This window comes from Furipterus horrens, unplaced genomic scaffold (genome assembly GCF_987537825.1).
Source record: "Furipterus horrens unplaced genomic scaffold, mFurHor1.1.pri manual_scaffold_12, whole genome shotgun sequence".
NCBI lineage: Eukaryota > Metazoa > Chordata > Mammalia > Chiroptera > Furipteridae > Furipterus > Furipterus horrens.
The window spans coordinates 73376378-73448466 of NW_028327182.1; the positions used below are offsets into that span (position 1 = coordinate 73376378).

The 72089-nt window shown below is 39.8% G+C and overlaps 1 long non-coding RNA gene across 1 annotated transcript; it reads left to right on the forward strand.

Annotated features, from left to right (window-relative positions):
• The first annotated feature begins 5071 nt into the window (after positions 1 to 5071).
• Positions 5072 to 55995, forward strand: LOC149996381 (uncharacterized). The gene is made up of 3 exons (XR_016507496.1): positions 5072 to 5170; positions 25217 to 25311; positions 55926 to 55995. It is a non-coding gene; the product is annotated as an uncharacterized LOC149996381 (long non-coding RNA).
• The last annotated feature ends 16094 nt before the right edge of the window (positions 55996 to 72089 follow it).

Consider the following 72089-nt stretch of genomic DNA (forward strand, 5'->3'; position numbering starts at 1 on the left):
TGCTCTGTTATACTTTCACTGCTCCAGGGTTTCCATTTTCTAGCTCTACACTCCGGGAAGTGCTACCATCCACACCCACTGGCTCAAGGAACCTTGTCAGGTCCAGTACACATCCGTGCTTGTCAGCATTACTGTGGCTTTGCCATCTTTTTCAGACCTCTGTCTGCTCACCCAGACACCCCTCCAAACCTCCTCTTCTTATGGCTCCTGCTTCTCCCACACTGGGTGAACTCACTTCCTACTCCACAGAAAGGATGAAGTTCAAGCTAGAGGCCAACTTTCTACTCCACCTTTTTAACATATCTACATCTACAGACCCTCCCAGCTCCTTCCAGAGATGTTGTGCTCCTTCTGAGTGTGGGTGGCAGCATTTTAGTCTAAGAAGAGAAAAGAATTGTCAGAGAAGGGAGGATGCTCTGTGGGGTCAGAGGGTTAGTCAGAGGCAGGAATCTGGTTAGAAGTCCCCTGATGCCCAAGTGAGGTCTCTCTCCCCAGGCCATGCTGCCATCTGAATGCCCCCTAGGAGGCAGTCCTAGTCCCAGAGGCCCACAGAGGACAGACACATTGCTTATCCTGGCATAAAATTACCTGTTCACATTGTGAATATATATTGGTAGTATCCCGTCAAGTTTCTTTTACTAGAACTATTTTGTTTTCTTCCTTTTCTTTTAAAAGCATTTTTTTATTTTAAATTTATTTTTTAGATGAAAGGTAAAGCATAGGGAATGTAGTTGACAATATGTATGGTACTAGATAGGCTCTTGAATTATTGGAGGGAACACTTAGTAACCTATACAAATGTCTATCCACTGTGCTGTACATTTGAAACTAATACATAATAGTGTTAAATGCAAACTGTAATCAAAACAGAAAATTGATCTTTAAATTTATTTTTATACTATAGTTGACATACAATGTTACACTAGTTTCAGTTGAACAGCATAGTGATTATTTATATACCTTACAAAGTGATCACCACAGTAAGTCCAGCACCCACCTGACACCATGCGTGGTTACTGACTATGTTCCCTATGCTGTGCCCTACATCCTCGTGACTTATTTTATAGCTGGCAGTCTGTGGTTGTTTACTCCCTTCTCCACTGCACTGTGTCTTCAAGATAAACCACTCTAGTCCTAAAACTACCCAGGGATTAATATAATGCTTTCTGTCCTAACAATCAAAGCTAAACTAATTTATTCAGCTGCTGTTCAGAGGAGCTCCATCTTTTCCCCAGCATGTTTTCTGGGTCCCCACTGTGCTGAGGATGCTTGATCAGGTGACAATAGAGGAGGACCGACACCTGCAGAGCCCGTGAAGGTGGGCGCTGGAGCTGAACCTTCATTTCTGCAGGGAGCAAACTCTGCTCTCCTCGTCATACCCCCTCCCACGTCATCATCACAGGAACAAACACATCCAGGGTGCTGGCTCCACTTAAGCATCTTGGACTTAGAGACAACATACAAGTAACATAGTCATTGAAAAGCCCTTTGCTAGAGGTGGGCCGCTTGGCTTCGATTCAACACATGGCTTTCTCCACTGTTCATCTCTCTTGGTATTTAGGGTAGAGCTGTTCTTGACCTCTTTCTTTTTCTAGGTACTCTGGGTAGAATTAGTTTTTGTTTATTTGTTTTTAAATACATCTTTAAAATCTCTATGACTATTCTTGAAGTTTTCAGAACTCATAGCTACTTTGATCACTTTTTCCAGGCACCGTTTCAATCCAGATACTTTAAAGGAATGGGGCCTAACACTTCAGAGCTGGCACACACATGTCCTGAATAAGAGTTCCTGTTCTCTGAGTTTAAAGCAATCTGATTTGGAAGGAGTAAGAGGTCGCTTGTGTTTAAAAATAGCCCACTAACTATGGGAGGCTTTTTCTAATTACTGTGGAAAGATACTTCCGGGCTTTATTAGCACCCACACCATAAGCTATAAATATTTTACAGCTTGTGGGCATAAATCTATTTTGTGGTAATCTGGGACATTCATTCTAAAACTATTTGATCAAGTCAAATATTGTGGATTCTTAATGAACAATATAATTATTATATGTAACTTAGTGAAACAATAAGAGCTATAGAGTTCATTTACCTTTTCAAAGAATATATACGAGTATATATCGCTGAATCATTTTATCATCCCAAAAGCTTTGCCTCCAGTTTTCTTCCTAATTAAATCCACCCCTCATGCTGTTGCTAGGATCTTTGCCCACAACACACCCATGAGGCTGAGACAGGTACAGGAATTTATGGCATTTGTAAAAATCATTAGAATGCTGGGGTAAGAGCTGAACCTAGGCAAGAAGGGAGGCACTTAGGAGGATATTGATGGATAGTGAGAAAGTGGGAGGACCAATGAAGTAGAAGCCATGAGGAGACTGAAGGACCTTTCTAGAAGAAATACTTGAACAATTGAACCAGAAGGATATGGGTAGTCTGGGAGCTTGATGTTGGCATTTAAGATTTTAGAGGTGGCACAACGGTCCAGGGTGCAACTACTGGGGTGGATGACTGAAGTAGAAAGGGGGGGAAATCATTTGAGAGAAGGAGGTAAAGAAACTAAGTTGCCAGAGAATTAAAATGGTCTTTCCTGGAAATGTAGAAGTTACAAAGAGCGACAGGATCTGGAGCACAGAGGAGGACTGGGGGGAGTGACTAGGAGATGGCAGAAACGGGGGAGGAGGTGTGTCCACGTCCCGGGGATGTCAGAGGGCAAGGGGGAACAATGGCCTGAAAGCGGCAGAGGGAAGCAAGTAGGACTCCCACCTTACCCCTGGGCCCCTGGTTCCACAGAGCATAGAAGAGAAACAGCCTTTGATGGCCATGGGAGAAGGGCCTTCAGAGAACCTCCACACTGCAGAGGAGAGGCTGTGACACGGAAGAGCTTCAGGAGGTAATAGCGGGGGGCTGCGTGAGAGCTGCACACTAGGGGAAGCATGGCTGAGAGCTCAGGTGGTGAGGGGTGCTGGGGCTGTGGGGCCCCTGGAGGGAACTCGGAATGAACGGAACGTTTTAAAACAATTTTTCCCCTCTCAGCAGAAACCATTTTAATCTGTGGACTCTTGAGGAAGGGTGCTATATCTTCAAGGGAGGCCCCTGTCCCCACACTTCCTTCCCAGGAAGAGAAACAACTTTCATGTTACCCAGGGTTGGGGATGGAGTTATTTGGACCACTGAGCCCCCCGCCTAGGAAAAGCAGAGAATGAGCCTTTGGTGAAGGGGGGCAGAGAAGGGTGTGGTGGAAGTTGGAGAGGGAGCCTGGGGAGAAAAGGACAAGGCGGGGTCCCAGCCCAGCTCAGATCCCTGTGTCCACCCTGGGGACCGTGGGACCCTTCTGTAAGAGAGTGCTGGTTGTCAGGACCGGGGCAGGGACTGTACAGAACCAGAGCCTGGACTGTGGCCTGGCTCAAGTCCCCTGCTGAGGGAGAGCATCAGCCCATCTGTACCACAGCCCTCACCTGTTTACTGCCTAGGTAGCTGTGGTTGCTGGCACAGTCCCTAGTAAGGGACCTTGCACATGCGTGGTAGGTGCTCAGTATATGTTACTGGGTCCATAAAACACCCTGTGAGGTAGGTGGAATAGGTATCATCTTCCGTTCTTTACTCTGGGCGATTCTGGGGCATAACAAGGTGAGGATGATACCCGTCGTCGGCAGCCGTCCGTCTCGAGAGACGATGGTGTAGCTTCTTAAGAGTCTATCTGCACCACCGAGAATGGCTGTGCAGTCCGACTCGGGAGTGACACGGTATCTGTCTCCTCCCGTGTTGAATCGACATCTTGTGATGACGCTGGAGTGTCCTCTCCAGTGAAGCTGAAGCTACAGAGCCTGGGCAGGGTGATATGGAGGGTCTGCTGTTGCCCATGCAGCAGACCCCCCCTCTCTTCGCAGCTGAAGGATCCAAGGGAAAGACGGAGTCAATACAGCTTGGCTTCAGGTGCGCCGCAGGAGTTGCCGGTGTTGACTACAACGTCAAACCGCCTTAGGGACTCCGGCTCCGGATTTTCTGTCGGGGTTTACTCCCTTAGCCTTTCCCCTGAAGAGGTATGCCGCAAGGCAGCGGAGGTTTTTTGGAGTCAGAGTTTTCCTTCTCTGATATGCCCTGACTGGAAGATCGAACCAGCGACACTTAGCTCGCAGGCCGACGCTCAATCCACTGAGCCAAACCAGCCAGGGGGGATGATACCCATACGCTTACTTAAATAGTAAGTGACAGAGAAGGAGGACGAATCCAGGCTTCTGGTGGATGGGCATTATTGCCATTTGTTTTAGCTCCGTTATACAACCCCCCTGAATAAACAGAATGGGGTATGTCAGAAGAGAGAGGCAGAATTTTATGGTCCTGTATTAGAATTATCCTTTTTGTAAAGAGCCAATTTTCTGTAAATCTTACCCCTTTTGTTTGTATAAACAAAAGGTCACCTTCAAGATAATTTCCTGATAAAAACACTATAATAACAGCAGTATAAAAACCAGAGTGGACAGCACTTGGGAGACGATGTACAAAATTAAAGTAGTTGTAGAGTTAGGTTGGGATTATAAGTAATATACCCTGGCTTTCTTCAATCTTTAATTTATTATTTTTATGTTATATTTTCAACAGATATGCTTAAGAAAATCTCAACCTTACAACAAGGCAACAACTAATGGCATTTATTGAATTGCTGTTAAAAAGAATTGGAGATGAAAAAATATTTTCTTGTCTCTGCCCCTAGAAGATGGGTAGAATGTTCTTTAGGTCACAGCAGCAAAAGGCCACCTGGGGATTAGCTGGGGACTCTATGGGTTGAATGCCACAGTTGTAGGTGCCTTTTGTGACTTTGTTCATGGAAATGCAATTGAGGAGGAAGCAGAAGAAAGTAAGGAGCTGGGATGGGGAAGACGGGAGCGGGGGTAAGCTGCATATGATATTAGCTTCACATCATTATCTTCAAACACTACACATTGCCATGGCTCCCTGCCCAACTCCTGTCAGCTGTCACCCTGCCGTCTCCAGCTGACAGTTCCTGAGTGAATTCTGATTAAGGGCGATGATATCTTAGGACATTCAGATCCATTCGTGGAGGGACTCAAATTAGTCTCACTGCCATTGGCTGCAAGGCCTGGGGGCCCAGGGCATCCTCAAGCCCCCCAAACCAGTTCCTTCCCCTGAGTCCTACATGGAAGAGAAGGTTAGTAAAAGTTATGCCTGACCAGTTCATTTCTGCTCTTAGAAGGTAGAAGAGTAGTCACTTTTAGGGTGTGTGGGTAGTGCCTGGAAGGGAGCAAGAAGGAATTTCTAGATGCCAGTCAGGTTCTCTTTCTAAATCTGGGTGTCACCTGGGTGTGTGCAGTTGATGAAAATCCACTGAGCTTTGTAAACTATGCACTCTTCTGCATGTGTATTATAACTCAATAAAAGGTCAAAAGAAACAAGAAGATAAGGAAGGCAAGGAGATAAAAAGAAGGGAGAGAAGAAAGAAGCATGAAAGCAGACTATAAAGCCAGATCAAGGAGCTTGAGCCTGGTTCAGTAGGCAATTGTGTGCCTCTCTAGGTAGTTCAGACATGGTGACATGGCAAGAGCATTATTACAGGAAGTGTAGTTTGACTGTGAAGAGCAGTTTAAAAGGGATGAGGCTTAGGCAAGAACAGCAGGAAGAGTCATAGTAACCTCAGATTGGGTGGTGATGACTTAGATTCGATGAGTATCAACAGTGGTGATGTTTAAGAGGGCAGGGGGCCCATTTTCAAGGTGAGCTATTATATAAAAACCAATATGCTGCACATGCTGTAGGTGGCTTTACAATATTGCAAAATATTAAAACTTGCTTTGTTTAAATAGTAATCATAATTCTTGCAGGGCCCTAGACAGCTAGCTCACTTAGATGTGCTCAGTTCCATGAGCTAGCTCCTGAGCTCTGGGCCTGGCTAGCCTCTACTTCCAGATACATGCCATTTGTCATGGGGTACTGACAGAGGACCTTCAAGGGACTCTAACACAGACCAGCCACATGACAAACAGCATGGACTTTGCTTTTTTGTTTTGTTTGGATTTGTTTTCAAATACATGATGATAGATGAAACCACTAATTTTTTAGGAACTCTTCAAAAGATTAATTTAATAGTTGAATATCTGAGATTGAAAAGAATATTGCCTTCCAAAGTACAATAGATAATGAAGATTTTAAAGATTGGTTTGAACAAATCAAAGCTTGACTTTCAGAAAAACAATATGAAGAACATGTTAGCACAGGGTCCTTAGTAAAATTTAGATTTATGCAAATCTTCAATTTTCCATAATCCAAAATTAACAAACTCAGAATGACACAAATTTGTTGAAATGTAATGCAAACTAAACATTTTAGTGCATCTTTCTAGAATTTAACAGAATGTTGACATCTAATTTCACATTATGCATCTCTTTTGATTTCTGCATGATGAACTAACAGGCAGAAATAGATGAATCACTGACACATGGGCTTTTTCCAACTCCCAGAAGAAAAACAAAGGTTCTCAGTCAGAGATGAGGAAGGAGTTCATTTGGTTTATTAGTTTGCATAAATCCATAATCATGTACACAACTAATTTGTATGTACTGCACAAACTGAATTATTGTTATTTAGCTTTGCTGTGATACTTGTCATTGAAACATAATCTAATTTTATTAAGTTCCTCAAAGCCTTGGAGAGTCTTAGTTATAAGCTGGTTCTCTGCTCATTAGCACTGACATCTATGGTTTGTTTATGTGGATTATTTTTTGGCCTCCTGTCCTCAAGTTAACACCCCTTTGTTTCATAATCCATACTGTCATTGTGCCCTCTTGACCCAGAAGAGAGGCCGATGAAAGAATGTATTGATGCCGACTTTACAGCTTCTATGAGGAGGCAAGAAGCCTGAATGCCTAGTCACTTGGCTCTGATTTCTTTGGAAACAAAGAAGAAAAGGGAAGAAGTGAACAAGTATTTAAGGCCTTCATGGACTCATCCTTAAGCACTGTAGTATGCTGTGTGATTAAGCAGTACATAGCACATAGAATTCAAATGGTGACATCTACCAGCAAAGAATGACATGCAATTCTTAGCATGAATCCAGAGTATTTCATTAATTTTCTGAGAGTACTAGAAATTATTTTGCTAGTTGATAGACTTCATTTTTGTTTCTAATACATAGTAGAATAAATGTGAAAGTCAAAGTGATTTTTACCCCCAGAAAAATCACAAATTACTTAGAGTTTGAGTGCCAGCCTGGCTTTCTAAATGTTTACATTCACTGCACTGTCTAAACATGGTCACCAACAGTCCTATGTGGCTATTGAGTACTTGAAATGTTGCTAGTGTAGATTGAGATGTTTTTTAAATATAAAATACACACAAGATTTTGAAGACTTGGTGTGAAAAAAGAATGTAAAATAGTTCATGTTTAATTTTTATATTGATTACATATTAGAAATTAATGTATTGAATATATTGGCTTAAATGAAATATATTCTTAAAATTAATTTCACTTGTTTCTTTTCACTTTTTTTACATACTGGGAAATTTTACATGACAAGAGTGGTTCACCTTATGTTTCTGTTGGACAACACTGGTCTGCACAGACACAGTGAATGATTTAGGGGTTGCCAGATTATGTTTCAGACACACTGTGATAATGTGCATGCTGTCTCTTTATAATGTGGGCCAGTCATTGGCAAGCCTACATGAAATTACAGTAATTAAATTTACCTACTCTAAGCTTGCTAAAACAGAAAAAGGTTATGTAATATATTTTTAGTATACATAACTACAAAAGAAAAAGAATGCCATGAGTTATGAGAAGGGAGTAAAGTGTGAAGATGTTGTATTCTTACTAAAATTATAAACTAGGCAACATTCTACTCTATTGAGAGAGTTTGATTGTTTTCCAACTTCCTAGTAAGAAGTTTTTATTCATTTTCATCAAAGATTTCAAGGACCACTGAAATATAATTAGATCTGATTTACCTTAAGTAAGAAGTTAAAAAAAAAATCCTACATTGTTTCTTTAACAGCACTTGTAATTATCTGGCTTTGGTGAAAGCATTTATGGTTTCTTTCTTGGAAATGTTTCCTTAGTGACTATTCATACACCATTCCAGATGGATGCTTCAGATTTGTTACTGCTTACTGCCCTTTGGACTGAAATTTCATTTTGTATGATGATAGAACATGAGAAAACTAATCAAAAGAATGTATACTTTTCTTGTCTTAAAAAAACCTTTCCATCTCTCTCCCTGGGAATTAAATATGTAACTCTATATATAGCTTACAATATGCAGTGATTAAAGTCCAATATCTGTCAAATTACTATTTGTCTACTGTTGTTTTCGGAGAAATTCAGAACCCTAGTATAGTCAGCCTACAACACACAGGACATAATGTACCTTTCAGCCTTGTGCACTAGACAGAATTTCTCCATGCCAAGATATTTAGAACCTCCTCATTCCTCCTGTCTGGATGGGGTCATTTTAGTCATGAATTTAAAATCTAAAAAATTACCTCTTTATATATTGTTTATTTATTAACATAGATTTATAATTATTTTTATGCTTTTGTCTTTTAAATTTTGTAGAATATAAAACATGAAACTATCACAAGAAGGAGGAGGAGGAGGAGGAGGAACGGGAATGGGGGGGGGGGGGAGAAGGAGGAGAAGAAAAGGACATCCAGACAAAGCTACCTACTGATCAGAGCCCCTCTGCAGCCTCAGGTCCCCTAAGAAAATCAACACCTGAACACTGTTTCACTGATAGCGGTTGTATCCCATTACCTGGCATGTTGAGAATCACCCTTGTAGACCTCTTCTGAAAGCTCCTCTACCTTAGGACAGCCTTGTCTCATTATCCCCTTGACACTACCTCCTGCAGGCAGAGTCTTAACCCGTTTCTCCGTCTCTCTTCTGGTTCTCACTCCAGCTGTAAATCAGGCAGTCATTCCAAGAAAAGGGTCGTGAGGCCTTTGCCTCTCAAGACTTACACCATCCAACACCATCAGATGTGTTTCTGGGTACGAGCTTTTAACTGGCACATATTTTTTAAAATTTGTTTGGTTTTTGCCATTAAACTCAATTCTCATACTTTCGCGTTCTCCTTTTGGGAATGAATTTAAATGAGTGTGGTTTGATCAGGTCACCTCTCCTAAACTTCACAGATAAGCAGAGAAAAGGCACTCCCTGCATAGATTATTTTCCCATGACGGACGAGACCCGTGTGCTTTTATGGTTATGGTGGTGTTTTAGTTTTTGTTTGTTTCCTTCCAATAATTTTATCTTTGCTTGCGTTTTATAAGAACATGAAAGTTCTGCGCTCATTCAGGTTAAGGGCCCACATGTAAGCAGCCCTTAACCTAGTTATGCTTTCTTGTGAGTTTCCTGCGCCCCCGCAGCGTGGTGCTCACTCAGCGTGAACACTCGGCACCTGCGAACTTCACGCACCACTGCAGCTGCCCTGGGAGGGCAGTGCCCTGAGAACTCAGCCAGCCCCTGCTTATTTGGGAGGCTCTCTCGGTCTGGCAACAAGAGGTCTCCACGCATTCCTCTTCCATGGATCTCGACAGCACAGCATCCTTTATCCATGTGTTTGTTTTCTGGATCACAAAGTTGTCTCTGATGCTCCAAATAATAATTTCTGGAGGACAGAAATTTTGTTTTCTGTTTTTTGCAATGTTTATTTGGGATGCGATTCATATAACATAAAACTCGCCATTTTAAATGGATGTTTTAGTACACCCAGTGGTTTTCAGTATATTCACAATGTGATGCAACTGTCACCACTCTATAATCCTGAAACATTTCATCACTTCCGAAAGAACCTCCGTACCTGTTAGCAGTCACTCACCATTCCTTCCTCTCTCCCCATCTCCTAGCAACCACTAATTACTTTCCCTCTGTATGAATTTGTCTATTCTGGGCCTTTCATATAAATAGTCATACACTATGTGACCTACTCTTGGCTGGTTTGGCTCAGTGGATTGAGCGTCGGCCTGCGAGCTAAGTGTCGCTGGTTCGATCTTCCAGTCAGGGCACATCAGAGAAGGAAAACTCTGACTCCAAAAAACCTCCGCTGCCTTGCGGCATACCTCATCAGGGGAAGGCTAAGGGAGTAAACCCCGACAGAAAATCCGGAGCCGGAGTCCCTAAGGCGGTTTGACGTTGTAGTCAACACCGGCAACTCCTGCGGCGCACCTGAAGCCAAGCTGTATTGACCCCGTCTTTCCCTTGGACCATTCAGCTGCGAAGAGAGGGGGTGTCTGCTGCATGGGCAACAGCAGACCCTCCATATCACCCTGCCCAGGCTCTGTAGCTTCAGCTTCACTGGAGAGGACACACCAGCGTCATCGCAAGATGTCGATCCAACACGGGAGGAGACAGATACCATGTCACTCCCGAGTCGGACTGCACAGCCATTCTCGGCGGTGCAGACAGACTCTTAAGAAGCTACACCATCGTCTCTCGAGACGGACGGCTGCCGACGACGATTTATCAGTTGATGGACATTTGGATTGTTTCCACTTTGGGCTATTCTGAAATATTGTGCTATAAACATTTGCACACAAGGTGTTGTGTCAACATGGTTTTAGTTCTCTTAGATATAACCCTAGAAGTGAAATTGCTGAGTCATATGCTAACTGTATGTTTAACTTTTTGAACAGATGCAAAATTGTTTCTATAGCTCCATCATTTTATAGTACCAGCAGAAATGTATAAGGGTTCCAATTTCACCACAACCTCATCAACACTTGCCATTACCTCTCTTTTAAATTATAGCCATCCTAGTGGGTGTGAAGTGGTATCTCACTGTGATTTTGATTTGCATTTCTCTAGTGACTAATTATGTTGAGTACCTTTTAATGTGCTGTTACGCATTTTTTTTGTTGTTGTTGTTTGTGGAAAAACATCTATTTAAATCCTTTGTCCATTTTAAAAATTGGATTATTTATATTTTTATTATTGAGTTGATGAGTTTTTTAAATCAGATATATGATTTGCAAATATTTTCTCCTGCTCAATTCTTGATTGTATCTTTTGATCCACAAAAGGTTTTAATTTTGACGAGGTTCAATTTATATATATATTTGGTTTCTTATGCTTGGAGAACCCTTTTTAAAAATTAAATCTCTGTGGAACCTGACTCTATAAAATGGACAAAAAGCAAAGGGGGTCTGGTGAAGCAAACATGGGAATCCCGTATCTCTGATGACAACAGGAAGCATCAGGATTCTACAGCATCTGATAAGGTTATGAAAACCTTTCAGGCTAATTCTAAATATCAGATTTCACTCATAATCCTTCCTGGTGCCCTACATAAAACATGATTTACTCTACTGTAAATCATTGGGAAAGAAAATAAGTCAGTGAATGTCAAAGTGTTCTATGGACTTAAACGGGCAGAAAAAAATGGAAATCAAATATCACAGACTATTAATAAAAAAGAATATTAAAGACTGTCTAGTCTAGTGCCATATTATGTAGATGTAGTCATGAAGAGTAATTTTAAAAGTGCTATCTCTTAAAGATCACTAGGAATCCTGAAGACTCAGGGATTCTGTGAGATTAAAACTATTTCACAATACTTTTAAGACATTATTTGCCTTTTTTACCCACATTCTCTCACCAGCATAAAATAGAATTTTCCATGATATTATTATTCTAATGGCTAATGTGTGCTTGTGTATTCTCATGCTTTATAATTTTCTCAGATTTAATTTATAATATATATCTAATATACATATATCCATCTATCTATCTGTCTATATATCTACCTGTCCATCTATCTATCTGTCTATGTATCTACCTATCTTCCTACCTACCGCCTATCTCTCACATAAACTCCAGAATTATAACTGATTCAAGAACATTTGGTGAGTAAGATATTTACATGGTCTCAAAGAATCACTTTACAAATTATTAATTATAAATGAAATATGTACCTTTCAATGGAAACTTCTGATGATCACCTTAATCTCCTTATCAAAACTAGTATCACTAATAATGTAGGATCCTGACATTATGTGCCTCCTGATGCAATGCTATAAGCACACATTACCTACATAGTATAATTAAAAACATTTATCCTGAATCTAACCATGAAGACATAATCAGAAGAAATCCATTCTATGGAGCATTTTGAAAACAAACAAACAAACTGACCAGAACTTTTCAAGAAAGTTAATACCATGAAAAACAAAACAAATAAAAACTGAACCAAGTTGATATACCAAATATGAACTTTGATTGAATTATGATTTTTTAAAAGGACAGATATAAAAGATGTTTTTGAGACATCAGAAAAATTTGAACGTGAGTCAAATATTAGGTAGATTAATGTTAATTTTGTTAGCCATTTTAATGGTATTGAGGTTGGGTAGAAGAATGACCTTATGCTGAGAACCTGGGGAATAAATGTTAGAATGTCTGCAACTAACAAATCATTTGGTTAAAAAGAAAAAGTCAATTAAAAATATATAGGGAGAGAAATAAAGTATGCAGCAAAATATTAACCCCTGGTGAATTTAGGTAAAGATTATATGGATGTTCTCATTTAGGAAAAAAAAAAAAAACCTTTAAAAATATTTAGGGAGAGAAAGTGTGGAAACATATAACCCCCAATGAATCTAGGTGAAGATCATGTAATGTTTATTATTCTTTTAACTTTTCTGTAGGCTTAAAAATTTTTAAATAAAGAATTCAGAGATAAGTTCATCACCCCGTAACTGAGAGATCAGAGAGTAAAATAGGTGCAAACCACTCTGACTTACTACTTCTGTGCACAGTGGCCTGGCGGTTCCTTTGTAAAACCAATAGGCCAGTTTAAGAGATAAGTTAAGAGTGGTTGTTGACACCGGCACTCACTGGCCCCCTCAACAGAGACAAAAGCAGATCTCTCTGAGGGCACAGAAAGACTTATAACTGTTTACACTAAGACAGTTAAAGAGCAATAAGATGAATGGCAACTAGGTGAAGTTTTTTTCATTTGAAATATCTTAAATACACAGGAAAGTAAAGAACATAATTTAACCAACACCTGTTAGTCATTACCCAGCTTTAACAAAGCTTAATATTTGGTCAGATTCACTATAGCTTTTTTTTAATATACATTTATCATAATATGCATAATATTCCACAATTTGCTTTTCTTGCTTAAGATAATTTTGGGGATGTAGTCATGTTAATATCTATAGCTCCCCTTTTAAAATAGTCACTATCATATAATATTTTATCATGTGAATATAACCCAATTTATCTATGCATTGCCTTATTGATGAACATTTAGGCTATTCGTCAGCCTATTTTTTTTTTTAATTATTGCAAACAGTGTTGCAATAAATATCTTGGTCCATGTTTTCTTGTGCTTATGTGTAAAAGTTTCTCTATAAATGAAAACTAAAGCTGTGTTACATTTAGCATAAGACAGGTTCCTTTTTTTTGTGCGATCTTGTCTGTGGTGCACTGGGCCAGCTTACATTGAGTATGAGAACCAATTGCTAATATTTCAGAAATTTACAAGCCACTTGCTTAACATAACTATTATTAAAAATCAAATTACATAAACTTATAATTAAATAAGTTATATTAAAAGTAAAGAGAAAATTCAAAATTTTTTACCTTCTAATTATTTTACAACAGTTTACCATCATCTATGTTTTGGGGTTACTCATATCCATTATCTTTAAATGGTGAAAGTCCTACATGAAGAATGGTGTGCTGTTTCACACATGACTTCACGACTCTGTTCACCAATATCCAGTTGGTCGAACTAAATCAGCCAAGAAAATGGGCAAACACTAATAATCAGTGCTTGATTTATTGTTTTGTCGATTGCCTAGCTTTAAGAAAATAAATGGTGAAAACGTTAATAATGTAGATTAAACTTAAATGTGCTTTGTGTCTGTAGTTGTTATACTATGAATAGCACAAAATACTGAGAAAGTACTCCTCCAGTTTGCGAAAACTACTATTTAATGCAGCAAAGAATTAGCTCACATGAATAGCAAGTAAGTGCAGTTGTTACATCTGTTTTATCATCTCACTTTGCCTTACTCATTAGCATAAATTAAATATCAACTAACATTTCTGTCAGAACTACACTCATTTATCAGTTGTAACTCTGGGTTGGGTACGGCTTCAAGGATTTAGCAAAAATCAGCTTTCTGCTGATTTTTGGTTATATGGAATTGATAATAAAGGGTATTGCACATTTGATTATTTCTAAATTTTGTGCTATATATCCTTTATGTCAACAAAATTTAAAATAATATATTTCCACATACACACCTACAAATCATTTTTTTCAGAGCATGCTGCTAAACATTTACTGGCACACTACTGCTTGTGACAGTATTATCACACATAACATTTTCCAATTAAAAAGTTTGGTGGACGTAGGGATAGTAAATGCTATATCTTTGTAGTTTTAATCTACATTTCTATGAATACTGTATTTATTTTTTTTGGCTTTTGCAATGAACTACCACAAACTGTGTGGCTTGAAACAATAGAAATTCATTGCTTCTGTTCTGGAGGTTAGAAGTTCAAGATCAAAGTTCAGCAGGACTGTGCTTCCTTTGAGACTCCAGGTAGAATCATTCTCTACTTCTTCCTAGCTTCTGGAGGTGGCTGTTGATTCTTGGCATTGCTTAGCTTGCAGCTGCACCTCTCCATCTTTGCCTCTGTCACCACATGGTGTTCTCTCCGCATGTCTTTACACCGACTTCTTTTGAGGATACTAATCATATTGGATTAAGGGCCTATCCCACTCCAGTATGACTTCATCTTAATTAATTGTATCTGCAACGACCCTACTCCAATAAGGTCATATACTGGGGGCTAGGACTTTAACACATCTTTTTCAGGGGACAAAATTCAACTCGTAACAATACTAACAAAGAATGGATTTTTGTAAGATCATAAGAAAATCTGTTTATCTTTGATTTTAATTAGAAAAAAACATAGTGAACATTACCTACACTCCCTTTCCATTCTATTCCTCCTGTCTTTCCCAGTACAATATGATTTTTAGAGTATTGAGGTGATTACTGCATAAGAATTCTTTGGATACATAATTCTATCTGAAGGCAAAAGTGCTTCCAGTAAGGATACTAGAATAGAGATTGTGTGCAGTCTTCGTGACCAGAGAGATTTGAATTTAAGTTTCAGATTTTATTAATTTTGTGACTTTGGGAATATTACTTCAACTTCTTAAAACTTCAGTTTTCTCATTTGTAAAATGGGGATACTAATAATCTATTTAATAATGTTGTGAAGATTTTATGAGATAATAGACTATACCTGACATGTAGGAAGGGCTCATTAAAGGAGCCATATCATTGCTATTGGTTTTGTTGTTGCTTTTTTTTTTTTTTTTTTTTGTTACTTGATAAGTCCCAGATGAATAGTCATCATTGTTTTAAATATTTGTTTTTCATATGTTGGAGTGTGTCTGCCGCAGGTCATTACCCTGGAAGCCAGCACTTAAGATTCACAGGCAGGACATTTCCTGGGATTACCCTCTGAATTACCACCACAGGGAAACAAGAGCAGCAGGACCAGACCAAGGGGGGGACCATGCAGTCACAGCTGTGGCTTCGCAGATCCTGTGGGGCTCTCTGGAGCTAGTTCGTCCATATTGGAGCAAGGGAGCTAGACCTATACATTCCCACATCCACCAGTCATTGAATATGGACTTCCCCTCGACAAGGGATGTGAACTTGGACAAAGTGGTTCCCTTCAGTGTCTGGCAATCCAGGAGAGGGACTGAGGTGAGAGCTGCCAGCTTGCCAGCACTTCCAGCAACTGAAGGAATGAGTTTTTCATTCCAAAAGGGAGGGGTGGGCAGGGTGGGCAGTGTGGTACAGTATTCCCTCACTTGTCGCAGGTATTACATTCCAGACCCTCCCACGAAATAGGAACCTTAAATTTATTCTACACTCTTAAGCCTACATGACTTTAACAAAATATGTATACAGTACCACAAAATCCTGTGATATAGTGAAAAATTTGCAATAAATAATTAAATTAATATTTTTAAAAATCGCGCGATACAGTGAGGCTGTGATAAACCACGATATAGAGAGGGACGACCGTAATCTGAGTAGTGCACCACAGCGCCTCTGCCAGTATCCAACAGATTTGGGGTTTTATGCCTGTCCCCCAAAGAGCCGCCTTCTTCAATAATTTTCACAATCAATCTATTAATCTTTCGTCATAAACCCAATTAGTGAATTCTCAGTTCCTTGTTCCACACGTGTTTACCTTAGGTAAATAAGCTTTTGTGGAAGCCTGACCTCGTCAGAGAAGCAGCAAGGCTTATCTCGCTAGTCAGTGATGTGCCAAAGCCTCACCGATTTTCACTCAGAGTAGACAGCACGGCCCAAAACTTCTCCTCTGCCTGAAGGCTGCAATAGTGGATGTGCTGTGTTCTGCCTGGATATACGAAGCAAGAACAATCGCATGAACTCAGCAATTCCACTCCCCTCCTCTCCGTAAGTCCACTGATCCTTGACCCATGACTTCATCTGGAAAGTTTCAGCTCCCAAGTTTGCCATGATCACTTTAGTTTATACCCTGCATACTAAAAAAAAAAAAAAAAAAAAAAAAAAAATTAAAAAGAATAAAAGACTTGAGAGGAAACCACCCTTGTCCCGATTCAGCATCTGACACCCTGGCAATCGAACTGCTAGCACCACGGGTCAGTTCACCACCTGCCATCCATCTGGTCATTTTTCTTTCTTGACTGATGACACATGGCAGTCTCCTTTCTTAGCATGACCCTCTTCTTTCTTGATCTCCGGCCAGCTCTTGTCTGGTGATTCCAAAGACCTCCAGCTTTAGCTTGGAACTCTTGGTTTCCAGTGTCCGTCTTGTTTTGATTATTGTTACCCTAGCGTTTTTAGTTGCTGCCTTATTCTTTTGGATCATAGTTATTTAGGTCCTTTCTGACCTGTAGCAACCATTGGAGAAGCCACTGATTGTCCTGTCCCAATAGCTACTCATGTTTAGAGCAGTGCCTCTGTTTGGTCAGAGATAGCACAGTTCTCCTAATAGAGTAAGAGCCTCTCAGATTAGAGCACAGAAGGCAGGATGAAGTGGTGGAAAGAGTGCTGGACCAGGAGTCAGAGGCCTAGGGACTGGTCATTAAACCCTGGATTGTCACAGCTGGGAGGGACTTAGAGATAATATAGTTAAAACCCATTATTTCATTTAAAAGGGGGACTAATGCCCAGAGAAATGTGTCTTGCTTATATCACAGAGCTATGTAGTGGCCAAGTTTGTATGAAAATCTGATCCTTGATACTAGTTTCTTGGTCTCTATTCATAAACAGTATGACCTTGAGCAAAGAGATCTTTTTATGTCTCTGAGCCACAATTTCCTCATCTCGCATAAGTTGTTATGAGAATCAGACAGCATCACATATGTAGAAAGGATTTATAAAGACTTATTTTATGAAGGTATAATAAGTATAACTCTAAGGTCTTACATGCTATCTAAATGCAGTATAATACAAAGTCTCTCAGTAGCATTCTTGACAGGTTATAGGTGTTTAGATATAGATCTTATTTTTCTTGTGCTTATTTTTTGAGGTATAGTATCTACATGTTAAAAGAAGAGACAAATACCTGTCACCCTGCTAAAGTCAGACTTAAGTTATATAAGATTTTGATGAATAGTAAACTTTGCTGCAATTTTCCTGATTACTCTATTTTTTCCTCTTAATCTATAAGGTGATTTCAGTGCAAGTACATATACACAATTTTTTTATATATTTACTTTGGTATCAAATAATTTGTGTAATTTGAAGGAAAAGGAAAGTAACCAGAATATAAGAGTTTGTCTCAATCTTCTGCTTTAAAAACAAAAATATAGAATAGAGGGAAGGGCATAAGGTTTGGATTAAGAGGCTTAGACTTGTGAAGGCTTGGATTTATGTGATTTGGGTAGGCCTCGCATGCTCTCTCAGGTCCCTACCGTATCAGAAAAGGGAAATGATAACATTCCTATCGCACTGGGTTGTGATGAAGTCAAGAGAGAGAGAATGTACCTGAAAGAGTTTTGTAGACTCTGGAGCAGAGTTCAAACTTCTACTTGAGTTAGCAGACAGGTTTAGTTTTTGCGTGTGCTATTGGCCCACACACTGCTTTAACATTTTTTTTACTTGTTTGTTAACCTTTTTCAAAAGGAGATTTTATATGAAAACCTGGATTTCTGTCTCCTCTTGTCTGTCCTGGATTGACATTCCCAGGAACACAACTATCAGGGCAATCTACCTGCCATGGAGACCAGGTGACAGCTGAGATTGATCACTGGGCCTGCCTCTTGTTTTTATTACACTGGAATTTTTCTTGTAACAGAGTGAAGAGGAAAGTGAAGCATTTCTTAGATTCATGTCTTTATCAAAAGTTAAATAATGAAAGCTAGATTGAGAGGATAATACGTGGCTCAGAAAAAACAACAGAAAGTATGTTTCTTTGCAGAAACTAAGAATACACTCACATATTTAATATGCAAATAAAGTGTATTTGTGTTCAAAGCATGTCCTAACATGCCTTTATTTAAAAAAAAAACACCCAGCCTAAATATTTCTGACGCCTATTCTAACATGTTATACAATGTTAGCAAGTATTTTGTCAGCATCCACTTACCTGTTATTTACTTCTCTTTTATTTAGCAGAATATAAATTGCTTTTATGGTCACTAAATTACCCTGTGACCTTGAAGCACTCTGTTGTAAAATTTTGCAGTATTATCTAATACATTTCAAATGTCCACAAGCTCAGTATTATTTTAAATATTCCCATATTTCCAGCCTTAGTTTCAAATTCATAGTAGAGAATATGGATTTAAAGAACAGAAAGACAGACCGTAGTTTAGTAGATTCACCATCTGCTGCAGGAAATCACTGTACAAGATGTAAAAATGGACTTGTAGCATGAGATTATTTGTGAAGTCCAGAAACCAGTCAGTATGCATCCCCTCCTGGAAGATACCACTATGGGATTTTATAAACTTCCTTGTGGGTCATACATTCTAACTTTATTTAATGGTATTTAAACACATGTCCAAACCCCCAGACTAGAACTTCAGAGTTACTTTTGAGTGATTCAAATGGTATAACCACCTCTCTTGTTCTTGTGGTCTTCTATTACCTGATGAGGTTCAGAGTTCTTAATCTTACCATGGCACCTTCAAGAGCTGGGCTTTTGTGTATCCCATTAATCTCAACTTTGATCATTTTATACCCTGTTCACACTCCACTAATTCATTCATGAAGTTCACAAATATTTATTGAATGTCTATAATATTCTGAGTTATTCTGGGTTCTAAGGATATAGCAGGAACAAAACAGACAAAAATCTCTACCCTGTGGAGCTTGTATTTTGGTAATGGGTTGTAGGTGGAAGATAATAACCTAAATATGTAAAATATAGAATGTGTTTTATAGTCATATGTGGCATGAAAAAAATTCAAAAGAAGAGGATAGGGTAAGAGGGGAGATTGCAATTTTATGCGGAGGATAAGGAAAACTTGCTGAGAAGGGTCATTGAGTAAAACCTGCAAAGGAAGAGCAAGTGGGTCTACAGGAGGCTGGAGGAAGAACTCGGATCTTTTAGGTGAAGAGTGGGCCAGAAGCGGGAGCAGAGGGAAGGCAGGCAGGATGAGGGGAGGGGAAGCGGCAGGTCATTGAGGGCCTCGGTTGGCCACAGTGAGAACTTTAGCTTTCACACGGAGTGAAATGGGGTCATTGGGGGTTTTGAGCTGGAGAATTACATGATCTATCTTACCATATGAAGAGCTCACTCTGTCTGCTATACTGAAAATAGGTTGAAGTGGGGTAACCTGCGAGAGATGATGGTGGCATGGACCAGGGTGGAAGCAACAGAGCTGGGGAGATATGATCAGGTTCTGGGTCCTTTCAGTGAAGCCAAAACGATTTGCTGACATTATGGATCTGGGTTATAGAAACGATTTAATAGTGAATCCTTGGCATTTGGCTTGAGCACCTGAAGGACGGGGTTGCCATGGACTAAGAAGAGGAAGACCATGAAGGAGCTGATGAAGGCTGTGTGTGTGGGAATAAGAAGCTCGATTTGGGCTGCCTTTAGTTTGAGACGCTTACTAGAGAGCCAAGTAGACATAGTAAATAGGCAGAGGCAGCCTGAGATAATTATCCTCCATACCCAGGAATAGCAGCATTCTTGTGTTTCCTTCAATACCTCATTCTTTCAGGTTTAGATGCTGTTTAAACTTGCTTAAATGTGCTTTGTTCTCAGCCTATATTTTACCACTTACTGCACTGCATTGTAATTACTATTTTAACTTACCTGTTCCTTTCACTATACTGTCCTGCTATTCACCCTCAGCATAATGTCTGATACAAAATAAATAACTTTTAAAAGTTCATTGAATAATTGAAACTTAGGAGGGACATGATCTCCTACATTCAGTTGTTAGATTTCTTGATAGATGTTACTACTTTTTCTTCCCAAACAAAAAGAACGGTTTGGCACATATTGTTTTAATCAATGCGAATTAAATTCTATTTTTGTTGATGTGCCCTTCTTCATATTCCCTTGGACATACAGTTTATCAAGCATGAGTAATATCTGGCATACAGAGTCTCTAATAGCTTCCTTTTATTATTAGATCAATGATTGTCTGAATTATTGAGAAAGGAAATATCTAGAAAGACAATGCCCAATTCCTTGAAAATGGTTACTAAAGAGAAGACGTGGCATTATAAAACCATTAACAATGAAATTGCTTTGGGGGCACTTGAATCCTTCTTTATGGTAACTTGGAATCATCTATAAAGCATATTTTCAGCCAGTAACTTAGTAATGATAGTTTGGCTTCTGAATATTAGATGCATTTAGTGTGTCTTTATCTAAATGTTTAGCCCTGACTGGTGTTGCTCAGTTGGTTGGGTCTCATCCAGTGAGAGGCAGAGGATCGCCAGTTTGACTCCCAGATGAGGCACATGCCTGGGTTCTGTCCCCAGTGGGGACGTGTGCAGGGAGGCAGCCAATGATCTTTCTCTCACACATCAATGTTTCTCTCCTTCTCTGCCTCCCTCCCTTGCCCTCTCTCAAAAAATAAATCAATAAAAATCTTTAAAAAATAAACAAAAGTTTGGCATATTTTGAAAGACACATTAAAAAAAAATTCATTTTAACAAATTTCCCCTCATACCTCCCTGCCTTTCCCAGCCCTCTCCAAAGCCTAACCCAGTTCGTAGCTATTTCCCCATTTTTTCATAGCCTGTCTAAGCCTTAATATATATTTATGCTTACATCTATTCTTTTTATGTAAATAAAACCCTACTGTGTAGTTTTTTTTCTATCATATAGCTTTCTTTCACTTAACATATCTTAATCATTTTTTTAAAATAATAGGATGTAATAATAGCATGTTTATCAATACTATCAATGTATTTTTTTCTTGTCAACAGCTCTGTAACATCCCACTGTATAGATGGGCCATAATCTAATTAAAAATATCTTACTGTTGGGCATTGAGTGTTAGATATTTATTATTACAGCAAAAAAATGCTACACCGAACAACTTTGTGTATGTACACACATATATGCCTATATACATAGATACAGATACATAAGCATTACGTACCTGTAATATATATGTGGGTATATGTATATATAAGTATACTTGTGTATATGTACACAAAGTTTTTCACATATATATTTAATAAAAACTATCTGTGGGATACTTTTTAAAAGAATATTTGCTGTTATAATTTTTGACATATAATTGACAACTCTGAGAAATCCAACAAGATAGATACCCTGTTGTCCATGAACACATGCTGCACAAGATTTAATCAGGACTGGGATTTCTATTATGGAAGCTTTATGAACCAAGCCATCTACACTCATTTTTGAGATTGCTGGCTGGCTAAAAAGCAAGTAGCAGATGTTGACCTTGCAAAGATTAACTTAACAGAGTTGAAATGGATTCATATTCAGTCACTGTTTTCATAGCCGTTCTGGCCAGCAGAGGTGATGTCATGGTGCTTCACTTCACAGGCTGGTGCTCCAGCATGACTCACACCTAGGCCCTGAAAGATTCCATTGTCGTCTTGTTCCTGGGTGGAGCAGGGATTTGACTAACTCACTGACTCAGTCCCCAGCAACCCTCCAACATGCCAATGGAACTTCCAAGTGGGGACATTAACTCCATTACAACCTCCTCTCCAGCAAATAGGTATAGGTATGAGGAGCCTCAAACTAAGATGGTTTTTGCTGTGCAGAGTACAGCTTATTCTTTTTTAAGAAGATTTTATTCATTTATTTTCAGTGAGAGGACCAGGGAGGGAGAAAAAAAGGGAGAGAAACTTCAATGTGTGAAAGAAATATGGATTAGTTACCTCTCACATGCTCTCAAATGGGGACCAAGAATCAAACCACCGACCTTTCGGTCTGCAGGACAGTACCCAACCCTATGACTTACACCATTCAGGGCAGAATGCAGCTTATTCTTGAGGTTTGCCATCATCTCGTCCTGCCTCCCCTACCCACTTCCACCACCAGCTCCCTAATGGCACTTTAAATGCAAAAGAGTCACTTAAGATTAATTCGATAGGCATGGCACGAATAATATTCTGACTAAATATTTCAGTTAAATCTATGTGCTCAATTATAGCTATATAACTTATCTGTAAATAAATTCATTCCAGGGAAAGTGCAGTTTGAACCCAAACCTCTCCTTACTAGGGAGATGATAGTTCCACAGCTTGGGTGAGCAGGCTTCATGTTTTGGTTGGGTTCCTGATTTTTTGCTAAAGCTCCATGTTTTCCTTATTGCTTGCAGAGTCAGTTTTTGCATGCTCTGGTTGGCATGGTTATGACTGTTACAAGATAATTTCCTTGATGCCAATTCATGATCTTTTAATTTTTTCCTTTACTTTCTCCTTCCTTTCAAGAGATGCTGCTGCTTCTCTCTAAATATTCTTTTTTTCTCCTCATTTTTCTTGGAGGGTCAGCACCTGCATTAAATCAATGTCTTGTCTATGTTTGTTTAGATCCTTCTGTCTCACCAGGGGTGTTTTTTTGTTTTTGTTTTTGTACCAGATCTTTTCCTAGTGGGAGAGGTTATCTCTCTGACATTTAGGACACCTCATTAGTGGGTTAGAGAAGATTGGCTTTCAGGGAGCATCATTAGGAAGACTGCTCCCTCCCCAACACACACATACCCCACACACCTGCATCAGGGAGCATCATCAGGAAGACTGCTCCCTCCCCAACACACACACACACACACACACACACACGCCCCACACACCTGCATCATAAAAACCACTTCAAAGTGCCAGAAAAGTCCCCTCAGCATCTTCCCTCTTTAATCCTGCACTATAGCCTCAAGCTGTCCTGAGGTCTGGAATATTAGCAGATGGGAGGGACGGGCAGACATGCTTGAGCAGAAGAGGTGAAGCAGGAAGGAGGTATGTCCGTTTCATTACCTGATAGAATGCTATTACAGGTGGGACTGAATAAGAAGGCTATGATTCAGCTCCTCGGTGAGGTACTTATTCTTAGCCACAATTTTCAGTTTCTGCTTCTTTTCCTAAAGTCTTCCAAACTGGTGAGTTGGAAGCACAATATGCCACCTGCAGGAACCATTTTTTTTATTCCGCCCTCTCCTCTTCATTCTATGCTTTGAAAGTGCAACTTGTCAGGGAGGAACAATGGTATAGATATGCTATATCTCAATACTCATTGACATTTAATCTCACACTGACGCTCAGTGTAGGGGAAGGAGATCTTAATAGGAGACCTGGACTGTGGCATCGATTCTACCATTTTCTGGCTAGGTGGCCTTGAGGAGGTGGTCTAACCTCTCCTGCTCTCCTGTGCGTGACTGTCTGAAGGCAGAAGGCTAGCTCGGGCCTCTCAAGCTCCCTTCTATCTCTAATGTGTATGAACCAAGCACTTAGTTTAATTGGTTACTGCCCTCATCCTCTCAAGACAAAAAAAGGGAAGTACAAATAAGTGATTACCCAAGTCCCATGAGGTAAAAAAGATGACGTTAATGGAAAAGCTGCTGCAAGTCAGACTAGATGACCCTCCAGACCCCCTGATTTAAGTATATTACTTTTACTTAGAAACGATGACATAATAGAAGGGACATGAGATCATGCAGCATGTGTTTAGCATGTGCCTGGACATAGGTATCAGGAAACAAGTGCATCTCATGAAAACAATAATGGTTTTGTTGTTAACTTTTTATATAAATTTCCTCAGGTGATGTATATAGTCAGGTATATGATATATTTATATAGTTTCCACCTAGCAGACAGACACATTTTAACTTAATATTATATGGTATCTCTCTATGAAATGTGCCTCATTTCAATTCCTCATAATTATGGACTAACTTTATTACAACAAATAAAAAGTTTAGGGACACGTTTACTCAGGAGACAAGAAGATCTAGTAAGAACAGTATGTATGGGCTTTTGGGCTGTCTGGAGATTTTGCTGGCCACAAAAATTAAAGACCTTGTAGTTAGACACAGTGCCACCTTTGAAGCAGGGACACTTTCTGCTCTCTTGAGATGTTACTTGGCATTTAAAGCCTCAGCTTGTGCCTGGCCTACTCCAGGGCATATCTGCCTGCAGATGCATAATTAAGTCTTATTCACAATGAACTTCCACCTCTGTTTCTTTACCAGGTAGTTAACTTACAATGTCAAAAAACGTGAAAGGTTTGGCTTGAGTGGTGCCCAGACTCAAAGCAGCAGAATGCTGAATTTGATCGTAACCTTCAAATGCAAGATTCTGTCCATCTTGGCTGTCACTCTCAGTCTGCTCTAGCACTGCTTATATACTGCCCCCTCCCACTGAAGTGATCTGTCCACTTCAGGCTCAGCCCACGTGAGGAGATGGAAGTCAGGCCTGGCAGCACATTTAGAGCTTCTGCACACCAGCACGTGGGTGCTGGAGCTTGCTTCATGCCCCAGGTCTGTGGTATGGGATGTGAGGGCCTGAACAAATGCTTACATGATGCTCACATGAGTTGAGGGCCTCAGTATGTACCCACTCAATCTGTACCTAGAGAATCTGTCTGTTGGTCCTACCTCATTCTAGGGTTTACTTCTATCAGTTTAGATCATCAATAGCTCACATAATACCTGCTAGTCTATTCCTCCAGGTGGGATACCATTTCTGTAATGGCTCCTATCTCACCAATATCTGCCCTTTACCCCCAAAGACTGGTCCTGGAGTCAACCCAGAGAAACTTCCTGGATCTGGAATTTACCTGTTCTGAGAACCATGGCTTCCTCATTGCCCCAGAAGCTCCCCAAGGTGAGTTCTTTTGTGGACTAAACCCTGGACTTGTGAATCAGCCCTGCATGACAGAGCCTTGGTGACCTGGCCCCAGCCTACCTCTGCACATGCACCTCCCTGCCATCTGCGCTCACCATCCACTGGTTCTTCTTCCTTGCCCCTTGGGTCTGTTAAACTTGGTCCTACTTTTGGTCCTTTGCACTAGCTGAGCCCTCTGCCCTATATGTTTTCCCCACCTAATTTTATATGATTTGCTCTTTCATACCACTTGTTTCTCAAATTCTATGTCACTTCTTCAGAAAGGCCTTCCCTGATGTCCCAATCTCTTTCACATCACTCTTTTTGAAATATTTCCAGATCATTTACCACTAACTGGCATGTTTGTATTTATTTTAATTATCATGGGTCGCTTTGTCAATCTCTGGCCCCTTAACCTCCTCTGTATCCTACCAATTTAAGCTCCATGACAGCAGGACCTCTCTGGTTTCAGCCTCTGCTTTATCCCAGTACCTAGGATATCTTGTGGTATATAGGAGTTGCTCAATAAAACTTATTAAGTGAAGAAATGTCAGTTCCATCCCGAGTAAAAGAGAGGACAAAGACCCTCACTCTGCTAGTTCTCCCATCGTGGCCACTACATATCACCTCAGCTCACACCATCTTTCCCATTGGGCATACCTAGGACCTGCAGGTTTAGTCTACACAGCATAGAATAATAGTCCTGCATATTGTCACAAGAACACTGCTGTTTTCATTTTTTAAATACAATTCAGGTATAGTAATAAACTAATGAGACTTTTACTATATACTCACTTCTTCAGCACATTGTTAAAATTTTCCTTTCTAACTTTCTAAAGTTTGTTGATCACTACCAAAGCACAAATCACATTCCGGGGCATTCTTGTTTCTCTCTGTCTCTGCCCCCAGCAGCCCTCCTTTTCCTTGGCCAAGCCTGGGGACTGCCATGCCGGGTGGTGCTGGATGGAGCAGAGACACTGGGGAGAGGAGCTGATGGGCTGAGGCAGGAAAACGCCATTCCCACGTTGCCCCCACCGCCAAACTCTAATGGGCTTTCACTCTTGGGACCAGCCAGATACAAACTTCCAGGACACTGAGAATTGCCCGTAGTGAAGGCAGGGTGAATGATGAGTTGGGCTGACTCAGTGAAAGAAAGAAACTCCAAAGCACAACTTGAGGTGATGAAGTGCAGCTGAAAACTGCTTGAAGAAAGGCTGGAAAGCCACCAATCTCTTAGGTTGCCATAAGGAAAGGAGCATCTCTGAATAAAAGCAACTCACAGGACAGTCTGATCTCACACAGATATGGTTGAACACAGGGCTTTTATTCTAACCACATCTACACACACATCCATAGATGGAAGTTATTGTCAAAAGTCAGGCACCGATATGGAGCACAGAATATCTGTGTAGGTAGTATACAGAGTATGCCATCGGAACTGATAACAAGATTTAGGAGATTTCGAATGAAATCTAATGCATGCTACTAAAATCCTACTTGTGATTCTGATTCCTAACAATTACATGAACTTTGAATTCTATAGAGCATTTTCTCTACATTATCTTGCTTGATCTTTAACAATTTCATATAGTAGGCAGAGCAAATAATATCATCCTTAGAGTTGAGAAAATGGAAACTCAAAATGGTTAAGAAAACTACCACAATGTCCTACATGTCTTCAGATTCTCTTATAGGTCCAGTAGTTTCAGCTGAATCTAAGAAACCACAATTTTTCTAAGTTTTAACTTAGAATAACTTATGTTGGCCTAAAGGACTTTCCATAAAACTATAATTTTTTTTTTCAGATTTAATGTGTTTTATTGATTAAAATATTACATTTGTGCCAATTTCCCTTCCCTCTGCTCCCCTCCACCCGGTGGCCCCCCTCCCTCCAGTTGTCCCCCCCTTTTAGATTATGTCCATTAGTTGTGCATACAGTTCCTCCCAACCTCTCTCCGTCTATTCCATTCCCTCCTACCATGATCCCCAATTCCTATATCATCTCCCTCCCTCTCCCCACTCCCCCTCCCTGTTGACCTCCCCCCACTATGCTTCCCTTACCCACAGTTCCTTTTCCACTCTCGTTGCCTGTTTCGTTTGCCTTTGTTTCATCTCCCTAGCTTCTGTTTTTTAAACCAGTCCCTTTAACATCTCATATAACAGTGGTTTGGATCTAATGAACTCTTTCAGTTTTATTTTGTCCTGGAAACACTTTCTCTGTCCTTCTATGCTGAATGACAATTTCGCTGGATAGAGTATTCGTGGTTGTAGGTTTTGGATTTTCATTACTTTGAATATTTCTTGCCAGTCCCTTCTTGCCTGTAGGGTTTCCCTTGAGAAGTCAGCTGATAGTCTAATTGGGACCCCTTTGTACATAATTCTTTTCTTCTCTCTTGCTGCTTTTAAGATTCTCTCTTTATCTTTAATTTTTGACATTTTGATTATAATGTGTCTTGGAGTGGTTCTCCCTGGGTCCAGTCTCTTGGGAACTCTCCTTGCTTCCTGGACCTGCAGGTCTATTCCCTTCCCCAAGTCTGGGAAGTTCTCCTTTATTATATTTTCACTCAATTTTTCAAGTTCTAGTTCATCTTCCTCATTCTCTGGCAAACCAATGATTCTTATGTTGGGCCTTTTATAGCTGTCCCAGAGGTTTCTGATCCTCTCATTGTTGCTTCCTATTTCCTCTCGCTGCATTGGTTGACTGCTTGTTCCTTCTCCATATTCCAGTTTGTTGAAATGAACTCTGGATTCCTCACCTTCTGTCTCGTATGTGGTTTTGTTCCTTTCGTTATGAAAGTTTTTCGCTTCTTTCATATCTTTTTCCTGCTCTTTTGTGAATTCTGTAAGCCACCTGATAACAATGGCCCAGAACTGAGCCTCTGACAGGTTTCTTATCTGTTCATCTGTCAGGTTCTCTATCTGCTGTCTGGTGAGTTGTGCCACCGGGATCTCTATATTTGTCTGCCACATTTTGACAGATGCGTTTTGTTTTCCTGGGCCGGCTGTCCGGGGCGGTGCCTGTGTACGCGTCACAAATTAGCGACCGGTGTCTGTCTGCGACCTATTTCGCAGCCCTGTGGTGCTTTCTGTGGGGGCGGGGGTCCAAGATGGATTCACACAGTTATTCAGCTAGGAGACCGGGATCCGTCCTCCCGCCCCCCTGGGCCTCACTGTTCAAGGCGATGCTGCGGCTGCTTTCCCCAGCGCCGGAGTCGCGCACGACAGGGGCTTGATTGGAGTCCCGCACGCCAGGGGCTTGATTGCCTCCGGGATTTTTCGCCGCCCCGCACGCCAGGGGCTTGATTGCCTCCGGGATTTTTCGCCGCCCCGCCCGCAGCTCCGCAAACAGCTTTGCCTTCTGTAACTCTTACCTGCCCAAATGGCACCGCTGGTTTATAACTTCATGTGTTGGGCTTCCGTGTAGCTTTATTTTCTGGAATTTCTAGTTATCCTTTGTTTTGAAGTAGTTGTATTCCTCTATAGTTGTAGAGGGAGACCTAGTGTGTCCGTCTAAGCCTCCATCTTGGCCGGAAGTCCAAAACTATAATTTTTTAAAGTTAATAAAGTATATAGATCTATTTTATTTTAAATAAATTGAGTAAGTAAGATTCTACATTCCCAGTAAAAAGAGAAAATTGGGTTTGGTGTTAATTACTCACTTTATGAAAGGAATCTTAATTTATCAAAAGAATATAGATGTTTAAAAAACAAACTCCTTTAAATGAGAACTAAAACATTTTAAAATAGTTTCACTGATGCATGTACAGTGGTACATTTTAAATGGTCAAATTTATTGAGTAAATTAGATAGGCAGACTAGAACGTATAAAGAATTCCTATAACTTGATAAGAAAAAACAAACAAACAAAAAGGGAAAAAATGTATTACCAGCTGAGTTGGAGGAAAGGAAGCCCAGAAGGCCAACAAACACTTGCATAAGAAGAAATGTTAGTCTCCCACCCTCCTTCCCTTCCTCTTGGACACATGGTTGTCCAGCCAGAGACTGTATTTCCCGATTCCTCCTAAGGATGTGCTTATGTGTCCATAAGATCAAATTTTGCCAGTGGAATGTGAATGGAAGAGATGTGTGCATCTTATGCCATATTGCCTAGAAGAAGATTGCTAGAAGTTCTTCAATCTTTTTTCAAAAGTTGGTATGTGGCAAAAATCCAAGACTGCCACCATGATGACATGGACAATGACCTAAGAGATGGTAGTTAACAAATGGAAGGATCCCGAAAAACTGTGTGGAGCAGAGAGACCTTACCAGTCTAGACTATCCAATGTAGGATTGTTACGCAAGAAAGAAATGTCTTCCTTATTTAAAGTACTGTATTTGGGGGTCTATTTGTTGTAGCAGCTTAACTTTTATCCTAACACAACCTAATTAGGAAGACTGAGAAATGCAAGTTAAAACTAGATACCATTTAATACTCTAAGGTTGGAGACATTTTAAAAACCTGATGATACCAAAAATTTGGGAAATGAACTCTCATATACTTCTGTCAGAAGCGTAAATTGGTACAAACCACTAGAGAAAAAATTGTCAAAATTACTAAAATAGAAAAGAAGCATTCTCTACAGCCCATTCATTTCACTTCTAGTATAGTAACTTCACATACTGAGATACACCTACAGGATGGTTATAACATCACTGGTATTAGCAAAAATTGGAAACAACATGAAAGACTTAATCAAGAAGAGGGTGGATAAATAAATTGTGATATTTTCATGTAATTGAGCTCAAAATGGGTGAACTGGATCTATATGTATCAATATGAATAAATTTCTAAAACATAGCTTTGAAGAGAACAGGAAGTTGACGAATATGTATGATGTGATAGCATAAGGTAAAATTTAAAATATGCAAAGCATAACTATGTATTGTTTTTATTACATATATGTGTGGGAAAAACATAAAAACATGGTCTGGAAAAATACATACCAGATTCTTGTTAGTAGTTGTCTCTGGAGAAGGAAGATAAGGAGAAAGATCTGTGGAGAGAAACAAGGAGGACTTCAATATTTTTCATAATCTTTTATTTCTTTTGTGAAAAATGTCATTAAATATTGTTAATATTTGTTCGTTGTGGCTACTGGGTGCAATCAGTGGTGTGCTGGAGTAGGAGCACCTCAAGGAGAGTGGATTGTGCACATCTCTTCCCAACAACCCATTCGATGATGTCACCATGATAACTTGAAATCAATGGTGAAAGTATTTATACCACAGGGAGTGGCAAATGCTACTAATCAGAGCCTATTTTTCCTCTGGAGAGTCTGTTGTTTATGCTGACTAGCACACTGATGGGTACAATGTAGCTATTAAATTAATCTTCATGCTCTTTAATGATTTTTACTTTTCAAAAAATATTTATCTTTATTTAATTTCTCAGGAATAGGTTTTTTGCACAAAGGATCTGGCATGTGTGTGTTGGTGGTGATAAAGAAAAGTAAAGCATCTCTCTGAAAGATATAAGCAAAAGTCAGGTTCTATTTGGCTTTTGAGAAAACTTGGTTAATCTGGGTTGGGTAAAAATTTTGGACCTCCTACTTAATACACAACTTCAACATCAAGTGTCTTCAAATTATATATGATACCCCTGTGCAATCAGGGGCTTCCTGCATCTTCTCAAAGAAGATAACATCTTTCATAATTGCCAGAATGCTTAGATTTACCTTATTTAATTCCAGTTGTTGAACCAAAATTTGCATTCCTACTTGTGTAAAAATGAATCAGGAATAAAAGTGTGTCTGACATGGCCCTGGGAGGCCTTGTGGTTTGAACAGTCCTCTGCAGCCATAACCCAAGGGAATGGTAATCACATTTTCTGAACACCCAGTCAGGACACGTGGCCAGGTAGGTATGGAGGACTGTGAGCAAGATTTGCCTTCAGTCCTGTCCTATCATTAACATTCTGGGGATTTGATACTCCTGACCATAGTGCCAGGTAACAAAGAGGACTTATTCCTTATTAATCACGCTTGAAATTATTATTTTAAAATAACTTTCAATTCTTGTTATTAAAAAACAAAACATAGATGCGTAAAATATAGACAGGAAAATAAGATCATCCACTCATAATTTCATGACCCAGAGATAACAGCTAATTGTTTAATAACTAACTTTTCAACTTCTTTTGTATCTGTTTTTATTTTTCCAAAATATTAAACTACATATACTACTTAAACCAGCCTCTTCCACTTAAGATGTTATCACTAACTTATTTACATGTTATTAAGTTTTTTTCAAATGTGCTATTTTTATAGCTATATAGCATTATATCACTATTATCAAATTTATTTCACTTATTATCCCACTGTTAAATATTTGGATTGTCTGTAATTCTTGCATCATCACAGAATCATCATCATGGTAAATCTTTGCATATATGTCTGTTCCTTTCTTTGGGATAAATCTTTTTTTTTAAGTATATTTTATTGATTATGTTGTTACAGTAATTCTAATTTTTCCCCCTTTCCTGCCCTCTTCCCAGTACCCCTCTTCCCTCCAGCAATCCCACACCCTTATTTCATGTTCATGGATCGTGCATATACATTCTTTGGCTTCACCCTTTCCTATATTATTCTTAACTTCCCCCTGTCTAGTTTGTAACAACCAATTATGCTTCTTAGTCCCTGCACCATTTCCCCATTTCTTCCCTATCCTCTCCCAGCTGATAACCCTCCAAATGATCCCCATACCTATGATTCTACTCCTATTCTGGTTTGCTTAGTTGGATTTTCTTTTTTTTTTTTTAGATTCAGTTGTTGATAGTTGTGAGTTTCTGGTCATTTTAGTGTTCATAGTTTTGATCTTTTTCTTAAGTTAGTCCTTTTGACATTTCATATAATAATGGCTAGGTGGTGTTGACCTCCTCTAGCTTCACCTTGTCTGGGAAGCACTTCATTGCCCTTCCATTCCAAATGATAGCTTTGCTGGATAGAGTAATCTTGGTTGTAGGTTGCTTTTCATCACATTGAATACTTCTTGCCAGTTCCTTCCTGCTTGAAGTGTCCTCTGAGAAATCAGCTGATAGTTCTATAGGAATACCCCCGTAGGCAACTGTCTGCCTCTCTCTTGCTGCCCCCAGGACTCTGTCTTTATCTTTCACCTTTGGCATCTCAGTCATGATGCATCCTGGTGTGGTCCCCTCTGGGTCCAGCTCACCCAGGACCCTCTGTGCTTCCTGGACCTGTATGTCCATCTCCTTCACAAAATTTGGGAAGTTTTCCTCATTTTTTTCACTTCTTGCTTCCTCATTCTGTACTGGTTGACTATTTTATCTTCCTTATGTTCCAAATCATTGATTTGAACCCCAGTTTTCTTCCCTTCACCATTGGTTTTGTGTGGATTTTCCTTTGTTTCACTTAGCATAGCCTTCACTTCTCTTATGCGTTTGCCATACTCAAGCATGTCTGTCAAGGCTGTGAGCATCTTTATCACCAGTGTTTTGAATTCTACATCTGTTAGGTTGTCTATCTCCTCATCTGTGAGGTTGGCTATCTCCTCGTCGCTTAGTTCTCCCACTGGAACCTTGATCCTTTTAAGCCATACTTCTCTGTCTCCTCATTCTGACAGGCTCTTGTATTTGTTTGCCTCTGCATCCCAGGTAGAGCTGTTGCTCCTGTTACATTGTGAGGGGTGGAACCTTAGGGATTCGTCGGTATGGGCGACCTATTTCACCACGTTGTAGCGCTGCATGTGCGGGAGCGGTCTGAGAGGGAATAATCCCCCCTGCCCAGCACTTGCCCCTTTTCCAGGCACCTCTCCCACTTCTGCACCAGACTGGCTCCCATCTAGCTGCTGCCCTGGCCATCCTTCCCAGAGTGGTTGGGTCTGCAGATGTTCTAGGACACTGGGGGCCCTTTAAACAAGTGGACTCTGCTGAGACCAGCAGTTTCTGCCTCCATCCCAACCCCCAGTGGTCTGGACAGTCAGAAGCAATGAGGTTTGATTTTCCCTGGTGCTGGGACCGTGAGCCGCAAGGTCCAGTGAGGAGCTGGGAACGCTCCCCAGGTGTCCCTCCTGACTTTTTAAAATGTGTGACTGTGCTTTCTGCCAGCCTGCTCCTGCCACTGCTGCTGCCACCACCACACCGCATCGGCTCTGTCCCTCCTACCCATCTGGATGAGTATTTCTTCTTTATATCTTTGTTTGCTGGACTTCCATGCAGTTTGATTTTCTGGAACTTCTGGTTGTTTCTAGTTTTGAGGCAGCTGTATTCCTTCTTAGTCGTGGAGGGAGGTGCAATGTGTCTGTCTACAACTCCATCATGGTTGGAAGTCTGGGATAAATCTTAATGATATAATTCTTGAGTCAAAAATTATGAATATTATTCTAATTTTTTGCTATCTTTATGGAAATTGGTTATTCATGCAGGAAACTTTGTATCATATACACAAATATAGTTTCAGTATATTAAAAATGTGAAGAAGCAAAACTTAATGAACTTTAGAATAAAGTTTCTGAAAATGTTTTTTATGATGTCATCTTAGGGGAGAGAGAAAAATACAATCAAGAAAGGTAACAATAGATAATTTTGACTGTTTTAGAACGTAAAAATTTTATATTTCAGGAGACAATATAAAAGGCAAAACATAGGCTGGAAAAACATATTTGCAACCTATATAACACAAAAAGGTTAGGATTCAGAACAGAAGAACACTAATAAACCAATAAGAAAAATATAAAACAATGTAATAGAAAAATAGGAAGAGACTCTAGAAAGCAATTCACAAAAATGGGAATCTGAATGGTTAATATAAAGGATTTTGTGCTCAAGTTTACTAGTAATAAGAGAAATTTAAATAAAACTAACAAACCAGATCACATCCACAAGATAAGCAAAAATTAAGAAGACTGACATCAAATTTGACAAGAATGTCATATAACTGGGATTCTCAAACATTGCTGATGAGAATGTAAATTGGCTCAAATGTGTGGAGGAGCAATTTGGTGATATTTACAAAAGTTGACAAAGTGTGCTCTTCAGGGTGAACCAGGGTGAGTCAAGCAAGGCACCCGAGGTCGGCACTGACGGCCAGGCGTCCAGTGCACGTTGGCCCTTGTGAGTAGGCCTCCAGAAGGGCTGTGCTCACCATGCTTTGCTTGCCTCACCCTGGCCCTGACCCTGATGTATGTATTCTAAAAGCTAGCAACTCCATTTCTTAGTATCTACCCATAAGTTTATTCACATGTGTACCAAGAGACAGAAGCAAGAACTTCATTGTATCATTGTCCATAAAAGTGAAAATTGGAAGCCACTTAAATGTCCATCAATACATACAGTATATTCATGGAAGAGGATATTATAAAATAGTTCACTCAAGTAAATAGAGTTACATGTATCAACATGGCTGAATCTCATAATAAAGCTCAAAAACATAATTTTGAGTGAACAAAGCAAGTAGCAAATGATACATTTGGTATGATTCGTTTTCACAAAGGTTAAAACATGTGACATAATACTATATACTATTTATGAATACATTCATAGGTAGTACAAGAGAAAAAGTCATGGGAATGATAAACAACACATTTATAGTATTAATTATTTCTGTAAAAGAAGGGAGAAAAATAGAGTCAAAGTAATAATATAAAAGGATTTTTTAAACTGTTTACGTAAAGTATCTGAAGCAAATACAATAAAATATTAAGACTTCTTAAAGTTGGGTGTTAAATTATTCTACATAGTTTTTTGTATGTTTCAATATTTGAGAATTTTTAAAAAAGAAGTAAAAAAAGAAAAATTAACAAAATTGATATTCACTTCCATAGCTTGATGATTTGGGGCAACTTTTTCTGAATATTAGTTTATTTTTCTCTCAAAAAATAATATTAATACCCAAGTCATAGAGTGATAGCAGTTGCATTTTCTAACTCTGTAGAGGTCTTTCTGCTGTGTGTTCTAACTATCCCCATCAGATCCTGCCCCCACCTCACCTCTTGAGCCCTTGTCCTATAACTAGGGTTAAGCTCCAGCATCCAGATGCTGAGAATACAGAAGGAGCCTGCGTCCCTCACTCACTTACAAAAGTGGTTCCTGAGAGCATTCCCAATAAGCCTCTTGGGATCCAGTCTCTGTCTCAGCACCTGTTCCTGGAAACCCTACCTAAGACAGTAAGTGTTGTTGTCATCCCATGGAATCTGGTTATTTGCATACAACTTCACATTTTTTAATGTTTTAATTTACTTAAAAAGATAGGAAGCACGAGTGGTGAAACTAATATCCATAAATCTATCCACAGGAGAGCCAATAGCTGTGATAGTTCTACAAATGGGTTCACAATTCTCTGTGCTTCCAGTCAGTTTTATTAATGATTCAGGATCATCTGACCTGTAATAGTTCCATGCAAGCTTACAATTTGCTAATTGAAAGACAGCCTGAAACTTAAAGCAAGCTTTGCACATACCAAAGTTTGTTTGCATTTCAGATACAAAGGGCTCTCAAGAGATTTCAGGTTTACAAAAGCACATTCATACTTGGAAGTTTATGGGTGTTGCACACTCATTTAGGTCATTTCATATCTTTAGGCTTTAGATCTGAGGGTTGAGAATACACAGGTGTGGGCATGGAACATAACTGGAAACAATGAAGCTGTCTCAAGTACCTCTGAACTATTCCAAAGGAGATACTTGATTTAAAGTCCATGCAATGTGCACTGTGCCTTCCATAATTAGATTATCTGGGACTAAATGTGAAGATTTAAATAATTTCTTGACATGATAGAAAATAAATTCTCATGATGATGTGACCCAGAGGAGAACTAGCAGTGATGCTAATATTTTAGGCTAAAAGGCTCTGGTGACATTGAACTCCAATTAAGGCAGAAAGGTCTCCAGCTAAGTGAGAGCAGACATTCCTCCTGGGGCTGTCAGTCAAGCCACAGATGAGTCAGCTGGTTTTTCAGGGCTCTGCCAATGTAACGGGTGCTATTGTGGTCCTTAGTTCCCTGAGCATTCTTATAACTAGTATTTTGAACTCTGCACCTGATAGATTGCTTATCTCCATTTTGTTTAGTTCTTTTCCTGGAGTTTTGTTCTGTTCTTTCATTTGGCTATATCTCTTTGTCAGCTTCTCTGTGTTTGTTTTTATGTATTAGGTAGAGTTATTACATCTCCCAGGCTTGATAAAGTGACTTAATGTAGTAGATGTCCTGTAGGGTCCAGTGCCACAGCCTCCCCTATTACCCAAGCTCAGTGCTCAAGGTATGCCCACTGTGTAGGCTGATTGCTGTTGGCATGACCAAGGTCAGCTACCACCTGTGTTCTGTCCAGAGTCACAGAGCATAAGCTATAAAGCAATCTGCAGATGGCTGCTACTTGTGCTGGGCTTGAAGGTGCCCAGGAGAGGCCAAGCTGTGAACCAAGGCCAGCTGCTGCTAGTGCTGGGCCAGGGGCAACTTACCAAGAAGTATGGGGCATGCTGAAGCCAGATGCTGCTTGTTTGAGAGAATTTAGGAAAATATGAAACATGGGCCACAAGTCATTCATATGGAAAAGCCATTGGATACACCTTGAGTGGGTCTGAAAATGGGGTGGGGCAGGGCCTTGGGGAATCACCAGGGTGGGGCAAACAGTGTGAGCCTTAAATATAGCACTTGCCTGCTGGCTATGTGGCGGGGGGGGGGGGGAGTCTCAGAAAAGGAACAATAGCCTCTGCCAATGCTTCTGTCTGGGAGAAAGCTGCCCTCCAGCTCTCACCTTAATGCTGGACAATTCAGTTTCTCCTTGTATGTCTCTGATGCCTTTCAATCTGCTGCCCCAGCATTGGACTCAGAGGGAGTGAATCCAAGTTAGTCTGTGCACAGGCCCTTTAAGAGGAACTACCTGAGATTCCAGCAGTCTGTCTTCTATAGCCTAAATCCCAGCTGGTTTTTACAACCAGAAGTTATGGAGACTTATCTTATCAGCACTGGAACCCCGGGCTGGGGGTCCTGGTGTGGGGCTGGCACCCTTTGCTCCTGAGACATCCCTCCTGATTTTTATCTGTCACACATGGGTGTGGGACCAGCTTGTTCCATGTCTCCACCCCTCCTACCAGTCTCAATGTGGTTTCTTCTTTAATTCCTTAGTTGTAGGACTTCCATTCAGCTCAATTTCTGATGGTTCTGAATGCTGGTAGTTCTATAGTTTAGTTGTAATTTTGATATGGTTGTTCAAGGACATAAACTGTGTGTACCTATGCCACCATCTTGACCAGACCAAAGTGACTTTTTTTGGTGCATATATTCCAGGCAGGCTAGAGCTATATATATGACAGTTCCCCAACCAGAAAATTTATAACGGTGGAAAATTAATGTGAAAGAGCTTTTTCAGGGCAGTTACTTAGTTTGGTGGTACCTTTGCTATAGTACTCAAGCTCCCCTGTGGATCTGCTTCTTTGCCATTCTATATTCTTCATTGTCCTTGTGTGGATTATATCATTTTTCAGCAACTATTCCCTCACACTTCTGAACTTGTATGATCTCATCCTTCACCCACCCCCAAGAGAGATGACTATTTCCCAATGAAGTTGGGTTTGGCTGGGGACTTGCTTTGGCTGAGTATTAAGGGAAGTAGTGACTCCAATTAGTTCCAAGTGGACTCCTGAAGGACCTTCAAGACTCCATGTGAACCTCCTTATAACTATTATTGTGGGAAGTGAGCATTCCAGATAGGAATGTCTTCTTCAGCCTGAGTCCCAGAGAGAAGACATGTGGAGCAGCACTGAGTTGAACATTGGCTGGGAGAAGAGCTACATCAGATTGTCCATGTCTCCAAGGGAAAACCATGTGTTTATAAGGCACAAAATTTTTTATATAGCATTATGGTAGTGAAAGCTGACCAATACAACCATCACTTTATTCATTCGGAAAACATATTTTGAGCACTGCTACCATACATTAGATTCTATGGTTATTCTTTAATAAGCAAGACTTCATCTCTTCCATTCTCAGGTACCTTACTATCTAGAAGGTTAACTAGAAAAGGACAAATATAAACAATATTTGTTTGGTGAGTAACATGTGAGATATAAACTGTAATAAGAAGTTTAGAGGTGAAAGAGACTATTTCTGACTCAGAGGAATCATAGAGCTTCTTGAAAGAGGTGGCATTTCCATAATCAATTATTTTAGGAGATGAAACCCCAATTGTATATGGCTTAAAGCAAACTACATAATTTAATATAATATATCCAGTTATCAGCATAGATAAGTATAAAAGTACAATACAATGCAGAATGAGATGGGATTAGAGGGAACAGTGTAGATTAAAAAACAGAGAAATGGAGACTTCCAGCCAAGATGGAGGTGTAGGTAGACACGCGATGTCTCCTTCACAATGAAGAAAGAATTTACAACCACTTCAGAACTAAAAAAGACCCAGAAGATCTAGAAAATAAAACTATATAAAAGTTCAACAAAGAAATAAAGAAGAAATATTCAGGCTGAAAGGTAGGAGGGGCCAAGCAGGGATGGAAAGAACGAGGTGCAACACTGCGACAGTGACTGTGGGGGTGGAGCTTGGCTGCAGCAGTGGCACAGGGACTGTCACTGGGGTGAAAAGCGCAGTCATACATTTTAAACCTGAGAAATGATCCCAGCTCCAGACTAGACTGCGCAGCTCATGGTTCCAGTGCCAGGGAAAAAAGAGCCACATGGCTTTTGACTGTGAAAACCAGTAGGAGTTGGGGTGAAGGAAGAAAGTGCCAGTCTCTCAGCAGAGTTTTGTTTGTTTAGAGGACTCCCATGGTCCTAGAATGCCTGCAAACCCACTCACTCTGGGAACCACCACCAGGGCAACAGCTAGAGAGGTGCCAGTCCCATATGGGAAGTGGGAGAAGTTCCTGGAAAGGGGGTGAGTGCTGAGCAAGCAGCATCATTTCTTCTCTGATCCCTCTTCCACATAGAGCAGCACCACAACATGGTGAAATGTGTCACCAACACTAACGAATACCTAGGCTCCACCCCTTACAAAGTAACAGGTGTGACAGCTCTAAGTCACTGAGGCAAACACAGAAAGCTGTCAAAATGAGGAGACAGATAAGTACAGCCCAAAGTGGGAGGAAAGATCAAGGTTCCAATGGGAGAACTGAGAGATGAGGAGATAGCCAACCTAAAAGATGCAGAGTTCAAAATACTGGTGATAAAGATACACACTTTACAGCTATGCTTAAGTACAGCAAATGCAGAAGGGAAGAAGTGAAGGTCATGCTAAGTGAAATGAAGGAAAGTCCACACAAAATCAATCGTGAAGGGAAGGAAACTGGGGTTCAGATCAATGATTTGGAACATAAGGAATAGCTAAATAGTCAACCAGTACAGAATGAGGAAATAAGAATTGAAAAAAATGAGGAGAAGCGTAGGAACCTCTGGGACAACTTTAAACGTGCTAACATCTAAATCATATGGGGTGCCAGAAGGAGAATAGGAAGAGCAAGAAATTGAAAACTTATGTGAAAAAATAATGAAGGAAAACTTCCCTAATTTGGGGAAGGAAATAGACATACAGGTCAGGGAAGCACAGAGTCCCAGACAAACTAGATCCAGGGAAGACCACACCAAGATACATCATAATGAAAATGCTAAAGGTTGAGGATAAAGAGAGAACCTTAAAAGCAGCAAGAGAAGAGAAGAGAGTTACCTACAAAGGGGTACCTATAAGATTATCAACTGGTTTCTCAAAAGAAACTTTTCACGCAAGAAGGGGCTGGCAGGAAATATTCAAAGTGATGAGAGGCAAGGACCTACAACCAAGACTACTCTCTCCAGCAAAGCTATCATTTAGAATGAAAGGGCAGATAAAATGCTTCCCAGACAAGGTAAAGCTAAGAGTATATCATCACCCAGCCATTATTATATGAAATGTCAAAGGGACTTATTTAAGAAAAAGAAGACCAAAGCTATGAACATTAAAATGACAACAAAATCACAACTATCAACAACAGAATCTAAAAAATAAAAACAAAAACAAACTAAGCAGACAACCAGAGTGGGAACAGAACCATAGGTATGGGGAACATGTGGAAGGATGTCAGCTGGGAGGGGGGAAGGGAGAGAAGAAGGGAACTGGTGCAGAGATTAAGAAGCAGAGTAGGAGGGTGCAGAATAGACAAAGGGAAGTTAATAATAATAATATAAGAAAGGGTAAAGTCAAAGAACTTACATGCACGACCCATGGACATGAACTAAGGGGACGTGGGAGTGCTAGAGGGAGGGGGGTGCTGGGTGGAGGGGAGCAAAAGAAAAGAAATTGGGACAGCTATCACAGCATAATCAATAAACCATACAGAAACAAACCAAAAACAAAACAAAACAGAGAAATAGGAACGTGTACTTAGAGAAAAGCCAGTGGTCTGATTTGTGGAAATCTGAAGAGCATCTCTTGGCCAAGATATGGGGGTACATCTTACAGCCCGTAGGAAGATGGGGAGGAATTTACCCCAGCAGGTGCCAGCGTGCAAAGAAGTCCTCACCCAAGGACGAGGCAGGATTGTTCCCCTCACTCAATGCCACTGTAGAATGGAGAACAACTAGAGCGCCTGCGCTTCTCATGGGACAGCTATGCCTTGGCTGTGATGCTAGACAAGCCCCTGGAATTTACAGCATCCATCAGAGCAGGAGAAAGGGGCCAGGGAACATCTGAAACTGTCTGGAAAAGCCTTGTGGTAACCATTTAATTGGAACTGACTATATTTTCTATCTTTAGTAAGCATGGGAGCTTAAGACAGACATTAGGTTTAGTTATAGGAAAACATAGGCAGTTAGAGTTCTATACACCTAAGTCTGTGCCTATGAAAGTCCTACTCACTGCACACACAGGAAGGGGCGGCCGCTGCAAACAAGGTTATGTATCTTAGAAAGCCAGGTGCTTGGGTTCTTGCCCAGATGCCTTGTTCCTTTGGATAACTGTTCCATTTATTTCATTTGCCAAAATAAAATCCTATGAGTTTTCCATATATTGTGCTATGACTAAGACCTATGCAGAAACATCAAACCCAAAAGAAAAATCAACATACTTGCTTTTCTTCTGTATTGAAGACATGCTTTGGAAATGTGGAATTTCCTCCCCAATGTTCCTTTTGAACCATCCCTACCTGCAGACCCCAGCTTGTTTAAAAATACATTTATAAGAGAAACCTCAATGTACTTTCAATGGAACAAACTAAAGCAGATCATAAGTACACTGAAAAGATTCAAAAGATTGAGCGTCGGCCTGCGAGCTAAGTGTCGCTGGTTCGATCTTCCAGTCAGGGCACATCAGAGAAGGAAAACTCTGACTCCAAAAAACCTCCGCTGCCTTGCGGCATACCTCTTCAGGGGAAAGGCTAAGGGAGTAAACCCCGACAGAAAATCCGGAGCCGGAGTCCCTAAGGCGGTTTGACGTTGTAGTCAACACCGGCAACTCCTGCGGCGCACCTGAAGCCAAGCTGTATTGACTCCGTCTTTCCCTTGGATCCTTCAGCTGCGAAGAGAGGGGGGGTCTGCTGCATGGGCAACAGCAGACCCTCCATATCACCCTGCCCAGGCTCTGTAGCTTCAGCTTCACTGGAGAGGACACTCCAGCGTCATCGCAAGATGTCGATTCAACACGGGAGGAGACAGATACCGTGTCACTCCCGAGTCGGACTGCACAACCATTCTCGGCGGTGCAGATAGACTCTTAAGAAGCTACACCATCGTCTCTCGAGACGGACGGCTGCCGCCGCGCCGCCGCCATGGTAAAATTACACAAACATTTTTGACAGCCTGACTTTTAATATTTACTTAAGTACACTTTTATGGAATCAAAACAATAGGAAAATACATCTTCCAATTTCCATCAGTTAATTTTAGGATAATCACTCGGTCTCTAGAAGATTTTAGTACAATCAATTCAGCAATGGCTTCTAAGAGACTGATTTTGGCATTTCCAGCAAACTCCAATGGGTGCGTTGGAGTGTGTCTGCTTCTACTCCTGTCTCTACCAGTAGCTTTCTGTGAGGCTTGGGCAAGTCCCTTCCTGCTGCTGGACCTCATTTCCTTGTCCTTAAAATAAGTGGGTCCCTAGGGGATCTCTAGGCCTTTTTCAACAGTTACTTTCTTTATTCTACCTTTTCATTTTTTTCATGAAACTTTTAGATCCACAGCTTAATAGCTGAATCTTTTAGGATTTAATTTTTTTTTCTCCTAAAAACATGTTTTGATTAAATTCCATTGAAACTAATTTTATTCATTTTCCGAAAGGTTTATTCAGAGTTTATCTTTACACTTAGACAGATGAAGGAGGTATTAATGCTGAAGGAAATGTACCATCCTATGCAGGCTTCCTCTCAGATCAATGAACTCTTCCTTGTTGATTGCAAGAGTTGGCACATTATTCCAGTAGAAAAGGTATTATCCCATGAAGAGAGAACATTAGCCGGCTTTTTCATAAGGAAGAGAAGCAGTAATATTCCAGCAGAGACTGTGCGCAACAAACAATTGCCTAATCTCTGTATTCCTATACAATTTTATTGGCTGATTTAAAGGTAGCATTGAGTTTGGGGGGAAGTTAGCAGTATTTATTGTTTGGCTTCAAACATAATTTTGCTAAATATGAAGCTCAGAAACAATTGCAGTGAATGTTATTCTGTAAAAGTATGAAATGCCAGGAAGTAGTGCCATAAGATTACAGAGAAGAAAGGGAGAACCAGGAAGAAAAGTAAGATGATTTAAAAAAAAAATTTTTTTTTTAAGAACTTGAACAGCCTGTATTGTCTGAATGGCAAAAGGTATTCAATTAGCAGTAGACTATACTATAAAAACAATAAGTAAGTAGAAAATAAGAAGAAAGAGGTGATTTGGAGAAGTAGAAGTAAACAAAAGAAAGTGAAAAATTTCTAGTCTAAATGAAGAACTAGTACTCCCGAAAAATAAAGTGAAAATAATTCATAAGTGCTAATATTCTTCTCATTAGCATAGTTGACTTATATCTATATTACTATGTTGTTCTTCATCTTGAAGGTTATTTAACTGATGACTGTTTTTATAGGTTATTTAAGTATGTTCTTAATATACTCTTAAATGGAAGACAGGTAAATAAACAAATGAATGGCCATTAGGAAATACATATGTATAAACTAATTAGCAGAAAGTTAAGATACTTGAAGTAAAACTAAAGACAATTCTTTGACTTTTCTCCAAAATATTATTTTTCTTAGGGCCATTCAAAAAATGTATGCAAATTAAATTTAAACAATTTCTTATGCACACAGTATCACAGTTTAGCTATCAGCATGTATAGCTATAAAATACTTCTAAAGTGATAGTTAATTATGCCAAGATTCTTATAGCATTACAACCCAGGCTACACTAAATATTTTGAAGCAAACTTGAGAAGCGTAACCAGAAATACCTTCCTGATGATGGGTAAAAAGAGTAACAGAAGTAAACCCAATGAGAGGAGCACGCTCCCCATTGTGCAGATGGGAAAACTGCTATTTAGAGAGGCAAAAGAACTTGTGCAGAGATGTCCAGTAAACGGGAGCTGGAATTGACACCACTTTGCCTGTACTCTCCTTTTAATTATACCCATGTACACGGAACATCATTATTTTATTCTTTTATTATATTGTAGAATATGTTCTGCTAGTGTTTTATTTGTGATGTTTGCAGCTGGCATCAAACGTGAGGATGTTGTGCAGTTTTCCTTGCAGACATGTTTCCTCACTTGGTGTTTAAACTACCTCTTGGCTCTGGCTGGTATCCAGAGCCTCTGACATCTCTTGAGGTCTTAGCTATCACATTCGACTGGTCTGTCTCAAACACACCACTGAATGCCCAGGCTTGGCACACAGTCCCTCTAGCAGGTCGTACGGAGGACAGGGGCCAGACAGTGAACAGAGGAGATTTTCTGCTTAATTACTCGCCCTTAGTATGCTTTTTTTTTCCTTTCTGTCAGGAATTAAATCAATGTGCTATAAGCAAATGATAAGAAGATTCCACTCCTCCAGTGTTGCTTGAAGCAAGAACTGTCTGGAGATGGTGTGGGTTCAGTTCAGAGTATATTTTGAAATTTTCATTTGACTTGATTAGAGACAGCTGGGAAATCAGAACGCCGGTGTAACCTCACCAGTGATGCAGACGGAAAGAGCGTTCAGTGACATAACCACAAGTCGCCATCCTGGCTTGATTCAGAAAATAATTTGCATTAGTTCAATTACAAGCTCCAAATTTCTTGTCCTTTCAGTGTTTATCTTAATGTCTGTTCAAACTACTACGGTCCCTGTGCTGCTAACTCCTGCCACGGTGCTGATTATTACATCCTCTTTGTCTTTACAGGGATTTTTTAAGTATTCATATCAATATAAGATTCTTAACAATCAAAAGTAATTATTTTCATTATTCAGCCAAGGGCAGAGGGGAGAGAAATTTCCCTAGGTAGGTGATGTTGACCTAGCCCTGAGAAACGCAGGCCTGGGAGGACCGAACCAGGTTCTGTCCCTCACCGCTCAGCCTCTAACCTCCTCACTGGTGTGAGTGGGCCCACTGCCCTGTACCCAGGGCCAGGCTCCAGCCCCTACCCTGGAGACCCTCTTCCCAGGCAGGGGTGCAACCTCTGTCCTCAGATCCTTGATCTAGTCTACAACTTATTCCACAGAGAAGTCAGGAGAGATCTTTGCTCATCTTTTCTATCCTTTACTCGCATACTGTGAAAGTTAAATCAAAATCCTGTGTCACCCTCACAGAACTATTGTCAGAATAAACAGTAAACTTTCCATATTGGGTTTTTTTATTTATATATTTTTAAATCTTCATCTGAGGACATGCTTATTGATTTTAGAGAGAAGGGAAGGGAGAGAGAGGGAGAGAAAGAGACATGGATCTCAGAGAGAAACATCAATCAGTTGCCTCGTACATGTACCCTGATGGAGGGCAGAACCCACAACCTATGTATGTGCCCTGACTGGAATCGAACCTGCAACCTTTCAGTTTATAGGACAATGCTTCTACCAACTGAGCCACACTGGCCAGGGCCATATTGTGTTTTAAATAAAACAAGTTGCCTTTAAATGATGAAAACTAATAATATTTAGTTTTAAAATGGGAAAATATAGAAAAGAAAGGAGGTAAAAGAAAGGTAATCTGTAATCTCACTACTTCCAATAACCACAATTAACATATGGTTATGTTTTGTTTCCCAGTATAAGCTATTTTTTTCTTTACCCCTCTCTCTCCCCTCTCTGTCCCTTTCCTTCCCTCTCTCATCCAGACATTTTCTAGTTTATCTTTCTTCGCAGGAGTACAGAGAGGTGAAAAGGGAAATGGATGCAATGGTGTCCACACTCCTGCAAAGCTGTTGGAGGGGATAACTCACTGTGGCCTTGGCTCTTCACACACCACGTCCTCCCAGCCCCCACCACACCCAGACTCTTCTTTGGCTTACTTCTTAATTATCCACAACTGTCTCAGTAGAGGTTGGCTGACAATCATCTGTGAGTGGGGATTGGATAAAGAGAAGAAGCATGCAGACAGGCTACAGAATGACCACTTTTCCCATGTCTAGTTGGCCCTGGCTGAGCACTACAAGTTCCAGTGCTGTAACTAAACTCCACTCTCATCGATCCAATGGCTCTTATGTGGCCCTATCTAGAGAGTTTTAAAATTCTTTTTCTACTGGCATGGCAGAGACTCCCCAGATCAGGGCTCACAAAACATTCCATTTGCTCATAAGAATTCCAGCCCTTCTACAGCTAGGCAAGGCTGGGTGAGCATTCTCTCTTTCCTTTCCCCAAATGGTGCAACCACAAGATGGAATATTCGGGGATTATGGGTTGCAAAACCCTTGCTGGCATATGTGGAACATGTCATGTGGGAGACAGAAAGAAATGCGTTTTAAGCCTTTAAAGCTGGGTTTAAAACAAAAACGATTGCAATACAATCTAGCATATTCTGACTAATACAACTGGAGAGGTTCTCTCAGTTTGCACTATACTCTGATCTTTTTCTATCCTGAAAATAAGGATTCAATCACAGAATTTCTTTGTTTAAAAATTATCAGGAGCTCGCCATTACCTAAATGATGGGGTCCAAATGCTTTCCCCTAGCAGACTACATGGTCCAACCTATCCTTGAGCTAATCTCCTGGTATTCTACCCCCTCAGCCTAGATCAGAAATTGCAGCCTGCCTCCTGGGCGATTCCCCAAGGTGCGATTTCCTGAATATCCTGGTTCTTTAAGTGCTATCAGGCCTTTATTCATGCCACTTTTTCTGCTTAGCTGGCTCTGACATTTCTCCACTTGGCATATTATTATGCATCCTACAAGATCCAGCTCAAATACAGTATCTGCGGCTGTGACGATGAACCCAACCCCACAAGGCAGCTCCCTTCTCCAAGCTGCCACAGTACTTGGTAAGGTCTCTCCTTCAGGAAGTCTCTTACCATGTCATTTATATACATGCCCACTTGTTCAACAAGATGGTTAGGTTCTTAAAGGTGGTGTTATAGCATCTTCTTTTCTAGCACAATGGCAGGTACGTAGAAATGCATATGCACTCTCTATAGAACCTACAGTTGTGGCCACAAGGGGTGGTTAGAAGCACATTGGCCCCTCCATGGTTCTGTCAGTCTGCCCTCCCTAGTAGTTGCCATGTAAAACTGATGTCTCTCAAGCAGAATATTATGTAAAGCAGTTTTAATACAAGTTCTCTGCCAAGTCTTTTCCCTCTACCCCCAAACCTCTCCTACATCAAAATTTAGAGCCAACACTAAGTACCACTGAAAATCATAATAGGTGCTCAATAGAGATGTGTTGATGATAAAGAGAATAATACTTAAAGGTTATAGAGTGCTTACTATGTACTAATAAGCTAAATATTCATATCCACTATTTTATTCATTGTGCTCAAGTTAATGTAAGCTGGTAAGTGGCAGAGCTAAAATTTGAACCCAGGTTCTCCAACTCCACAGCCTTTGTATTGATTAATTAAAGAGCGCTCAGAGTTGATTCTTATTATCCCAAACAATGGCATTGAATATGAAAACCACTTTTTCCCTCCTGGGAAAAAGTCTACTTGAGAGTCAGGTCTCTACAGAGGTGAGATAAATGTGTGTTTGATCCCTGAGGTCTGTAGCACCATCTCTGGATACTGTGCCCCCTCTAAGGGGATATAGCACTGTGTGGAATGCATAGGCTTTGAAGCAACACAGACCCATGTTCAAATTTTGATTCTACTCCTTATTGTGTGATGGCAGACAAACTGCTCACCTGTCCCAGCTTTCCTGGTGTTGGCTGCAAATGCAGGAGAACAATGCCTGAGTGCGTATGCATATTGTTCTGTGGCTCAATGAGTTGCCCTATCTGTAGACAGCATCCAGGACCCTGGCACACCCTCACTGGCATTCCAGAGAGTTAATCATCGATTATTCCCCAGGGTCCCCTCCTCGCCCCCATGAGCCTCAGGCATCTTCTCCATAGCCTGTACACTTTGCCCAGGCTGCCCCTCTCAGGATCTGTGGTTCAGCTGCTTAGCCACCAGCTCCCATGGTGGGCCCACTGTTGCTGTTCTTGCCTAGCCTCACTGATCTGCCCCAGGTCTAGCCCTGCAGTGAATTTAGCTTGTTATTAACTTGCAACCATATTGCAAGGCCTGAACACTTAATAATAGGCAAATTGTTTCATTGCATTTAGATCCTTTAAAGAAAATTCTGAGTTGTCCTGTGTGTGTAAAACACACCAACTGCAATACACACAGTTCAATATGGTAACCACGAGTCACATGTGTCTACTGAACACAAGTGTGACCACTCAGAATCGAGTGTGTTGTGAAGTAAACCACAGACCAGATTTTGAAGACTTAGCACAAGAAAAAGGAATTTTAAAATTTTAAATAATTTTATTGATTACAGGTTAAGATCCATGGGGTTAAACTAACTATATAATCAAAATAAATTTTAACTGTGTCTTTTTACTTGTTTGAAGGTAACTCATAGAAAATTTTAATATGGCTTGCCTTATCTTTCTATTAGGAAGTATTAGACTAGACAAACATAAAAGCAAACATATTAATAGTTGCAGAACATATTTCAGTAATCAACAACTTCAGTACACTTGGGTCAGCCTTTTATCTGAAGAGATTAGGGAACAAGCTGTGTTTGACGTATACACTAAATAATTATTAATATTTTCAAAGAATGCCTGAAGTGCATTGTATTCACCTTTCATATGTTGTCAGATGACTGACCATTTCTTTTACTTTATTCACTGAAGTCACAGATGGATGGTTTTCATTTAGCAAATAAAGCTAAAAATCATGCTTAGAATTTTCTGTTATAAGAGTAATGCATACTTTCAGCCAAGATGGAGGCCTAGACAGACACACTGTGTCTCCCTCCACAACTAAGAAGAAATACAACTACCTCAAAGCTAGAGAAAACCAGAAGTTCCAGAAAATCGAGCTGCATGGAAGTCCAAAAAACAAAGATATAAAGAAGAAATACTCATCCAGACAGGTAGGAGGGGTGGAGCGGGGGCGGAGAGGACGCAGTGTGGTGGCGGCAGCAGTGGTGGCAGTGGCAGGCCAGCAGAAAGTGCAGTCACATTTCAAAAAGTCAGTAGGGGCACCTGGGTGGTGCTCCCAGCACCAGACCAGACTGTGCAGCTCATGGTCCCAGTGCAGGGGAAAATAAAGCCTCATTGCTTCTGACTGTGCAAACCAGTGGGGGTTGGGGCAGAGGAAGAAAATGCCAGTCTCTCAGCAGAGTCCACTTGTTTAAAGGGCCCCCAGGGTCCTAGAACATCCGCAGACCCATCCACTCTGGTAACCATGGCCAGGGAAACAGTTAGAGAGGCGCCAGTCCCATAGAGAAGTGGGAGAAGTGCCTGGAAAAGAAGTGAGTGCTGAGCAAGCAGCATTATTCCCTCTCAGGCCCCTCCCCCACATACAGCTCTACAACATGGTGAAACCGGTCACCTATACTGACAAATAGCTAAGGCTCTGCCCCTTACAACAGGACAGGTGCAGCAGCTCTATCTAAGCACAGAGGCAAACAAACACAGAAGCCTGTCAAGATGAGGAGGCAGAGAGTATGGCCCAAAAGGGGGAACAGATCAAGGTCTCAGTGGAAGAACTAAGTGATGAGGAGATAGCCAACCTGACAGATGTAGAGTTCAAAACACTGGTGATAAAGATGCCCACAGACTTGACAGATATGTTTAAGCAAGGCAAACGCATAAGGGAAGAAGTGAAGGCTATGCTAAGAGAAACGAAGCAAAACTCACACAAAACCAATGGTGAAGGGAAGGAAACCGGGGTTCAAATCAATGATTTGGAACATAAGGAAGAAAAAACAGTCAACCAGTACAGAATGAGAAAGCAAGAATTGAAAAAAATGAGGAGAGGCTTAGGAACCTCTGGGAAAACTTTAAACGTGCCAACATCCAAATCATAGAGGTGCCAGAAGAAGAAGAGAAAGAGCAAGAAATTGAAAATTTATGTGAAAAAATAATGAAGAAAAACTTCCCAAATTTGGCAAAGGAAATAGACATACAAGTCCAGGAAGCACAGAGAGTTCCAAACAAGCTAGACCCAAAGAGGACCACACCAAGACACACCATAATTAAAATACCAAAGGTTAAAGATAAGGAGAGAATCTTAAAAGCAGCAAGAGAAAAGCAGAAAGTTACCTACAAGGTAACCTATAAGGGGTGCCTATAAGACTATCAGCTGCTTTCTCAAAAGAAACTTTGCAGGCAAGAATGGACTGGCAAGAAGTATTCAATGTGATGAAAAGCATGAACTTACAACTAAAATTACTCTCTCTAGCAAAGCTATCATTTAGAATGGAAGGGCAGATGAAGTGCTCCCCAGACAAGGTAAAGCTAAAGGAGCTCATCATCACCAATCCATTATTATACGAAATGTCAAAGGGACTTACTTAAGAAAAAGAAGATCAAAACTATGATCATTAAAATGACAACAAACTCACAACTATCAACAACTGAATCTAAAAAAGAAAAAGAAAATCCAACTAAGCAAACCAGAATAGGAACAGAATCATAGGCATGGGGATCATTTGGAAGGTTATCAGCTGGGAGAGGAAAGGGGAGAAATGGAGAAATGATGCAGGGATTAAGAAGCATAATTGGTTGTTACAAACTAGACAGGGGGAAGTTAAGAATAATATAGGAAAGGGTGAAGCCAAAGAACTTATATGCACAACCCATGAACATGAACTAGGGGGTGGGATTGTTGGAGGGAAGAGGGGTACTGGGCAGAGGGGAGCAAAGGGAACAAATTGGGACTCTTGTAACAACATAATCAATAGAATATACTTAAAAAACAAAGAGTAATGCGTAATCATCACCACTGATGAAGCATTTGTCATACTCATAGCCAGCTGAGAATTCACAATAATGGAGTAGTATTTGTTTTCTAGTTTATTTACTTGATTGTCTAAGTAACATTGTATACATTTTTCAGTTATTTTGATTAATATTTTGTAAAGTTATTTTGGATAAGCAAAATTCTTGTTTTAAAATTGCCAGTTGCTCACTCAAAAGTGAACCAAATTTAGGAATTAGCTCAACAATTCCCATGAAAGTTTCATTATTTGGAGAAAGCCACTCTTCTCTGCAACATCAGAAGAACAAAGTTTTCACTAGGAAAAAACACAACTCTTTTTAGCAATCAAAATTATACAGTATTTCTTTGTCTGCTCTGAGACATAGTACATTTTTATTTGGTCCATATGTGATCCAACTAAACATAGCCTTCTCATGCTTTGTAGAATCTTTATGACTTTTGAAGGCTCTCAACATACTCATCTAATCTAAAAACTGCTCTGGTACAGGGAATGTCAGTCTCTGAGCACAGTTTACGGTACAAGCAAAATGACACGTGTAGTCTTGGAATAGCCCAACTAGAATCTCGCAACAGTTTTGATCATTTAAATGTTTTCCAGAATGTCTGTTTTCAAAACATCATTTTCTATGTGTGTACTGTTTGGTTTTATTAGAAGTTATTAGGATGATAATTTTGAAAAAAAAAGGAAGACAGAAAACAACTATATTTTCATTAAATGGTATGGGATAAAATTATTGCTCGGCGTAACAAGCCATAAAGAGAGATCACAGTACATAAATCAGTGAATTCATCAAAATCAAGCTGTCAATTTTTACTTCATTCTTATTTTTATCCTCCTGCTTTTTTTCTTTCTTATTTAAAAGTGGCCTGACCTTCATTTGCTTTTAAAATTCTTCTATGTAATTCTCATTATCTATATTTTCTTGGCTTTATTAATTCATTTTATCCTTATCTTCATGAGTGTTAACCATTAGAGTTTCTTTTTAAGTTTCTGTGGTGCTATGTGGGAGAGTTTTTGACATTTTAAAATTTGCCAGTGTTTCTTTCAGTTTGTAATTCGGGCTCCCACTAGGCTACTTCTTGCTTATTGTACTTGAATTTTAGTAAGAACAATAAGTCTGAAGAAATATACCAAATTAATTTTAAATTAATGCATACACTAGAGCGGTGTAAAGGAAACTTTGAATAGTTATGATGCTGCTTTGTGTATTGAGTTGCATTGCTGTTAATCAGATTACTCTTCTGCTATGTATGTTAGCTTATTGATATTGAGTTCAGGGGTTTTGTCCCTGGATCACTAGTGTCAGTGACTATTTTGCATGTTGTTTCTTCTGGAACTACCAAACTGTGTTAGGACAAGAAGTATGAAGACGCCGTTCACGTGGTGCATCATATTAAGGTGCACAAAGCACATAACCTCATACCAACATTTTCTCTGGATGTAGTACTTGTGTAGGTTTGTGCCCTTCAAGCACACGAGATATGATCAGTTAATTTTACTGATTTTTATCAGCAAAGGAAAACATTGTACAAGAATCCTACTATTTTATGCATTAGATTATGGAGTCTATTCCTAAGAGGAAAGCATTTTTATTTTTGTCAGTTGCTACTGAAAACATAACCCTCTACCTATCATTCTATTCTACATGTTGGATAACAAGAAGTTTTTCACAGACCCATTTCTGTCTCCACCTGTTTAAATCGTAGCTTTTCCTCCACTACTGGGCTGTACCAGTGTGGGTGACACAGGACCTGTCATTATCACAATGCAACCTCTGGACCTGCCCCATTGCATACAGCAGCCAAGTTGGTGTGAGGACATAGCACCCCCCATGCTGGGAGAGTGCACAGCCACTAGACCCTGAAAAAAAAGTGACTGTGAACCTCATAAATATATCCCAAATAAATGTATCCTCAATTCAACTTCCACTGAGATGGAACCTCAAAACTCCATGATCACTCAACATGAGAGAAAGAAGGACATAGGCAAAGTGAGAGTGGACAGAGACAGAAGTCTTGACCAGAGTGCTTAAAATGTTTTTTCTCCCTTTCTTGGAAGCATAGTTTACAAGAACATCTGACCATGTGGACGCATTTCTAAGACCCCTGCAGGGGTCTTGGAAGAGGTCCATTCAAGGGAGGGGCCCTGAAGCATAAACTCTAATAACTTCACAGTAGGTCAGGACCTACTCTTATGTCAGGACATGGCCCAGGTACCTCAGTTCTCTGCTGTATCAAGGTACATTCTGTGTCCACGTCCTGTGCTCTTTATCCAGATGTGGGCATCTTTTGCCTCCCTTTTATTCAGGAGCATTAATCAGAGTGGAGAAGCCCTATGATCAATTCTTTTGGTGTTCTCAATTTCTCCCAGTGCTCTGTTGTGTCTTTATTTATTATTTATTTATTTTTATTGTTTTTCGATTACAGTTGTCCCACTTTTCCCCCATTACTCCCCCCCACCCAGCCCACCCTTCTCCCACAGTCATTTCCCATCCCATTGTCCATGTCCATGTCCATGTCCATGTGTCATTTATACATGCTCTTTGACTAGACCCTTCTCCCCTTCTCTCCCTCCCTCCTCCACCTGATAACTGCTATCCTTGTTTAATTTTGTTCATTTGTTTGTGTCGTTCCTTAGTCTCCTGTACTAAGTGACTTCATATGGTATTTTTCTTTCATTGTATGGCTTATTTCACTAAGCATAATTCTCTCTAGTTCCATCCATGTTGTCACAAATGGCAGGAGTTCCTTTTTTCTTTCTGCTACATAGTATTCCATTGTGTAAACATACCACAGTTCTTTGATCCACTCATCTACAGATGGGCACTTAGGCTGTTTCTAGCACTTGGCTATTGTAGACAGTGCTGCTATGAACACAGGGGTGCATAAGTTCTTTTGAATTGGGGTTTCAGGATTCTTTGGGTATAATCCTAGTAGTGGAATCACTGGTTCAAAAGGCAGTTCCATTTTTAGTTTTTTGAGGTAATTCCATACTGCTTCCCACAGTGGATGCATCAGTCTGCATTCCCACCAACAGAGGAGTAGGGTTCCCTTTTCTCCACATCCTCACCAGCACTTGTGTTGATTTGTTGATGATGGCCATTCTGACAGGTATCTCATTGTGGTTTTTATTTGCATCTCTCTGATGGCTAGTGATGTTGAGCATATTTTCATATGTCTATGGGCCCTCTGTATGTCTTCTTTGGAGAAGTGTTTGTTCAGGTCCTTTGCCCATTTTTCATTGGGCTATCTGTCTTCTTGGTGTTGAGATGTGTAAGTTCTTTATATATTTTGGAGATCAATCCCTTGTCTGAGGTATCATTGGCGAATATGTTTTCCCATACGGTTGGTTTCCTTTCTGTTGTGTCTTAATGCAAACATGTCCCCTGGCTTCTTCTGGTAACCCAGGCTGCCTCAGCTGAACTCCTGGTCCTCACTATGAGTTATGGCAGAACTTATCACTGAGTGAGTGAGGAATATAAAAAGTGAAACACAAATTTTATCAGACAAAATTCAAAGAATCTATTACACAAACTTTGTATGGTAACAATGAGAGAAAAAAGTTCCTAAGTATCTGATGCTATTGGTCATAACATAGATAACTTAGAAATGATTCTGGGAAGAGCATCAAACATTGGAGCAGATTATGTAATGCAAGTCCAAAATAATTTTTAAGCCAGTTATGACACTTGGGAAGGGATATGATAGCTGCCTTCCAATAACTGCTGTGTGTATTTCCAAGGAAAAGAATGGATAACTTAGCTTGGTGCAAAGCAGTCTAAATTAAATCAAATGAATTAAATTAATTTAAAGATAATTAGAGCCAAATGTTGTGAAACTCGATTAGGTTATAGAACTCCCCCAAAGGAGTTGCAAGTAACACCATTACTCAGAACCGAGAAAAAATATTATCACCGAACGTTATGAGTAACTGCACTGTGTTTCTTCCAGGGACTAAAGGGCTGGCCAGGCACATGTTTACTGTTTCTCGTCTCCACACAATTCTGTGATAACTGCATCTTTGTTTTCTCAGTGCTAAATTATGAGAACAGATTTATTCGTTTATGTAATATTTTAAGTACAAAACCTGGTACCTAAAGAGTCCAATTACTTAAAGCTCAAATTAAAATGTGGTAATCTCATACAATAGCTGAATTTTCCATGCAAGCCAATTCATCTTGATGCTGTCCCATAAAGAATGCCAAACTGGAAAGAAAGAGAGGAGAGCAGGGATGACAAGTACATTTATCTAGCAAGCCTACCCTAATTCATTAGTGGTGTTTGCTTGAAGCTCCAAATTGAGAAGAGTTTTAGGGAAACAATGTGCTCCATTAGTGAGGTCTGCTGTGGCATAGGGTGAGCTAGCAACAGTTGGTCTGCCATTTTCAAAGCTCTCTTAGACCACAGCGAGAGGTCAGAATCCAAGCTCCCCCAGGCAGTATGGGCATCTTATACCAGGGTTCTGGAACTAAGACTCTCTGCTCCTCCCTTAAAGGATACCAGCGGCAGCAAAGAGACCAGGAACCCATGTTTTTGTTGCCACTACCTTAGGCTCGGAGAGTCATGTGTGTATATTGAGCTACGCCTCCTACAGGGAAAGTTCTTAGGTACCTTTGTTTGCACAACTGTATCATTTAAATTATGAGGATGATGAGGCCAGAGAAGCTATTTCACTACAAGACAAAAGACAAGTTAGAGGCTGAGTTGGGACCAGAGCCCAAGATTCCTGGCTCCCATACTGTGACCTGAAGCTCCGTGAAAACAGAAAGCCCCTCTCCTGCTCCCACCCATGGTGCTGGTCCCAGGTCCAGGGCAGCCATATCAGCTTAATCTTAAAGCTGTGTGTGCACTTGCAATCTCTGGGCTATTGGCCAGCTGCATTCATGGGTTCAGTTCCTGTTTCATTTTGGTGTCACAGGATTGACCTTGTTCTGCAGGATCCAGTGGCTCACTGGGCACTTTAATTCAGGACATAGCAATAATGGAGGCTTCTAATGTGCCCAGTCAACACTCAAGATGTAATATATGTCATTTGTTTATAAGGAACAGATTGTGATCAACAAAACTAGATGTTCTTGATCTGTATTTGGAGACCCCCGAACAAGCCCCAATATTCATGTCCAGTCTGTAGGTGGTGAGAGCCAGCTGAGGGCACATGAATCAGACCTGCTGTCAGCTGACCTTCAACACGCTGTGCATAGGAGAGGCCCAGTGACAGGGAGGAGAAGCTTTCCCTTTCTTGCCATGGACATTATCACTTTGTATAAAATGGCCTGATCCATTGCTCTTTATGTCCTTTCACTTAGGCTTTCTTCTCTTCCTGTCAAGGGACCCAAGGATATTTGACAGCATGACGACCACCGCCGTTCTCCTTCCAAAGGCTGAGCACGACACAGATCAAATGGGTAGAAATAGAAGTTCACATCAGTAGACAGCTGAGTGCCTCCTCCTTTTCAAGATGGCAAATGTTCAATGAGATGCTCTTCTGAGCTGTCTTTGCTGTTTTACTTCCTTTTTAGGTTTGGCCCTGGGCCACAGCCATGAGAGACAATCAGCAGGGCGTACCAGGGGAAAGAGCTTTCCTCCTCCTGCAAGGACTTAAGCTATTCTGGGGTGGGCTCCATGCATTTGTTTTGTTTACACATGACATGGCTTTGGCTTGACCACAAGGCCAGTATTGCTCTGGCAATAACTGGGGTTGCATTGAATGAACATGAAACCCAAAATGGCAGCTCCTCAATCCTTAGAGCCTCCTATTTTCAGAGTACCTGAGCAGACTGCAGTACTCCGCCAAAAGCCTGCCAGCTTTGCACATATACACCTAAGTCTCTGTGAAGGGGTCCATGTTTCTGCCTCATTATCTAATCTTTAAAAAGGAACTATCCAATTTCTCATGTAAAACAATTAGCATAGTGTCTGGCACCGGGTAAGTGCTAGGCACCATTAACTACTAGTATAATTATTATAATCTGTTTATTTTCTTTCCTCCAATTCCCTCAAGGTTGTAATGCCTCCCTTTGTTATTAGTCTTTGGGAGCCTGAACAATCTTTGCTGATTCCTTTAACTTAGAACACACCCTTGTATATATAATCCATCAGTTAAGTCTCTTCATTTGAACCTTTTGGGAGTGAATGCTGGTTCCTCCTTATGGCCCTAAAACAGTGGTATTCATCTTTTCCTCCGTTTTATAATCATAATAAAAATATACGGTTACTATTGAAATTTTAGAAAATGAAGAACACATAAAAAAATAAATAAAAACTAACAGAATTCTGCCAAAAGGCAATAATCATTATTGATTTATGGTTCATTTACTATTGGTACATGTGAGGAGGGGAGCATTAGATAAATAGTTTGTTATTGTGTGTCCCATTTATTTAAATATTCCTCAATTATAATTTTTAATGGTTACCTATTATTCTATGGTATTTCTCTTTCTAGTGGCACTGGTATTATAAATTATTTTCTGCACACAATAAAAACTCATAGAGGTCAATTTGTTGTGTCATTCAATAACTTGGTACCTTGCATATCAATGTTATTTGTTCATTGACACATCATTCACCCCACCCTATCAAAGATGCAAAATCATTTACAGAAATATATAGAATATAGAAAGAGAGAGAACATGTTAAACATATGAGACTAAAAGAGAAAATAAGCATAGTAAAATAAGATGAAGTCAAGAATGAGGTTAGAATCTAATAATACATGCCAAGAATCTTGCACTGTTATTAGAATTTGGCCACAGAATTGGGTCTAAGCTTTCTAGCAGTCCATTCAAAAAGGAGAAATAGTAGTTACTCAAGAGTAGTACTGACAGAGAGGCATAATGTGGTCTTCAACGAGATCTTTACAGTAAAGGAGGCAAAGAGTTTCACAAAGTTGTTTCTTATAAAAACTACCCCTTCTACAAACACATAAACTGGAACAAAAAGTTGTAAACACTCAGCCAAGGCTGGAAGGACAGATGGACTTTCTCCAGTTATCAGCAAGAGCAAGAAAGGTCAGGCAGAGTGGCAGGCTTACAAGCTGCCTCTGGTGGTCCAGAGAGACTACCGACGTGAATATAGGTTCACAAGAGTGAGGTTTTCGTGCTCCATGAAGGGCATTTTGATAGGTCTTCAGTCCCTGCAAAGAAGGGAGCTAACATTGGGAAATGCCTTATACAGCTAAGTCTCTGGAAAGACGTTCTAGAAAAACTCTACCACCAGTTTACTTCTGGAGAGGGCTTTGATTTAAAAATGAAAATCAAATAAATGAAAAAGAATCCTACTTGGAGAAATAAAATCCCAATCCTGAGCCAAATGCAAGTATAAAGTCTCAATTTATGAGATCATAAACTGTACACTTAACACAAAAATGGTTTCCAGACCAGAGAAATCCATGGAGCACTTGGCAAAAGAAAATGCCAAACAAGTCTGTAGGGACAATTCCCTACTGAGGCTCAGGGGACACCTACAGAAACAAACAACTTCAGTTAAAGATGAGCTCACAGTAAAAATTTAAAAACCACATAAGAAAATGACTCACCATAAGGGAAAGTCAGCAGATATAAATATACAGGAAAATATGTGCTCTCCACCAAATTGAAATATTAGGAAGGGTGCATATAATAACTATGCTTAAATAATTAAAAAGTTAAAAGCCATAAAAGAAACAATATGAAAAATGAGGACACTATCTTTATTTATTTTCATTTTTTAAGTATGTACTTCTCTTATCATTCAGTAAAAGGTAACAAAATATACAGGAGGACACTATCTTTAAGAAGGAGAACCTAAATAGAACTAAAAATTAAATATACAGTTACTGAAGTTAAAAACTCAAAATACGGGTTAAATGACAAGTCGGCTATAACTAAAGAGAAGGAAGAGCTAAGAAAACTCTCAGAATTCAGAGCTAAAAATATTCTATGGTATTAAATGACAATGAGTTTAACATCATATTTAACTTAACACTTACATGGTGCTTTCTTGGGACAGGCACTGTACTGTGTTGTTTATAAATATCACCTCACTTAATCATTGTAACAATTCTGTTTTTCAAATGAGCTAACTGAAGTACGAAGAGTTTGGTTTACTTACTAACATCACACAGCTGGTGAGTGGCAGAGCTGGGACTGGAGCCCAGTGAGCCATGCTTCCTGACTGGAGTACAACCCTTCCCAGCTTCTGTTAACCCCTCCTGCTCCATCATTCCTACTATCATGTAATAATGTTCTTATATTTCCCACATTAAAATAAAATCCTTTCTTGACCTTATATTCTTTGTTAGATACCAAACCTATTATTTGTTCTTTCTCACACCAATATTTATAAAAGGTTCCAACAAAGGCTCTTGACTTGCTTACCCATTATTTTCTCTTCAATCCACTCCATCTATTGTCTTTATTGTACCACACTCACTATCTGAGAACACTTCTCTGAGCTTCATATTCATATAAGTGCCTGCTTATTTGATATCCCAGATTTAACTTACCTAAAACTGAACTCTTAATTCCTCAGTTTTATTATAAATATGTAAAAAAAAAATGAAAGTATATTATCTCCCCACAAGATGCCGATTAATGACAAAGAGTAAATATTGCTTTTATGGCATAAATCACCTTAACCAAGTAAAGTCACACATTGATAATGGGACAAACACATACGGTGTGACTCTTGATGTGATGCACTGAGCAGAACACACTTCTATGATATTTATGCCCAAACTGTATAATCTGAGTCTAATCATAAGGAAACACTGAACAAGCCTACACTGAGGGACATTTTACAGAATAAATGGCTTGCGTACTTTTTTAAGGTGAGGTCATGAAAGATGAGGAAAGACTTAGGAATGGTTCCAGTTTTAATGCAACTAAAGAAATCAAACAATTACTAAGTGCAATCTGTGGTCCTGGATTGGATTCTGGACCAGAAAAATATTATGTTTTTTAGCAATAAAGGATATTAGTGAGACATTTGGTGACATTTGAGTAATATACGTAGATTAGATATTATAATAGTACTGTATCAGTATTAATTTCCTGAATTTGATCATTGTACTATTAGTATATAAGGGAATGGATTTTTTTTGTAGGAATAATAGAGGTAAAGGACATCATGTCTACAACATGATAAGTTGTTCAGCAGAGAAACAATACACACACACATAAATGCACCCATACACCTATACAGAAAATGACGAGGCAGAAGCAGTGTTACCAACATTTAAGGAATTTGAGTAAAGGGTACACAGAAATTTTTTGCATTTTTTGCAACTTTTCTGTAAGTCAGTCGTTTCAAAATAAAACATTTTGCACATACACCCCCACCCCCGCGCCTCAGTAGAGCAAACAGTATAATGAAGTCTCATGCACCTATCATCCAGCTTTAATTATTATCAACCCATAGCGAATCTCATCTCATGCTTACCTACAGCTACATGCTCTCCTCTGATACAGTGCTTTCATCCTATAACATTTTTACAAACACTATTTCATTGTGAACCTCACAGAAATCCTCCAGAAGAAAGGGTAGGGACAATCCTCTCCATTAGGCAGACGAGGCGGTTGAGACTGAGAGGTTAGAAGACTTGCCTATGTCCACACTGTTCGTTAGTGACAACTTTAGGGCCTGTCATTGCTCATTTCACCATGGAACATTATGCTAAAATAGCGTTAGGGGTCTTTAGGAGCTTCCTCTTTCTTTCTGAGCTGGTGCCACCATCTTCACCTAAGCAGCCCAAGACCTCTGAGATTGAGGCCTTGAGGTCTCTGCAGGTGCCCGGGATCCCACATCTCTGGATCCCCAGCAGCCCAGGTGCTACCTCTGGGTGAAGACTACTCTGTCTCTCTGCACCTCTGCCTTTCCACGAAAGATTTCATCATTCTTTCCTTGGTGCTCTGATATCCCATTGCACAGGCCTTTTCACTTCATGTTACAGTTAGCTGTTCATATGTCTGCCTCTCTGGCTAAATGTGAGTTCCTTGATGGTGAGTCTGTATCTTAATTTATCAGGGACCCTGCCCCTCAAATCAGTCATTTCAAGTTAGTTTAACAAAAGGATTACTTACCAAGATGTGAGCAGGGTTTAGGAAAATGAATGAAACCATACAGTATCCTCCCTCTCATTCTCTCACTTTTCCCCCCCCTTGCCCCTACTGCCCCTGCCACACACACACATTTACCACCCCTAGACCTGACCAATTACTGACACCCTTTGGGAAGCAGAGAAAGCCATATGAACAGAGCTGCTGACAGTCCTCACGGGCGCAGCTGACGCTACCCAGAAGCAAGGAGGCAAGCGAGCCGTCAGTGGAGGTCAGACTCCCCAGGCCCAGCGCAGGGAGGAGAGGGCAGAAAGTGGACGGGTGGAGACTGTGCTCACATCTTCGTATCCCCAGCACTTAAGAGAGTGCCCAGCACATAGTCAGCACACAAATATTTTTAACTAAACTGCTGCGTCTTAGATATTCCTCATTGATATACCTTAGAAATATAGAAAACAATTCTTAGCATTGCTGCAACATATTTAACACCATTTAAACCAGAGAAATATAAAAATTTATAATGTTATGTTGTCATGATGAACTTATATTTCTAAGCCAAAACATAAAACAAATTGTTCTGTTTAACAATGTCATAGTCCCAGTGTATGGTAGTATATGATTATTGAAGTCATCATTCCTTCCTACCAAATGGGTTGAGACAAGGCTCTTGTATACTCCACAGTATTAGAAAATATATTTCTGTTCTATCTTTCTTGCCCAAATGCTGACGCTCCTAAGGCTATTCAATAATTAAAATACCATGAGACTTAGGATGGCAAACGCTGCCACTAATGACAAACATGCACAAATGTATCAGTTACGCCACCTTTGAAGGAACTGGAGAGCTGGCCCAGGAACTCTCTGCAGTGCCTGCCAAGGTTCCAAAACAGTCACTGCTGATCCTCCAGGTTTCCAAAGTCCTTTCCCAGCACTCAGAGGCTCTGCTTTTCATAAATATGACTGCTCTGTAACAGAAAATCCTTGCTTTGAAGGTCACTGTATTCTTTTCTCTAATTGATCTATTTAACAGAAATGCCCTGCAGTATTTTCATCATACACTCAAATTCCTTGAACAGCTATAATTAGTACACTGAGAATGTGGCCCCAATAACAGACTAACCAATGGCCACTAATGTTCTGGAAATTAATAGCTTAAGCCATAATCACACAGGTCATTTGGTCCAGGATTTATGCCAGTTGTCCAGTTGTAACCACTGGTAGTACCGGTAAAAAGTGCTCTGATTTGGTCAATAGGTTATATAATCACCCTACTTAAGGCCCACTGTCAGTGTAAGCTTCAAGGCTATTTAGTATATAGATGATAACACTCCCCAAGTAGTCCCTCAGTATCTATGCTATTACTTGTCAATTCACGGCCATATTATATTAATTTCCTGTGGCTGCTGTAACAAATTATCACAAACTTGGTGACTTAACACAGGAGAAATTTATTTGCTCACAGTTCGTTGGTTAGAAGTCCAACAGCAAGGTGCAAGGCTCTAGGGGAAAATACTCTTCCAGCTTCTGCTGGCTGCTGGCATTTCTCCGTGTCTCCTGGCCTGTAGCCGAAACACTCCAGTCTCTGCCTCTTCTTCTCATCGCTTCTCCTCTTCTGTCTGTGAAATCTACCTCATTTCACCTTTGTAAGGACACTTGTCATTGGATTTAGGTCCCACCAGGATGATACAAAGTGATCCCTTCATCTCAAAATCCTTAGCTTAATTACAACTGCAAAGACATTTTTTCAAATAAGGTCACATTCACAGGTTCCAGGGATTAGGGCATGGACAGATCTTTAGGGGGGGCCACTATACAATCTACTACACATATGGAAGTTAAGCTTACATTTTCTAACTACATTTCTGAAAGTATAGGATTTCTGCATTACACTTTCAAAGATCCCGTTGAGTCTCTTATACTTGACAAAATTATACCCCATATGTCCCCATTATAAACTAAAAACCAACTGAGACAGCCGCCCTGGCCCCTGGCCCCTGGCCTGAGAACTCTGCTTTCTATAACCCTGTTTACAGCAGATTAATCCAATTCTTTAGAGTCCATCAACAGGACTAGGGCAAGGGGAGTGAGGCACTTGCCAGGGCAAGTAATATTAATAACTAATCTTGGTGACTGAGGTGTTTGACACTCCTTTAAAATGTGCACCCAAGATGAATGCCTCATTTGCCTCACCCTAGAGTCTCATTTTCTGTTACTTTCCTTTGTAAGACCAGGCAGCATAGCCCCTATATTTGTGGCATTCTCTAATAATGAGCATATAAAATACACTCTCTCTTTTCCATCTCCAGTATTTCTCAACATCATAATATGTATCTTCAGTAAATAAAAATAGAATGTAAATGTTTCAAAAGATTAATATTTCCTCAGTCTCTTTCTTGCTCCCATATCACGGGACTGTCCCAGAGTCTCTTGCTGTCCTAGAACCCAGAGAAAAAAACAAACAAACAAACAAGACTTACTCATTTTTCTTTTTGGAGTGGTCATCAAACCAGTAAACACCAGAATTTTGTCTGGATTGAAAAGTTGCATTTAAATCAATCAATAAGTAGTTATTGAATGTCTTTAAATGCCCGCCCCCCCCCAAAAAAACTCACTGCTCTTATTTTTCTTTCTGTTGGAAAACATATACCAATGCACGTATATATTTCCACTGTTCTATCTCATTCTGACAAGTCATAATCAAAGCTATAAATATTACAAGCCCCTGTTCCAAAAGCCTAAGATGACAGGCAATATCTTCCAAGTTAAGTCAGCAGGATCTGAGAAAGCCTGGCCCCTGAGTCCTCACCTGGAGCCAATTCTCCAAAATATTTCTTCTATGGAATTTCAGCTGATTCCAAAATTGGCCTCCTTCACCTTTGAGAACTCTCAAGATTTATGGGATCTTTCCCCAAAGAGTCTTGATCTGAATCTCTGTGCCTAAATCAGAACCTTTGTCCACAAAAATGCAAGTAATATTCTTTCAAAGCGGGGACTGTGCGGCATGGATCTCAATAACCCCTGAGGGGAGCCCCACACAGTTGTACAATGAGTCTCAAGAGGAACATTCTGTTCCTCAGGGTTTGCTGAGCTTCATTTTCAGAACAGGATAGTGCATCATGGCTGGTCTCCTTCCTGAGCAGTTACTTCTGCAGTCACTGTTTAGGAGTGATGTCAAGCCAGAACAAGGCAATAAATTGTGTGGAGACAAGTTGAGTCTGTTATGCGATGCTTATGTGGTGCTTAAGGAGGAGAGAACTTCTTGCTTTGCCTTTTAACCTTAGGTCCAAATATATGAGTTTGGTGACTATTAACTACTCAATAACAGCTTATTAGTAGACTGAAACCGTTATTTTTGTTTTCAGCTTAATCTGTTTACTGGTATTTAGTCTTAGCACCTTCAAAGGACATGGTTTTTACATAAATAAAGAAAAATAATTTATCTTTGGTGAAGCTCAAGAAATTTTGTTATAATGTGGTTTACTACATAAGCCTTTGGGTTGAGAACAGTCATAAAAATACACTTACAATCACTCACTTTTTGCATCATTAAAATAGTAGGACAGACAGACAGTCAATCAATAATTTAATGCCTAAGCATGGCAAGATGGTGGTGGAGTAGGTGAAAGTTACACTCACCTCTTCCCAGGATCAAACCAGAATTACAAATAAATTATAGAACAATCAACCCAAATAACCAACTGAAGACTAGCCTGACAGAAGTCTTTTAACCAAAGATTTACATAAGCCACATCAAGGCTAGTAGGAAGGGAAGAGACATGAAAAGGGCTGGCCTTACCCCCATATGCAGTGGTTGAAAATTAGGAGGGATATCTCAGCTGCAAAGGTCACCCCCGAGGAGTGAGGTGTCTCAACCCCATGCCAAGCTCCAGAGAGAACCAGGGCCAGGAAGAGGGGCACACATAGCATCTGGCTGTGAAAATCAGCAGAGATTTTGTCCACCAGGGAGAGTCAGGAGTCTGCTAGAAACCCAGGTGCCCTCTTAAAGAGCCAGCACACGAAGTCTCACTCACGGCCACTCATCCTGGGCTCCAGCAGAGGGAAGGTGGCTCAGAGTGAACTAGAGTCATAGAGCGAGAGTCGGGATTGTGTGGCTTCAGGATGACGGCTGAAGGGACAGCTTCCAAGGTCCCTGTGCTGAGTCCTTTTCCCACACAGCCAGTCCACAGATTCCATCTTTCCTGGGTTGAGCACTCCCCTCCCTAGGGCATCAGCTGGGGGGGCGGCACTAGCCCCACCCCCCTAACTCCCAGTGACCCCACCCCGCCAAGCTTGCACCCTGTGGAGGAATCTGCTGGCTGTGGCCAGCCTGGGCCCACAATACAGACTCTCTTGAAGGGCTCTTGAGGAGGTCTGGGAAGACTCAGCTGTTATGAGAGACATAGAGAGACTGAATTGTGTGGCTCTAGAATGAGGGCCACCCCCCCCCATATACCTGCTGGTGCTGTCCCCTCATGGGAAATCCACTAGCCCCACCCGCCCAGCCCCGAGTGGTCATGCCCTGTCAAACATGTACACTGTGGGGGAGTCAGCCAGCTGCAGCCAGCCTGGACCTGTGGTGGCAGACTTTCCTGGAAGGCTCTCCAAGAGGTCTAGGCAGAGACGCACAGGGAGACTAAGCTGTGTGGTCCTAGGTGAGGGCCATTTTTCTCTCTCACACCTGATTGGTGTCTCTACTGATGCACAGATCCCTTCTACACAGCCGAATCATGGTCTGTATTAGCTTAATGAGCTCTACTTGACCTACCTGGTGACTCACTGAGAATCTACCTCACACAACTCACATACCACCAGAGGCTTTTTCAGTGACTGAACCTAATGGGTAGTCAGTAGACAGAGGCAGATCTCAGGGTGAACTTGGGCGTTTTGTTGTCCTGCCCCTGGGCTTGGTGCTGGTAGAAGTCAGCCTTAGTACACAGCGTGGCTCCTCCCACACTCACCCAGGTCCAGCCGATACAGCTAAAATCTGCAGATTACTTTGTATCTCCTAACAAGTGCCCCTGGGTGGTCACAGGCAGCTTCTGACATTGACCTTCACTAGAGTCCCTCCCAAGAGGTCCCCGAAACAACACACATAGTGAAAGTCTTCAGACCACACCAGAGAATGACCCAATTAGCTCCACAAGTGGCACAGCCAGTGAAAGATCAAGGCAGTCACCAGACCTTGCAGGGAGTGAATTCTGCTTCATGGAGTCAGCCCCCACCCCCACACAACAGCTTGTATACTGTAGTCAGGGTCAATCCTCACAGCGGCCAGCCAGAGGGTCAACCCCATCCATAGATGGGCCAATAGCAATCAAGACTCAACTACAAAAGGAGGGCTCACATAACCCACACAAGCAACAAGCCTGATACACCTGGCTCAGGTGATTAGGGAGACTGTGCTACTGACCCTATAGGCCATCAACTACATAAGGTCATTATATTAAGACAGAGAGATGTATCAGGTCCACCGAAAACACAGAAAGAAATGCAGAGAAGCAGCCAAAATTGAGAGACAAAGAAACATGTCCCAAATAAAGGAACAGGAGAAATCTGCAGAAAAATAATTATATAAAATGTAGGCAAGCAATCTACCAGATACAGAGTTATAGTTATAAGGACACTCAAAGAACTTGGGGGGAAAAACTGAACGAACTCAGTGAGAACCTCAACAAAGAAGTACCAAGAATAAATAATGACATAGAAACCATAAAAAAAAGTCAGAAATAGAGAACACAATATCTGAAATGAAAAATACACTAAAAAGATTCAGTCACAGGTGAGATGAAGCAGAGGATCAAACCAGCAATTTGAAAGACACGGTAGTAGAAAATACCCAATTACAGCAGCAAAAAGAAAAATAATTTTTAAAAATGAGAATATTTTAAGGGACCTCTGGGATGACATTAAGTACAACAAGATCTGCATTATAGGGATATCAGAAGGAGAAGAAAGAGAGCAAGGGATTGATGACCTATTTGAAGAAATAATGATTGAAAACTTTCCTAACCTGATGAAGTAAAAAGACACACAGGTCCAGGAATCAGAGCCCCAAACAAGATGAACCCAAAGAGGCCCACATCACAATTAAAATTCCACAGGTTAAAGACAAAAAGAGAAGCTAAAAACCAGCAGGAGAAAGATAGTTAGTTACCTACCAAGAGGCTCTGATAAAACTGTCAGCTGATTTCTCAACAAAAAATATATTTCAGGCCAAAAAGATTGGCATAAAATATTCAAAATGATAAAATACAGGGACCTACAACCAAGACTACTCTACTCTACTAAGCAAGGCTGTCATTTAAAACTGAAGGAGAAATAAAGACCTTCCCAGACAATAGAAAGCTAAAGGAGTTCATCACCATGGAACTAGTATTGCAAGAAATGTTAAAGGGACTTCTTTAAGAAGAAAGAAAAAAGAGAAATTTAGTTATAAAAAATGAAATGGCAATAAATACATACCTATCATAATCACTTTAAATGTGAAAGGCTTAAATGCTCCAATCAAAAAACATAGGATAGGTGATTGGATAAGAAAACAAGACACATATATCTGTTTTCTACAAGAGACCCACTTCAAAATGAAAGACACACACAAACTAAAAGTAAAGGGATAAGATATAGAAAAAAATATTTCATGCAAATGGAAATAAGAAAATCTGGGGTAGCAATACTTATATCAGACAAAATAGACTTGAAAACAAGGACATTACATAATGATAAAAGGACCAATCCAACAAGAGAATATAACCCTTGTAAACACTTATGCACTCAATATAGGGACACCTAAATACATAAAGCAAATCTTGATGGACACAAGCGGAGAGATAAACAATAATATAGTCATAGTAAGGAACTATAACACCCCATTGACATCAATGCATTCACCTTCCAGAAAGAAAATTAACAAGGAAACAGTTGTCTTAAATGCCACTCTAGACCAACTGGATTTAATTGATATTGTCAGAGAATTTCAGTCCAAAGCAGCAGAATATAGATTCTTTTCAAGTGCACATGGAACATTTTCTAGGATAGACCACATGTTAGGACACAAAACAAGTCTCAATAAACTTAAAAAGATTAAAATCATATCAAGCATCTTTTCTGACCACAATGGTGTGAAACTAGAAATCAAATGCAATAAAAATACTGAAACACATAAACACATGGAGGCTAAATAATATGTTACTGAAAAATGAAAGGGTTAACAGTGAAATCAAGGAAGAAATCAAAAGATACCCTGAGCCACTGAAAATGGAAACACAACAAACCAAAATCTATGGGACACAGCAAAATCAATTCTAAGGAAAATTCATAGCATTACAGGCTTATCTCAAGAAACAAGAAAAATCTCAAATAAAATATCTAACTATACCTAAAGGAACTAGATAAAGAGCAACAAGAAAAAGATCAACTGAGTATTTTTTTTTAAAGGGTATAATAAAGATCGGAGCAGAAATAAACAGCGTGAAAAAATACAAAAGATCAATGAAACCAGGAGCTGGATCTTTGAAAAGATAAACAAAATTGATAAATTTTTAACCAGGCTCAACAATAAAAAAAGGGAGGACCCAAATAAATAAAATTATAAATGAAATAGGAGAAGTAGCAATGACACTATGGTAATACAAAGGATTATAAAAATATTATGAACAACTATATGCCAACAAATAGGACAATCTAGAAAAATGGATAAATTCCTAGAAACATACAATTTTCCAGAACTGAATCAAAAAAAGCAAAACATCTAAACAAACTGATTACAACCAACAAAATCAAAACAGTAATAAAAACACTTCCAACAAAAAAGTCCTTGACCAGATGGCCTCACAGGTGATTTTTATCAAAAATCAAAGAAGAACACATACTCAAACTATTCTGAAAAATTCAAGAGGAAGGAAGACTTCCAAGCTAATTCAGCATTATCCTGATTCTAAAACCAGATAGACACTACAAAGAGAGAAAATTATAGGCCAATATTTCTGATGAACATAGATGCAAAAATTCTCAATAAAATATTAGCAAGCCCCAAATTAGCAATACATTAAAAAGATCATACACTATCATCAAGTGGGATTTATTCCTGGGGATGCAAGATTGGTACAATGTCCACCAATAGATTAACATGGTACACCAAATAAACAAAGGATAAAAAAACATATGATTATATCAATAGATGCAGAAAAAGTATTAGACAAAATCCAACATCTATTTATGATAAAAACCTCTCAGCAAAGTGTGAATAGCATAAACACCTCAGCACAGTAAAGTCTATATATGACAAACCCACAGCCAACATCACACCCAACAAGGCAAAACTAAAGGATTTCCCTTAAGATCATGAATAAGACAGGGATGTCCACTTTACCACACAGCAATCAGACATGGAAAAAAAAGCATCCAAATTGGAAAGAAAGTAGTAAAACTGCCATTATTTGCTGATGACATGATGCTATATGTAGAGAACCCCAAAGATTCCACCGAAAAAACCCTAAAACTGATCAATGAATTCACTAAAGTAGCAGGGTACAAAATAAATATTCAGAAATTAATTGCATTTTTAAACACTAATAATGAACTATCAGAAAGGGAAACTAAGAAAACAATACCGTTTACAATTGCTTCAAAAAATACCTAAAAATAAATTTAACTGAGGAGGTAAAAGACCTATACTCAAAAAATTATAACACACTGCAGAAAGAAATTTAAAATATAAATAAATAGAAATACATACCATGGATAGGAAGAATTAACATCATTAAAATGTCCACACTGCCCAAAGCAATCTATAAATTCAACACAATTCCTATCAAGACACCAATGGCATATTTCACAGAATTAGAACCAATATTTAAAAAATTTATATGGTACCACAAAATACCCCAAATAGCCATAGAAATCTTGTGACAAAAGAACAAAATTGGAGGAATCATGCTACCTGATCGCAAACTATACTTCAAGGCCATAGTAATCAAAACAGCATGGTGCTGGCATAAAAACAGCCATATAGATAATGGAACAGAATAGAGAACCCAGAAATAAACCTACATTTATATGACCAATTAATATTTAACAAAAAGGCAAGAACATACAATGGGGTGAAGACATTCTATTCAATTAGTGGTGTTGGGAAAAGTGGACAGATACATGCAAAAATGATACTGAACCACCTTCTTACATCATATACAAGAATAAACTCAAAATAGATTAAGGACTTAAATGTAACGCTCAAACCATCAGACTCCTAGAAGAATACATGGGCAGAAAAATCTTTGACATTTTTCTTAGCAATATTTTTTTCTGATATATCTCCTCAGGCAAGGGAAACAAAATAAAAAAATAAACAAAAATGGACTACATTGAACTAAAAAGGTTTTGCACAGCAAAGGAAGCCATCAACAAAACAAAAAGACAACCTATTGAATAGAAGATATTTGCCAATGATAAAGGGTTAATATCCAAAATTCATAAAGAACTTACACAGCTCAACACCAAAAAAACAAACAATCAAATTTAAAAATGGGCAGAGGACCTGAATAAACACTCCTCCAAAGAGGACATACAGATGGCCAATAGACATATGAAAAAATGGCTCTATGTCACTAATCATCAGAGAGACGCAAATTGAAACGACAATGAGATACCACCTCACATCTTTCAGAATGGCTACCACTCAGAATGTGGAGTAAAGGGAACTGTTGGTAGGAATGCAGGTTGGTTCAGCCACTATGCAAAACAGTGTGGAGGGGCCTCAAAAAATTAGAAAGGAAAAGCCTTATGACTCAGCAATTCTACTTCTGGGTATATATCCAGAAACCTAAAACAATAATTTGAAAGAATATATGCACCCTTATGCTCATTGCAGCTTTATTTACAATAGCCAAGATACAGAAGCAATTCAAGTGCTCACCAACAGACATGGATAAAAGAGTGTGGTACATATATATAATGAAATATTACCTGACCGTAAAAAAGAATAAAATCTTACCATTCACCACGGTATGAATGGACCTATAGTATATTATGCTAAGTGAAATAACTTAGAGAAAGACAAATATTATATATTTCACTTACATGTGGGATCTAAAGAACAAAATAAACAAAATAGAGACAGACTCACAGATACAGAGAACAGAGGTTGGCAGAAGGGGTGGAGGCTGCAGGACTGGGAGAAAGAGGTGAAGAGGGGATTGCGAAGTACAAATCGGTAGTTACAAATTAGTCACAGGGATGTAAATTACAGCACAGCGAATACGATCAGTAATATCGTAATAACTATGTATGGTCCAGGTAGGCACTGGAAATATCAAGGGGAACAATTTGTAAATCACATGATTATCTAACCCAGCAATTTTCAACCTTTTCCACCTCATGGCACTCATAAACTAATTACTAAAAATCTGCGACACACCAAAAAATATTTTGTTTTTTGCTGATCTGACAAAAATAGGTATAATTTTGATTCATTCACTTTGGATGATTACTAATGTGTTGGCTGTTCTTTTTTTTAATTATTATTTTTTTATTTGACAATCTAAGGGAAAAGAGGTCAGTGCCCCTGACTAAACAGTCAGGTATTGCTTGCTTTAAAAATTCTTGCGTCACACTGGTTGAAAATCACTTGCCTAATCACTATGCTGTACACCTGAAATTAACACAAAATAATATTAAATGTAAAATGTAATTAAAAAACAAAATTAAAAAAGTAATAATTTAATGCTTACTAAAAATATGAAGCAATATACTGTGTTATCAGTTATCATAATCCAAAATCATAAATATTATTAAAATTGTATTTATTGACCTTTGCATGTGGTATTTGCAGGTTACTACTTTTTAGTATTTTGGAGAGGCTAGTATTAAGAGTTACATTAACTGACTACACAGTTTTGAACAATAAAGAAAGTAACTTGAGAGTTTGTTGGAAAACCAGAGACTTCAGTGTGAGACTGAGAAAAAAAGAATAAAGAAAAAAATGAAAAAAACACGTGAGACTGAATAACCTGGTAAATATAATTGAGAATAGAGCTATTCTACTCATAGCTATAAAAATAAAAGGATTGTTCCTCATGCACAATTTGAATTCCTCTATGACTTTATAGTGATTTTATATTAGAAGAAGAGGGTGGCGAAAGGAAGAATTAGGAGGTAGAACCAAAGAGACCAAAAAGGAAGAGGAGAGGCAAAGGCTAAGAGGACTTTCTTGGCTTTCTTTGTCTCTTCCTGGTGACAGTTGTTACCTCTGCTCTCATTTCCTACCTGAAAAGTGAGAGGAAGCAGTCCAGATGAGGCAGGGCAAGGACAGAACGTGCTTGACAATCATAACCCAATGTAACATGGTTGATTTGCTCCCCCGAGTTTTCTCTAAAATGACTTTGCTAACATACTCACAGGCCCAGGTATAAACATGATGGATTGCATGGTCCTGTTAGACTC